Source organism: Osmerus eperlanus, chromosome 4 (genome assembly GCF_963692335.1).
Source record: "Osmerus eperlanus chromosome 4, fOsmEpe2.1, whole genome shotgun sequence".
In the NCBI taxonomy this organism is placed as follows: Eukaryota; Metazoa; Chordata; class Actinopteri; order Osmeriformes; family Osmeridae; genus Osmerus; species Osmerus eperlanus.
In genome coordinates, this window is record NC_085021.1 from 19,680,577 (window position 1) to 19,741,524 (window position 60,948).

A 60,948-nucleotide genomic window follows, 5' to 3' on the forward strand; every position below is an offset into this window, starting at 1 on the left:
GTGTTGAGTCATATTAGGCATAAAAATGCAGAGGACTGAGTTTAAGACTGAAACATACCCTCAACTGATGGGGCGAAGATGACAAGGTGGTCGTAGAGAAACTGTCCGTATTTGATCAGAGAAAGGGACGAATCATCTGCGGTCTTGAAGGTTATATCAAATCCTCGGTCTAAAATGAGAAAAATAAATATAAGCTCTACTGTCATGTTAGTCAACTGCTACTTTGGCAACAGGATTTCATGGTCACTCAGCGTCCATTCTCTTATCTCTCCACCCTGTGTCTTGGAGGTGAAGAGGGAGGGAGAGCCAGTTAGGAAGCTAGCTAGCATTAGCATTGAGTTGTAAGCAAATGATACATGCACACGCTCACGAGACAACGGAAGTACACTTACAATACAGATAATTAGATAGCCAGTTGCCGATTTCATGTGAAACTGCTAAAAAAAAGTTGCATTAACTAGTTTGCTACTAGAGCGGCTACTGTAGACTCACCTGCCAGACTGCGGAAGAAGATTGAATGGGTGTCTCGGATGTTCATGTTGTCCAGCAGAACAAGGGTCTTTCCGTCAGCCCATGCCGAATGCATCATCAATGATATCGACAAAAAGAAAATAACCCCATTTCCTAGCATTGTAGACTTTGTGTTGGCCATGCTAAAAGATCGTTTGTTGGACGATAGTGGACAAATAGACCGGATCGTTTGCATGACTGCTGTCAACGTCGCCATTTTCCTGCAGTAGAAGTAGACGTCAGCGTTAGTAGAAGGCTAACCTTCCGCCTCGTGATTCAGCCAATCACATACAAGAACGCGTCACCGAAGTACCCATGATGAAGTGAACAATCAAAAATGAATTTCTTCAAACATGGGAAATAATTCTAAGTACAAAACAAAATAGGAGAGATTAAACTGATTTAATAAATTACACAATGTACTCTCAATTCATTGTTATTTAATCTTTATTGATCTCCGTGTTAGATGAAACATTTTTGTTCGATCATAAATATTTTATTTTCAACACAGGACCTACTAAATGTTATCTTTTAAAATTAGTTGACTGACGGAAACATACCTGCATAAACGGAAGCATACAGGACGGACCCTGTATTTGTTAGTGTACCCTAAAGTACCCTGTCCTTTCCAGACCATTTAACTGAAACCTCTCCATGCTTATGACGTTAACAGTAAATCTGCGATTCATACTTTTCCTCGTTCCCCTTCACATCGACAAACGAAAACAACACTCCCATATTTTAACAGAGGATGACAAACATCAACATGCACAGCATTTAAAAATGTTTCCCGTGGACGTATCACTGAGAGCCAGCGCCCAACTCACTGAGCCCACACATCAGTATTGTATCTGTACACTGTGCTTTTAATGAAAATATTTTAACTAAGTATACCAAAATACTGTAAGTGGAAAATAATGCACACTGCATCTCAGTAGGGCAATTTGTTTATCTAACACACAAACTAACGTATCTGTGGTTTTACTAAGGAAAGCTCACAGACGTGTAAAATCTACAGGTTGTCCATGAATACCAAGCCTAAAGATTGTCGACATAATGAGGATAACCCAGTTCATTACTTCCATTTATACATCTTGCATACTGTGCAAATCTACCTTTGCATGTTTACAGGCTACTGCTGACATTTCTAGATTCTAGAATAAAAGAGCAAAACTGTCAGCATCAATACTTTTTTTTTCCTTTATAAATGAAAGGTGATCTCATTAATATGCCCAAATTTGTCTTTGTGTGTTTGGCAGGGGGCTGGAGTTTTTGGTTGACCAAGTGACCTGACCACAAAAACTCTGAGCCCTTATCATAGATCCCCTGTACTTCTATTAGTAACTACGGCGGACTACTTCTAATTCTTTCCCACGTCAAATTTTTACTCCTCTGCTAACCTAATCCTGACAATCCATCTCTTCTCCTTCTCCACTGTCAATGGTCTCATTCTTCACCTCTGACAAGGTGTCAGCTTGGGCCACCTCTTCTCCCTCCCCACCTCCCTCTTCTCCCTCCTCCTGTGTTTCTTCCACACCCTCGCTTTCTTTCCCCTCTCCCTCTCCCTCTCCCTCTGCATCCTGGGTGCGGAAGATGAGCTCCCCCCCCTGGATGACTTGCTCGGTGGTGGGTTGCCAGGTTGTGGTCGTATCCCCCTCAGTGGTGGCGGTGGTGGTGTACTGGTAGAAGTCAGAGTCAGCCTGGAACATGACCAGGGCCTGTGCTGTGTGGATGCGTACATGCTGGGCTAATGAGCTGGCATCCAGAAACTTGTCACCACACGAGTCACAGGCATACAGGATCTGGGTGTTGGGGTCTGGGAGGAGGAAAGTGGGGGGTCATGTAGAAGTGAATCATACAGAAGGAACAACTGTGATTTTTATTGATAAACTTTATAGAAGCAGAGCGAGTACTACGCTACTGTTAAATTTATAGCTGCCTTACTTACCCGCCTCTTGCACCTTCTCAACAGCTTTGGTGATTTCTGCCTTCAGTGCCTCTGTGTCGTCCGCCGAAACATCTGCAGCCATTGGTACCACTGGAAACACAGATGAAACCATGACAACACATACCCAGATGAGATTAGGTGGCCCAGTCCTTCTTCTGTCCTACACTACCCAGAATGCTCTCTGACCTGTCAGCTGGGCCACAGCACTAACGGCGAGTGCCTCCGTCGCCAGGGTGACGATGTCCTCGGTTGTGACGGTGACGATGTTGATCTCGCTGTCAGAGGTAGACATGCCTGGGTAGCTGTCGCCCCCATCGTCACTGTCTCCCCCGGCAACCACCAGGCGCTTCATTCCGGCCTTGCCCTGGTGGACGGTCTTCACGTGGGAGCGCAGGTTGTCAACGCGGTTGAAACCACGACCACACTTGTCACACAGGAAGGGTTTCTCTCCTTGGGGACATCATGGAGGAAGATCAAAAGAAAAGGCCCAGATAATAAATTAATTACTAAAATCAATTTGGGGGAATGCAGTGCATGCAGAAGTGACTAATTTCCTATATTCCTGCAGTACCTGTGTGAATGATGATATGCTTGGAGAGATCACCAACGTTGACAAAAGCCTTGTTGCACATGTGACACTTGTGTGGTCGGATGTTATCATGGTGGCGGATGTGATTGGCCAGCTGACTGGACTGGACAAACCTATGTTTTGAGAGATCAAAATAAGCTACTTACGCCACAAAATGTACATGTATTGTAATATAGTGTATTGCATGTATGTTTCTACATTCTCCAGTGCATTTCTTTAGATTTCTACTAGTACACTAAAAGCTGTATTTGATTTAAAGCATATGCTTTCATATAACATCTATATTATATATTTAGTAATTTAGCAGATGCTCTTATACAGAGCGACTTACAGTAATTACAGGGACTTTCCCCGAGGCAAGCAGGGTGAAGTGCCTTGCCCAAGGACACAACGTCATTTGGCACGGCCAGCAACTTTCTGATTAATAGCCCAAGTCCCTAACCGCTCAGCCACCTGACTCCCGTCATAACAAGGTTTGTTTGGGATCCAGGGTTGTACCTTTTGCCACAGCGATCACAGACGTATGGCTTCTCTCCAGTGTGCTGGCGGACGTGGGCGATCAGGGAGCTGGCCTGGGTGAAACCCTTCCCACAAATCAGACACAGGCAGGGCTTCTCTCCTGCAACACACACACAACACTGAGGTAGATACTTCCTGGTCTCAACATGCACAAAGGTATTTCAAAAGCCACTCCCAAATGATGTGACATTGCCGGTTAGCAGATCCGTTCAGCAAGTCTACCTGTGTGTATGCGTTCGTGCCTCTGCAGTGCCCCTGGGTCAGCGAAAGCCCTCTGACAGTGCATGCATATGTAAGGCTTCTCCCCGCTATGCACACGCAGGTGTCTCTTCAGGTTCCCTGTAACCACAGACTCCACAGTCAAATACCCAAAATGAACCCCATAAGTCAACAACAAACGATCGAAAACTGCGGTTACATTAACAAAGAAAATAGACAAAACAACAGAAACACATGGAAGAAGTGCATCTAGTCTTTCCTCACCTGAAGTGGTGAACTGTTTACCACATTCTTTGCATTTCAGTGGACCGTCTGTGATATGGATCTTCAAGTGAGCCTTTAGATTCCCCATCTGCATGGTCAGCAAAGCAGACCAAGCATGTCATATCCTGTACACGCTGACCAATCGGTAAAACTCAAAGTCGAGTACCCCAAATCCCATTTGTAGCCACACTTAAACACATTAATTAGGAGCTCCCCAATTAAAATAAACGTGAACCAAAAACATTGCCTCGCTTCCTAATCAATTAAGAGCCTCTGTCCCCATGACCAGTTAGCATCTCCTGACCTGGTTGAAGCGCTTTTCACAGTGAGGACACTTGTGCCCTTTGTCTGCATCGTGCGTCTCCAGGTGTCGCATCTTGGCCGTGGGGTCGGAGAAGGCTCTGTCGCAGTAGTCGCACTGGTACGGCTTCTCGCCACTGTGCACCAGCTGGTGGCGTTTGAGGTTACCGGACGTTGTGAAGAGCTTGCCGCAGTCCTCGCAGCTGTAGCGGGCCTCCCCGGTGTGGCGCTTCCTGTGCAGGTTGAGCAGGCTGATCTGGCGGTAGCTTTTCCCACACGTGGAACAGCAGTACGGTTTCAGAGGGCTGCCAGGAGAGCGCAAACAGGTCAGGAGCGTAGGTTTAAATATATGCACATTATATGTAATTATATGTGTATTATTATTCTATGCACCCCACACACACTTTTTATCAAGAAAATAATATTTCACGTCTGCATCCTCAGTTCAAAAAAGCTGTCCCCCCTACATTTGAAAACAAACCTACGCCCCTGGAAAGGGAAGATTCAACAAGGATTCAAAACACTGTTCTGGTGCGGGGATGCTCGCTCATCCAGGAGCTCACTCAGACAGACCTGTGTGTCTTCTCGTGGGCCTTGCAGGCTGCCGGGTCAGAGAAAGCCTTGTGGCAGTCCCTGCAGCTGAAGGGCTTCTCTCCTGTGTGGATACGGATGTGTCTCTTGAAGTTCCCGGTGTGTGTGAACTTCTTCCCACAGTCCTGGAATAGATCAGTGGCTATTTATACATTTTAAACGCACATTTTCCATCTACAGTGTATGAGATTTGTAAAAAATGAATACATAAATAAATAAAATGAAAATACTTGGGAGTCCTTCGGGTATAAACAAGAGTTTTCAGGGGTGAACATCAGTTTTGTGAAATGTGCAGATTTTTGATGGGAACATGGAGGTGTTTTGACGGGACACCCAGGGTTTCCATACTGGACACTCACCTCACACTTGTGGGTCACTGAGCCGTAGGACCGAGACTCTGTTCGGTCGTTGATTGCCCCGGAGCGCGTCTGCCTCCCCTCTCTTCCACTCTCTGTGTCGTCTTCCTCCATCTGGCTGTCCTCCTCCTCCTCTCCTTCTTCTTCTTCCTCCTCTCCTCCAGCCTCCCTCTCCTCCTCCCCTCCTTCCACCTCCTCCTGATCCTTCTCTCTCTTCTCCTCGTTGGCAGACTTCGGCACGCTACCTTCGTCCGAGTCATCTGGGAACGGGACACAGTGAAGACATACATTGCTCACTTGCCTTGGGAGTGCATAGATGGATTGGAGAACAGTTTGCTGGTCGTGGTAGCATACAGTATGCAGGTCTATAGGGCCCAGTATTCCATGTCCCATTACAGGTGCATGATTACTTTACATTTACATTTAGTCATTTAGCAGACGCTCTTATCCAGAGCCACTTACAATAAGTACAGGGACATTCCCCCCAAGACAAGTAGGGTGAAGTGCCTTGCCCAAGTGACAATGACACAACGTCATTAGGCACAGCCAAGAATCGAACCGGCAACCTTCTGCTTAATAGCCCGATTCCCTAACCGCTCAGTCATCTGACCCCCATGATGCTGAAGGTGGTTACCTGGGGGGTAGTTCCGTCTCGGGGCTCTCCTGGTTCTCCGCCTCCTCATGCTCATGTACGATCTGCCTGCTGAAGACTTGAACGGGGACTCTGTAAAAACACAGAACACTTCTTATAAGCCCTCTATAAAACACACAGGGAGTTTATAATGGTCAGACTGGGTCAACTGGGCCAATCGACGTCATGACGATAATACATCGGACTGACTGGGGGTGTAGTCTGCATCCGAGGGGTCGTCCTGAAAGGGCGTGTCTTTGGCTACACTCTCATCCTCCAGGTCCACTTTCTCAACCGACGTTTTCTTCTGTGTCGTGTGCGAGGCGTTCTTAGGGGGTCTTCCTCTGCCTGGGGCTGGTTTGTCTGCGGTCTTACTGACTGTTTCTTGGACATTTGCGGCCGTCTCTTTGGGATCCTCCTCAATGACGTCTGACCCTTCCTGCTCCAAAGAGGTGCTTGGGGTCTCGTCGTCAAGGGGACCCATCTCTGGAGGTGGTTCTTTGGATTTCGGATCTGTTTCCTCTGGTCTGTCTGTTTCAACAGAGATGAACGGGAGGAATAATAAGAATGTTTTGTTTCATTTCATTTTAATGTTAAACTGTTTATCAAATATGTGTATATTGATTTGAGATCATTCGGGGATGTGTGTGTACTTACGGGTGCAGTCTAGTGGTGTGGCTGATGTTGAGGAGGCGACTGACTGGTAAGCAGAGCAGGCGTTGACAATCTCCTGCATCTGGAGAAAACTGGCAACCGCAAACACGTCTTCCACATTCTGGGGGCTTAGACTCAGTTTGGCTGTGTACATGAACTCCAGGACTTGGCCCAAACCTGAAGAAAAGAAGCTAATCTGTGAGATGGGATATCCTCTGTAGGATTCAGAAAATGAACCATCTGGATTGACCTAGGCAATATCATAGATAATAAAAAAGCTCTCACCTGCAGCATTACTGATATCCAAATGCACCACGTCTTTCTGGTCCAGGAACAGCGTACGAAAGTAGGCGCTGCAGGCGGCGAGAACAGCCTTGTGGGCTTTAAAGTCCACTCCATCTACCACAAAGGTACAGTCACACAACAGACCCAACTGACGCTGGTGGTTAAGTTGTTCCAGAACCTTCGAGCTGTGCCAGGGAAAGTCCATCTTGGAGATGACATGTGGTACCAGTAGATCGGGTCCGGCAAACCTGCTTCGGCTTTAATGAGCTGGAAACTAAAATGACAACAGACAATAAAAACAAGAGATATATAAACAGAATCGGATAAATAACTTAATAAAATGCGCGTTTCAATTATTATATACAAGGCATATTGTCTTTTACATTTCATTGAGAGTAATATAAAGCACTAAGAAGTGTAAAACATTCTCATCAGACTTGACTCACAACTGAATGACATTATGACAAACAAGACTGCTCTTCATTTAAAAGAGAAACAAAGACTATGTCCGCGTAATAGTATATTTGGTCGAACGAACAATCATGAAAGCCATAATTTTTATGAATTAAATTGAGAAAGTTTAGTTTGACGATGCCTCCGATTGATTATCAATCCTCTATCCTTGTGCCTTTGCTATCAGGGATTAATTCAGTTTGCCTAGACATGCATGTTATGAACCAACAAGATGGCGTTTTGCTTGAAGGCCTTTCTTTTTACTCGTCCTTTCCGATCCTAGTCCTGTGTGTAACTACGCACGCCATAATCTGCGACGAAAACGCTGGAATTACCTCTTACGAAACGTTACCTTTTCTGCTTCAATAGCTTGTTGTGTTCTCTTTCAAAGTATTTTCCAAAAGTCTCCAGGCTGAATGCGTTCAATCGAGTTTTTCGGCGATCGATCCAGTTCTACAGACTCGATTCACCGCCATCTTCCACTCTCTGATCGATTGATAGTGGCCGGGTGGATGGTTTACATAATGCACATGCGTAGTTCAAGCTCGCGGTCAGTTGAAATTTACCACGCGGTGGCGCAACACACCAACTTTTGTATCTCTACCACCAAGAACTGGCAACAAGTCCACCCTGTATATGGCAACAGAAAAGTGTAATTAACTTGTTAGTTGTTACAGTATACGTACAAAGCAGTAATATACGAGGTAGTCCGACTATGAATAAAGTATTTGTTGACTTAACTTTTTAAAGATGTTTATTTTATTGTAAATATTTATGTCATACGGTTTTGGGTGATGTGGTTTCACACTGGAATGACATTAAGTACTATTACTTAAATATTGGCAACATTTCTGCAGTGTTGTCAATACATAAGTCATAGTACTTGAAATTTCATGTTATATTAAAATAATTGTGTTCTAAGACATTCAGTACATTATTAATAAATGAGACTTTCATCTTTAATATTGGAATATTATCTGTGATCAAACCTGCAATTTTATTATCATGATTAGGGAAAAATAACAGAAATTGATGCACACACCATTTTTTTAAATTGTCAAAACAGGCAACATTTATTCACACTTAAATGTACAATAATTCATCATTATACAGAGAGTTGAGTAAAACCAACTGTTCACAAAATGACTGAGTCAACAAGACATTGTGGTAAGTACTCTCTTAATATCGCAAACTAATTATTCAAACAGGAGGTGTGAGTGCATGTGTGGTGATATTGAGGTGAAGTTGCACTAATGACAAATTCATTGTGAATATTAATTTAATTAATAGTAAGTGGTAGCCTATAATGCGAGGCTAGTCTTCGAACTGCAAGAAAGCCACATAATGTGTTGAAAGTTGGCATTATTTGTGAAGGAATCCAGGAAGTAGCTAACAACATACAGGGACAAAGGGAGTTAAACGAGAGCTGGGCTATATCTTGATCTCAGTGCGGAAGGTCTGAGCGAGCTCATGTTTGGAAGGGTTCCTGCGAGCCCTAACTGTCAGTGCTCCCTCTGCCTCCAGGGATGATGTCACTGAGGTGGGGTCAACATCCTCTGGCAGTTGACACTTGTGGGTGAACGTGTTCATCACTGTTCCATCAGCTGCCAACTGTAAAAAAAGAAAGCAAAATCAAATAAAGATGAAAAAGTCAGAAGAAATATTTCAAAATCACAGTGAATTTAACTTTGAGTCACAAACCGAAACTCTCAACCAGATGAGACTGGATCGAACTTTAAGCAATGTCAAAAGGTGTTATCAAGCCAGGTTTGATCAATAAAGTTTTGGGTGAATTCAACTTTTTCACCTTCTCTGCCCGGACTTCAATCTGGTTGTTGGAGGTGGTGACGATGACATCTTCGGGGGAGAAGTCTTGGACATCCACTGTGAACTGGTATGTGTCGCCAAGGGTCTTGATGTTCCCTGGTGCCCCTGGTCGACCTGGAAACAAAACAGGATACAAGTTTATTCACCATTGAATGAACTCTCCAGTTCTGCAGAGACACAAACACAGTATATCTACAAATAGACTCTGACCCATATCCTTTCCCCTTGTAATAAAAGCCAATATTAAAATTAAAAAGTCCTACGTCTTGTGAAAGCCATTCTGATCCATTCTCAGAGCTACACATAATACATAAATTCTATATGGACTGTATGAGCACATGGATGACTTCACACAGAGCTGGAATGGAGCAACATGGGCTTCAGCTCAACACACTTTGGCTAAATGACGCCACAGATGTACCAGTATGTGTGTGTCTGCGTGTGTGTATCCTATTGCCCGGCAACCGTCTGGCCCACCCTCTCCAAGGCGTCATCCCAGTCATTCTCTGTGCGTGAGCTCACAACGCTGGCAGTGGCTGGAGCATTTCTCGGCGTGTGTGTACACCCTCCCCTCCTCCCTCCCAGTCTGTCCCCCAACCCAGCACCTTCTACACAACCCCCACCCCTGTGCCATGGGCACACACAAGCATACCAGTAGCAGTACCAGAATACCCTGCTCTGCCTTAATGCTATCCACCCCTACCCTCTCTCTCCCTCTCTCTCACACACACACAGATACACTGCCCTACCCAGACCCTGCTGAGAAGTCACAGGGTCTGACACATGGGAGTAAATGTATTCAGTAGCTTGAAGCGAGTTCAAAAGGCAAACTTATAGACATGCACAACACGTAGACATGTAAACAGATAGGGCAGTGCACCCATGTATTCACACAGAATTCTCAACATACTGTATACTCTATTTATGCATTGACTGTATTGTCTTTTTTAGACCGGTTAGACCAGGGGTGTCAAATCCTGGTCCTCAGGGGCCGCTTTCCTGTATGTTTTAGATGTTTCCCTGCTCCAACACACCTGATTCAAATTAATGGGTTGTTATTAAGCTCTGTGGAAGCCTGATAACGACCATTCATTTGAATCAGGTGTGTTGGAGCAGGGAAACATCCAAAACATACAGTACAGCGGCCCTCGAGGACCAGGATTTGACACCCCTGGGTTAGACCATGAACATCACCATCATCACAAACAGTGGGATCTATACAGGTGGTCCATAATATACCAGTGTCTGTGAGAATCAACTCACTGGGAAATCCCAAGGCATCATTTCCAGGTCGCATGAAAGATCCAAAGTCCTCCGCAAAAAGTCCCCTGCTCTTCTCCATGTAGGGGTTGGTGGAGGAGGAAGAGGAGGAAGACGTTTGGTGGAAACTGCGCTCCGATCGGTAAGCAGAGCTGTTGGTCCCACTCATGGATGTCTTGGTGTGCCGTAGAGAGAGAGAGACAGAGAGGGAGAGAGAGAGACAGAGAGAGAGAGAGAGAGAGAGACAGAGAGAGCGAGGGAGAGAGAGACACAGAGGGAGAGCGAGGGAGAGAGACAGAGACAGAGAGAGAGAGCGAGGGAGAGAGACAGAGACAGAGAGGGAGAGGGAGAAGAGGAACTCTTGTTTAGTCTTTCTCACCGGCCCAGTCCCACTCTGGTTGGTTGTAAACGGGAGACAGATCTGACGATGTGTTTCCCCCTTCTCTTCTTTTACTTCACCACACTGAGTTAACTGTGTGCCGCGTTATCCAGTAAGATGTTTTGTCTGTCTTGCATCTGTTTGTCTGTTTTCCCTCAGTGTGTGTGTGTCTGACAAATGAAAACCAGTGTCCAGAAGCAAAGCCACTGTCACAGAGCTCTTATAGTGTGTGTTTAAAGGCTGGGGGGAAGGAGGGGGGGGGGGGGTCACCACTCAAAAGCATAACAGTGGGCTATATTTATAATTGTGTGGGGGGGGGGGGTCGTGGTTGGAAAAGTTTTGCGTGATGAGGGCTCAAAGTTAAGCGAGGAAGAGAGGAAAGAGAGAGAGCGAGACAGAGAGAGAGAGGGGGAAGAGCTGTTAGCATTCCAGACTTCCCCTCTGAAAAAGATTTTCACCTTTTTTTCTTTCCTCGCTGTCTGTTTTTATCCTCCCTGTTTGCTATACAATAATTATAATTATTTTGTAAAAGTACAAATGGAAAATAATGATTTGTTGCCTTGAATAAATCAACATTACAACAGGATCCGTTTAATCTCTAAAAACACATCTTCAATAAGATCTTCAACATGGAAAGAATCTGACTTGAAACTAGGCTGTTGGTTAGACGACTATGGTTTGACCTGGCCATCAATGACATTGGTTGTGAGGATTCCGTGTCTAAAAATACCAATAGGCAGGACAGAGCATCCATGTAGAATGTTCTCCTGTCAGTCTTCATGAGCTCATAGTCAAAGATAGTCATCTGGTGATGATGCCACACAATAAACCAACAATGTACCATGACACCACAATTTTTATTGTACGATTCACAGATAAACAGCTTTCTTTTTCACTTTTAAGGACAGAATAAGGGGTTTCCAATTACCCAGCACAGGGTGACACATCCTATCCCACCCTATCTGCACAATCAGAAAAGTCCTCTGCTAATCGTCTAAATCCAGCCCAGCAACTCACCAGCTTCCTGACAGACAGCAGAGCAGTCTCTGGGCTGTCAGCAGCCCAGAGAGCTGTCTGAGTAAACTTCTATTCTAGAAAGATAGAGTAAGAGAGAGAGGGGGGAGAGAGACATAAAGATAGAGTAAGAGAGAGAGGGGGGGGAGTAAGAGAGAGAGGGGGGGGAGAGAGACATAAAGATAGAGTAAGAGAGAGAGGGGGAGAGAGACATAAAGATAGAGTGAGAGAGGGGGGGAGACAGAGAGAGACATGAAAATAAAGAGCAGCGTGGGCCGATTTGGGAAAAGAAATGGGCAGATAAAGGTCAGCAGTGAGAAGAACTAAAGCCTAAAGAAGTGTGTGTGTGTGTCCATGTGTGTGTGTGTGTGTGAACTTGCTGTGTTCCATGCAAGTTCCCAACAGGGACTGTTCTGGGACACTGAGAGAGTACACATTAAAAATGAATCCGATACACAGTGTACCAGTAATCCCTGTCTCTATCAGTGACATTGAGTCACCTCTGCAAGGGTTACAGGCGCCATTTGCTCTGACCAGCACAAGTGCATGTAGCTTGGCTTAATATGGACAGAGGCACATTCCAGACAACAGGGGTTTAAGATAGTGGGATTGAACCATGATGCACACAGTACACACTATCATATGCACAAGGGCTCAAGCACACTTGCCGCTCACACAAACACACAGAACACACACACACTAATACCCCTCCTATTACTGGCCATGTGGCAATGTTTGCTTCATCTGCCATGTTACATGATGTGCTCCATCTGTCTGTCCCACCGGGATGGGTTTCTGGGTGGAGGAAAGCAGGAAGACAACATCAAATCCTCACGAATATCATGTTGTCTCACGTATTCTGCAATGTTCTCTGAGCTCTGTACCTAATGATAATGGTTAGGGTTACCCCTGGGTTAACTGATAAAAGATTACATGAACAACATTTTCTACTGTGAGGTCAACTCTTATGTCACATCAACGGGGACATTAATTGTGCATATTCTGTTTTTAACAAAGTAGAATTCGAAGATGTTTTCATCAAACCCTCCCTCCCTGTTTTCCCAACTAAGACTTATTGATAAAGGTCGGACCGTGATTCGCATCAGACGAAATCGATTGTTCATGATAGAACCCGATTTGTATTTACATTCACATCGGTGTGCTGTTTCCATGGAAACAAGTTTAAAGTTGAAACAGACTGGGTCTGTGTGAGATTCACAGCACAGAGTATTCATAGATATAAAATAACACAAACATACGTGTTAATTGAAACCAGAAGAGATTGTTAACCAAGGGAGGAAACAAAAGGATAAACATTAACCCTTGTGTTATCTTCGGGTCGTTCTGACCCATCAGTCATTGTGACTCACCGTCGTATTGCGACAACTTTACCGCATACAAAAACAAAGTGAAGCATTTTCTTTTAACCGTTGGGCTGTCTCAGACCTCCCACATTGCGAAGGTTAAAAGAAAATTATTTTTATTTGTTTTTGTATTGGGTAAAATTGGGTAAACACAACGATGGTTCGTTATGAACCTTTGGGTCATGTGACCCGAAGGCAGCACGAGGGTTAACTGTGTGTGTGTGTATGAGATAGTGTGTGTGTGTGTGTGTGAGATAGTGTTTGTGTGTGTGTGTGTGTGTGTGTATGAGATAGTGTTTGTGTGTGCACACCTGTGATTAGTTTCACCTTCAACAAAAAATGACAAGGAATTATAATTAGTATCCCATCACAATTTCAAAGCCGTCGACGGGAAACCAAACCTTTTTACAAAGGCTTTCGAAGTATTTATTGTGCATACTTTCATGTTGAAAGTGACTTTCGAGATCTAAGGGGCTTTTAAGCAACAGCTTTTAATGTCCACAGACAACCTTATTGAAGGTCATAGTTGTGGGATTCCATTTATATCTGTATTAAAAACACACAAACCTCATTGTATTCTACTAACCAATTTCACTATATCCTAACTAGCCGACAAGCCAAAATAATCAAAAAGCTGACAGTTGGGATATGAACATGACCACAGAATAACATAATAAACAAAAGCATTGTTATTCCTCAATTTCCATGTTTATCATTATCAACAATACTGGAGCTTGCTACACCATCAGATACAATTTAAAATGAAAACATGAATACATAAAATGCATAAATTAATAAGAAACTAAAATGAATTTCAGCCCTGAATACAGATTTAAGAAGAGAGATATAATATAAACATTTTCTAAAATGCGTTACCCATGATCAATTCTTAGCTAAAGACTGAAAGTGAGGTTCACTGTCATGTTGTCAAATGTATAGGTTTAAATGGTAATTAATTCCACTGCCTTCAGATCCTGTGGGAGGTTTTCAAAGCCTGAGGCTGAAATCTGGTCCTGGTTCTAGGAACTACTAAATGAGTCACAGTCATCAAGACTCACCTACGTATGACGTAAGAGTATATGATATTAGTGGATCTCAGGGTCAACCCATTTTAAAAGTCACAGGTTTTCAAAAATGAGGTGATACTGTTGGCTCTTTCTATCTGGTCCGTCTGAAAACGCATTGCATTATATGTATTTGGTTGAGGCACAATTGTACTGTTATAAAATCTATCAAACTCACAGTGTACAAACGTAATACTTTTGGCTTTGTAGAAATGATATTTCAAACATATTGAATAGTACTTGACAGTTCCAATTACAAATGATAGTGACACCTCCAAATTGAAATGACCAATAAATGAAAACATCAAAAGCCTTCAGAGTTACAGGAAAAATGAACTAAATGAATCACCCTTGCAGCAAGAACAGATGAAGGGCATTCTCTTGAACAACTCTGTGATTTTCCAACTGTGACCACTGCACAACAGTTATGCAAAATCACCTTCGGTCTGCTTGGTGAGGAAAACACTTGGAGGCCAAACAGGCCAGTGAGGAAAGGTAAGCTTTTACAGCAGGTTAACTCAATCTTTGAATTGGCCATCTGAGTGGCTTATTATGAAAACCTTTGATTGGATCCTGTCTACATTTACTTTGTTGGAGTTCTAAAATGGCAAACCAACATCTAGACTTTACAAGCAAAGTCGAGGAGGGCTGCCTAAAGGACAAAGAGACAGAAAATCAAAGGGGAGAACAACACAATGAGGCTCTTCTCCTTGCAAATCCATGGAAACCATGGCAACGATCCCGCTCCTTGGTCAAAGGTCAGATAAAATCAAATGTCTTTACCGATGGTCGATGCTAACACATTGGTTATATCGGACAAGCTTTCAAAGAAATCTTTCCATCTTTTGTGTGGCATAAATGTACAGTCTGTAATATGTGCCTGGCCCATTGTGGCTTCGACAAAAGCAGGATTTGTCAGACACCTTTATTATGTATTCTCTCTGGACCGCGTGCCCAGCACATTCTGTCCTGCCATATTACATGTCTTTCCTCCGTCAAGTCTTTTCGCATGAATCGTATAAACAGTGACTGTCCTTACCAGCTCCAGGTTACAGGATTTAGGCAGGAGTGCCCATGTTGTTGTGTTCTGGGGTGTCCAGAGAGCCTGGTGTGGGTGAGGCGTGGGCTGGGCCTGCTGGGGGGAATGGAGTGGTACTGCTTCGCTGCTCTGGGAGTCCTGGCATCTTTCCTCAGTTTCCTCATGGATCTTAGTGTGACCAAGCTGTTGCGAGGTTAGACTGGCTCACAAACACACACACACACACACATATATACACACTTACACACACAGAAGTGCCCCACACACATGCATACCCGCACGTATATACATTCATATATAAGTTTACCTGATGAAATAAGGATGATTTTTTACTTTTTTCACTGTTTTATTTTCCATCCCCCTAGCTCACCAGTGGCTGTATGTGAAACTAGAGGGGCACATGCTGCTTCAGTTTCTTTGCTGGACCCTGTATCCCGTCTCCCTGTGTGCTCTCTCCTCCTCATTCACGCACAACATCTGCCCATTTTCAGCAGGTAGGACGAAGCAGGACCTCTCTGACCACGTTTCACAGCGGGGGGGGGGGGGGGGGGGACACACACATCTTCACAAACAACACGCAGTCCTCACAAGTCGAAAAAGCTTCTTGAAAAGCCACGTTGTCATTTTAGGGGAGTTGTTTTCTTATTTTGTGTTTTTCTACCTATGTTTGTTCCAGGTTCTGGGGTTCCTGAGGTGCGAACAATGCTGTCAGGTGTGGAGATGCCTCATTACTTGTCTGTGACCAACCTGTTTGTCAAGGTTGTGGGTCTCGTCTGCACCTTGGCAGCCGGTACTTCAGTGTTCCTGGGGAAAGTGGTAGGCTAATTGCCCTTCTCTAACACTTCTGAATCACTCTCTGTCACACTGTTAATTTCTCTTTGTGCATCTCTCTCCTTATGTTTCAGTTTCTATTGTTTGAGATGAGTTCTTAGCATCATGAACAATAGAAGAATATTGGTCTGGTTTAATTTCAGGGCCCATTTGTTCATATAGCCACCATGTTGGGAGCTTATCTGAACCGTCTAGCCACTCTTCTCAGTGGAAAAAAAGAGGTACGTAATACGGGAATCGGGCTAGTAATCCGAACGTTGCCAGTTCGATTCCCGGTCATGCCAACTGACGTTGTGTCCTTGGGCAAGGCACTTCACCCTACTTGCCTCGGGGGAATGTCCCTGTAATTACTGTAAGTCGCTCTGGATAAGAGCGTCTGCTAAATGACTAAATGTAAATGTAATACCACATTTCTTTCTCCCTTTATAATCCCTTTGTCCATTGTAAACAAAAGATCAGTTGGAATGGTGAGTTTTCCTGTTAAATACATAACTTATGAGCCCCCAAATTCAACCTTCGTCCTCTCCTCGTTGTTGTAGGAGAGACCAGAGAGGGCCATGCTGGCAGTTGCTTCAGCAGTTGGGGTAGCTAGCTGCTTTGGGACTCCCATTAGTGGTGTGTAAGCCTATACCTTCCTCTGACGCACATGCCCTGTCAATCAAAGAGCCCCATCATTTCAGTGTACCCCATTTCAATGCATATTGTCATTTTATCTGTCCGTCTCTCACTCGTGAAATTGATTTAGCACTTTCCCTCGCTTGCGTCTTCTCTCCTCGCTATGCCTTTCTTTCCCTCTCCCTCTCTCTATTCCTCACTGCCCATCCAATACCTCCCCCCCGCTCTATTCTATTTCTTAATCTTTAAATACTCCACCCTATCTCATCTCTAACCCCTTGGCTTCCCGCAATCCCATCTTCGATTTCTTTTTCTCTTTTTCCCCTCCTCCCCGCCACTCCTCCATATCATCTTGCCCCCATGTCGTCTCTTACATTTACATTTAGTCATTTAGCAGACGCTCTTATCCAGAGCGACTTACAGTAAATCTCTCCCGTGCTCCTCTTCCCCCTCGCGTCCTTGTCTCCAAGGTGTGCTGTTCAGTGTGGAGGTGATGTCTTCTCACTTTCCCCTGAGGGACTACTGCCCGGGATTCTTCGCCGCGGCGTGCGGAGCCGTGACCTTCCGTCTCCTCGCTGTGTGGAGCGGGGAAGGAGGTAACAGCTCTCTGTCGCCCCCCTTTGGGTGATCAGGGGAGGCCCTGTTTGCGGAACAGTTACTGGACAGGGGTTAACTACCCTTGAAACATATTTATTCTAATAGAACAAGTGTTTCTAAAGATCTGTTTGTGCTGTTCCCAATGAAGACTTCCTGGACCACCGGGCTAGGACTGAGAGGGTCGAAGGATGATTGCATTTTCTCGGCATTCAATCTAGATGTAGAAAGGAAAATGCAGATTTGATTATGTAAGGCCAGCAGAGATACATGGTAAAGTGATTTGGGATCTGATTGTGTTTCGTTCTTTTGCCTCCAGATACTGTTCAGCCCTTGTTTAAAACCAGCTTCTCCGATGACAAGCCGTTCTATCCACTTGAGATCCTGGCCTTTTCTACAGTGGGGTAAGACAGCTTATCTCAACATTGCAGAACCTTGGATGTGTTGGACAGGGTTCAAAATCATTTTGCCAAATAAATATACCATCCACCATCCCATAATCCAAATATCTGTGTTGTTTGTATGTGTGATTTTGGAGCGTGTAATATATAATTGTGTTGCTGCAGCAGCGTGTAGATATTGTGTTTTCTGCTTCTGTATGTGTTCTATTTTGATATTCTCTCAAATTGATCTCAAAGTTCCCATAGATCTACCAACCAAACTAATCCATCCCCCCCCGTTCGTTTTCCCATCTTCACCCTGTTGCCACATTGCTTTTTAAAAAGGCTTTTGTTTCCATTGTGACACTGTATGCTCTTCCAATAATGACTTCCGATGGCCCATGGCTGCCAGGTCTATAAATACGCTGCTTCTCAGTGTGTATCTGTGTGTCTGCTCTGTCCTGCTCTAAGACTGCTGTGCGGAGCTGCCAGCTGTGTCTACCTCTTCTGCCACCGCTCCATCCTGCGCCTCGTCAAAACCAACAGAGTCCTCGCAAAGATGTTGACGACAGAGTGAGACCTGTTTCCCGACCAAGCATTGTTTTGTGACTGAGTGATTCAAGCCTGCCTCGTATTGTTTGATGCTAATAACTTGGATTGCTTACTGCTCTAGGTACATTGCAGACGGTTTGTCCTGTTAGACGTGCTTGTGATGACAAGCAGTACAGTCTGCAAGGGCACGCTAGAATTGGACTTGGCAAACTGTAATGCCTTCTGAGAGGCAATATGGGGCACCGCACAGAACATAAGACAATAGACACACATTAAAACAAACAAAAAAAAAAAAAAAACGACAGTCCCAGGTCTCTACGAAGAGGAGATGCCGTCATGTCATTGTGTGTTTGTGTCTCCTTCTACACGCACGACCCTGTCGCCAGGAAAGCCCTCTACTCAACCATGCTGGTGTTCCTCCTGGCCTCCATCACATTCCCTCACTCTGCAGGTCAATACATGGCTTCCAAGGTGACACGCTTTGAACACTTTTCCATTGAATATTTTGAAGGATTGCCTCTGTATCTTCTGAGCTGGGCCTTGAAGACACATTCTCTGTCTCTCTGTAACAGTACACCATGAAGGAGCTCCTCTCCTCTTTACTGGACAGCAGGCGATGGGACTCCAAATCCCACAATGCATCACTGGAGCTGGGGTCAGAGTTGAGTCCTTGGTCAGAGTGGAGCCCTACAGGGATTCCAGTCCACGCTACTCTGGTGTGCTTTCTGGTGATGAAGGTATGGAATGTTCATGCACCTAATTCTGTCCTACTAATTGGGTGATGAGAACACATAGCATTATCCAGGTTTGAACACGTGCTTCAGCAAAGTGGCAAATGCAATAGAAAGATCACAACATCACATATCACAATATTCCAGATCTAGGCACACAAATGCAAAATGTAAATTCATATGATTTTTATTGTTTCCTCTGTGGGGGGGAATTGATTCTCAGAAATATCTTAATGCGAACAGCTTCACAATGATTACTCGCCACTCAAGTAACAATGCCGACCGCTGCTCTGGCAACATCTGTTTCATTCATATTCAGCTGTGGATGCTTGTCTTGGCTTGCACCTTACCCATCCCCGCTGGCTACTTCATGCCTGTATTTGTCTACGGTGAGTGGGAACACACCTAAAACATTACGCATTTTTCACTCGTTTCGACCACTTCAAAATCACTTCCTATGTGAATAGTTTTTGCAATTATCATCAACATCAATCGACTCTTCCACTGTGAACGGCACATGACCTGACACGCCTCCCTGCACCTGCCGCTGTGCCTCAGGTGCTGCGCTGGGCCGTCTGGTTGGAGAAACGCTGGCTCATGTCGTCCCAGAGCAGGGTGGGAGTCCCATCAACCCCGGCGGCTACGCACTCGCTGGTAAACCAACCGACTGTTGTGACATAACAGGCTTTCAAAATGCATCAAAAAGCAACAGTAATGGGGATGCCTAAGTTATAAGTATAAGGTGTTTCTTGTCGTGATGCATGTGGATGCAGTAAAGTGCCTCTTTTGGCCTGTCATGGGAGAAGCAATGCATAAAAGATGCCTCATTTGCTGTGCTGTGAGTGACTCAACACACAGTAAAGTGCCTCTTTTCCCTGCCGCAGGTGCAGCAGCCATGTCAGGAGCGGTCACACACACTCTGTCGCCCGCTCTCGTGGCTCTGGAGATGACGGGCCAGTCCTCCCATGCCGCCCCCGTCATCCTGGCCACCCTCATATCCAACGCTCTGTCTCGCTCCGGGAAGAGGCCGTCTTTTTACGACGCCATTTCCCTCTCCAAGAAGCTCCCGCACCTCCCCTCCTTACTTAGAGCCTGCCCCAAGTGAGCCTGATTAAAACCGACACCCAATTAAAATAAGCAAGGCAACTGTTCGCGAAAACTTCTCTGCTCGCTTTCGCCTTGGTTTCGAGAAAGGCGTTTTCTTTAGTGTGCCACCAGAAGGTCAGACTTGATGTCTGGGAGACTATGTCTGGCTTGCATCAGTTGTTTTCATGTTACGTGATGTGTTATGGCTCTACTCTGCTTCTTCCCCCTCAGGATTTCTTCTGTCTGCCTGGGACAGGTTCTAGGCCCTTTATGGGCCTTGCTTGAGAGGGGCGTTGGGCCCAGGGAGGTTCAGCAGGTCCTCGACACTTACACAGACCCGGAGATTGCCGTGGTGGAATCACTGGGTGAGAGCACTGCAAAGTTCTGCTGGATTGGACTCACCTTGTGAAGGGGCTCTTGCTGCCTTGCTAGTATTGTTCGCTCCTACCTCAGCAATAAACGACAAGCACTTCCTTAACCTCACAGCAAGCCCTGTCAAAGAAAAACAAAAAAGAAAACCTTGTAAGGTCTCAAAGCGTTCAACATCCACAATGACCCTGTACTATTGAGAGACAAAATGTTCCCTGGAGTGAAAGAATCGGGTGAAGACTTGTCACAGCAGTATTACTGAATTGAATTAATTAGCATATCTTTTATTTGACAAAGTGGCATGTTTCCTATGGCAACATAATTCACTTGAGAGTTGATGACACGCTCGGCTTGTAGGTCTGCTTCAGTCAGTGAAATGAGGCTGTCGCTGTCTCACCTGTTCCTTGCTGTCTTTTCAGACTCGCCGATTCTCCTGGGTTCAGTGAAACGGTCAGACCTGCAGATGTTTCTCTCCCACACCAAAGATAATGTAAGACGAGACACTTCTTCTAAGGGATGAACATTTAACGTGCTATCCTTTGTCACCCACATCCATCATCCTACCTGTGCCTCCGATTTACAATTCTCCAGGTTTTGAAATCACTGGAGGACGTCTGTTCCATCAAATCACCTTCTCTCCAGATCTCCAATGACACCACAATTGTGGAGGTAAACGAAATGGAGTGTGGCTTTCCTCACCTGACAGTTTATTTGACAAATGACTCCAAACATCCCAACCTGCAGACTCATTTCCGGGAGGTGGCTTCTCCCCCCCCCCCCCTCCCGGACCTTCCGGGAGACTTGGGATGTCTGTGACTGTTCACATGCAACCTGTGTTGTGTGTTGTCTCCTTCTTCCCTGTGTCAGGCTCACGGCGTGATGAGTGTGATGTGTGCAGAGATCTTGTACGTGACTGAGAGAGGGAGGCTGGTTGGAGTCATCACATGGCTGGAGGTGTGGTAACATGTGACACGGGGAACACACAGCACATGAAACATCACATGCTCTAACTTCAACCCTGGCCGAAGAAGTAGTAATGTGTCATTTTGGATCGTTACCTGAATTTTGGTTTTTAAATACTCTGAGGACCTTTATGGATTTTGTGTGTGCGATTTGAGGTAACAACCTTGCTTCAGTATGTTAATCGGGGGTTGCTGGTAATGGAAAGGTGTTGAACCTCAAAATGATTTGAAAGGGTAATACAAAAGTATTCCCAGGAGACAATACTGTCAATTCAAGAGTCAGAAGGGTATGCTTTTTTAATTAAGCTTAAAAAAGATTGCATGTTACAGTCTATTTGTTGTAATGTTGTTGTTTGAATGCATCGCTCTCTCTATCTCTTGATCTCTCTCCTCCTATTTTCACAGATGAAAAGAATAATGGAAAACTTGGCTAAAGACATCTAACGCATCTGTGAGCCCAGAAGCCCGACTAATATCAACTGTAATAATGACACGTTGTTTCACTTCATCCTCATTCTGAGATAAGATTGTTTCCTCCAGGCAGCAGTCATTTGGCTTCGGGGCCATATGATAAACATCTATTAGAGCTTCTTGATGAAGCACTTCTTGTAATTACGTAAACCTTTAGCCAGCCATAGGTGTTGGATTGGCTCATTAAATGAACCACAGACATCTCTCACATCTCTGCATTTCCTGAAGGGAAGATATCGTTTTATGAAATGTTTAATATTCATAACAGAAAGTCCTGATGTCATAAAAATATGTTAGATTAAAGGTCAGTGTTCTGAAAGCAGATCTAATACAAAGAAGATGTGTTATGCTGGGCCGTTGACCTTTCTCGGTTGTCTTTGGCGAGGCATGTGAGAGTGAAATAATTCACAGGGCTGCCAGAATGATGCTCCTAGGAACACATACACATTACCTACGGTACATTGTCAACTTGCAAAATAAATTTCAATTGCAATTATACATCTACAATTGCTTGTGGTTTTCAACCATCAGCACCAATGCCCTGACCGTTTTTCCCAACCTTAGAAAGAACATGGCTATTGTTTGAAGCCACTGTCTAGCTTTCTTCCCTGCGTTAGTCTCGCTTCCATTGTGTGTGATTTTCCACAGTGAGCAGGACAGCTACCCCTATTTGTTGCTGTCAATCTCCTATTAAAATTCCAATCAGGAGATTGTTCTGTAGAACGCGTTTGTTTTCTGAATGAGATCATATTATCCCTGTCACTTCCTTTGTCCTCGTTATCTTATATCCTCCACTTTGTCTCCATTCAGTGCTGTAATAGGGTAACATTAACAGGAGGCCATCATGTGAGACACAACAAATGGTTCACAATGTGTAAACTTCTATTAAAAGAATGTGGGGCAAGATAGCACTAATATTCGCCACCCTTCTCCTTTTATCTCACTCTCTCAGGACACCCTTTCTTTCTCTCTCTCTCAGTCTCTTTTCATCTCTCTCCCTCAAACACACAAGGCTACACATGCGCAGACACATACGCACACAATATCACTATTTTCTTCACTCACTCTCACGTACAAAAAATCTGCACACACGTACCTACATCTCTCACTTTCCTGCATCTATACCCCTCTCCCTCTGCCCCCTCTCCCTCTGCCCCCTCTCCCTCTGCCCCCCTCTCCCTCTTCCCCCCTCTCCCTCTGCCCCCTCTCCCTCTGCCCCCCTCTCCCTCTGCCCCCTCTCCCTCTGCCCCCCTCTCCCTCTGCCCCCCTCTCCCTCTTCCCCCCTCTCCCTCTGCCCCCTCTCCCTCTGCCCCCTCTGCCCCCTCTCCCTCTGCCCCCTCTCCCTCTGCCCCCTCTGCCCCCTCTCCCTCTGCCCCCTCTCCCTCTGCCCCCTCTCCCTCTGCCCCCCTCTCCCTCTGCCCCCCTCTCCCTCTGCCCCCCTCTCCCTCTGCCCCCCTCTCCCTCCCTGGCGGAGAAGTGTGAATAATGGCTAATCATAGCTGAGACTCAGAGAGATAATTGGGTGCGCTCTTTCTCTCCTCTCCTCCGCTCCTCTTCCTCTCTTAACTATCTCAGTCAGGAAAAGGAGACTCCAAATAGAGACCCATTTAAAATATATATTTTTTGGACATTTCAATGTACTTTTTTTGCTCTTTGAGCATGTATATTTGGGTGTGCTCAAGCCTTCGGCGAGAGCACAACCTTTGTTCTCTCACATATATATTATTATTATTATTATTTTTATTTCTTTTTGCCCCCCTAAAACTCAGTCAATATTTGGCCTACATAGACAACATAGGTGTCAAAAGTTTTGTCTTGGTAGCGATTGAGTCGCTTCTATTTGAATTTCCGTTCCGTTGTATGGTTTAAGTGGAAATTAAGTTTTTGTGGCGAAAAGTGAAGCTAACGGTGGCTAATTTGCTAGCCACAGTCACTGACGTAACTAACGTCACTACGTCACTAACGTCACGAAAACACGTGTGACTACCTTTGGCAGAACATTCGTTTTGCATCTGTTAACTTGGGAGATAGCTAGGCTAACTATAGCTTTACTGGAAGGCCGCTGCAGAAACGCCACAAGCAAAGAGGACAGGGTGATAACTATTTATTACTTTGTGATATGACACACAATTGTGATGTGTAATGTACAGTATAAGCTGATATTATTAAGGAAGTACATCTACTTTCGGAAACAGTAGTCTACTATTTCACTGATGTATTAGCATCATGACATTAGCCTGTGTTGCCCGGGCAACACATACTACAGTAGTCTATGATGTAGCGTTATCTGTTTTCAATCGTTAAAATAAACATTCCTCACATATATATTTTCGTTGTAGGATTTATTCTGACATTAGTAAACGATTTGTTGGTGAAATTACCATTACCTGTGGTTTCAAACCAGTGTTGCTCACTGCAACGCTGTAGCCTACGCGAGACACACTACAAAAACATCTACAGTACACAGCTGTTTAGGAAATCAAACGGCGACAGAACATGTTCGGCACTCCCCTTACTTAAATCAAAAGTCTCTGACCACTAACCTGAACTTCATTGCCACAGCCTAAACTTTGTCAATCTGTTCATGAAAATAATTAATTTCAGCCTAAACCTTACAACGGAACGTTAAATCGAATTCAACCAACGCAATCGCTACCAAGACGAACACAGTAGTCTAGTACTGTATCGTAGTAGAATTTACCGGGGCAGCTTCTCCACACAGGGCTATATCGCATTTTGCGTTGTTACTGACAATGATCGCTACCAGTGAGCTTTTTATGAATGAGCGATTTTCCACTAAATAAATGTCAAGCTTATTTACGTTTTTGAGGGCATTTTTTCAGTTAGCAGATGGTAATGTTTGAATCGCGATTCCATCTTCTACTGCCGGTAACGTCGTAGAATAATCTTCAAAGGGGGTTCTTTATTCATGAATGAATGCAATATGAGTAGGCTAAATGCCTGAAAATATCATGAGAAGGGAAAACTTAAAAGGACGTTTAAGTCATAGAGATTAGGTCAATTTTTACACCGGTCTGCCAAATGTATTCGTTGATTCAGCTATGAGGCTGCCTCTTGCAGGGGAAATGAGAAGACATCATATTTCATTCTACACTTAACTCGTATTTTGAGTTGTAAATGAGCAGCAAAAAAAAGATGCTTTTAAATCTATGTAATCTTTATAAATAATAAGTAGGCCCTATGCATTTTTTGATAAAATATACAGAAATATCAGTTGTAGAAATGTCATTAAAAAACTGACCCCTGTGCAACCGACGCAAGCAAGCACACCCTACAATTTCCCCAGAAATTGTACCCTCTCTAGTTTTAAGACTGTAATCCGATATGAAACTAAATAAAAAGAAAACCTAGAGTAGCATACAAATACAATCTGTATCACAACGTACTCAATGCACAAAATGGAATGGTGACTTTCCATGTACTGTTCAGTCCTTCACAGAGCTTAATGAGATGTCTGCGGCCGTACATTCAATACATTTTGTTCAAAGGCTACAGGTGGATCTATATATAGTTTTGGCGATTTATAAAAACATAGATTTTAACAGTTAGTCATAAGGGTTCCATAGCTGTCAACCAATGACATTGTGGAACCTCCCTAGGAAACTCACTTTCAAAAATACTCTTCTGAGTGTTCATGTTTGGTACAACATGGCTTTTTGAACATCAGTCACTGGTCCAAAAGTAAAGGCCTCCCATTGTGTGTGCTTTCAAAGACTATGACATCATCAAGTTAGAATCTGCTCTACAAATACCTCCTCTTCTCAACTGACCAGAATCTAGTTGTAAAACACCTCGTCCTCAGATAAGGAGCTGCTGTCCACATGCCGAACTGTGGCCTCTGCCGCAGCAGTCCCCACAGCCACCAGGGGGCGCTCACTGTCTTGCTGGGAGGCGGACATGGGGGAGATGGAGGAGGCTGGCTGAGGGGGCCCCAGAGTGCCATGGTAGTTGTTGGCCTGGGCATGGATGCTGTACAGATGCTGAGGGACTCCGACACTGCCACCGTCCAACAGGAAGTGAGACAGGAAGTGTCTGTTTGGGTCTGCGGACAACGAGTGGATAGCCAATCAACGGTGAGAGGAGGAAAGATAAAACAAGAAATTAGGCAAACATTTCTAAACAAAGAAAAAATCCCTCGATGAATTGGATCACAACTTGATACATTCATAGCGGTTCCGAATGCTTTGCAGGCTAGCGTACCATGTAAAGGGTCCAAGCTCGTGGAGGGATGGTCTGAACCATCGTGGTTGGACCACATATTCATGGAAGCCTCCGCCAGAGCGAACTGCTGAGCCACTCCTGTGAATTTAGAGTAAACACTCATTTATTCTGGAGCTTCTTTATGTAGACAACCACCACCTGCCATCCTCTCAATTGCACCACCTCTGAGACAACAGGAAATAACTATCTAGGACACTGTGTTCTGTTTTCAGGACCAAGACCGCCCATTGCTTTCTTTGTATCACTCTGCAGAAAGCTTTTAAACACAGAGGACAAAACAACAGTCGAGTCATCATCAGAAAGTCCATTTAAGTCTAGAGGCAACCTCCCGCGATTCTTTCCTCAAGAGTCATCCCTCCCCTTCCTCACCTGCGGCGAAGAGGGCTTCCTTGATCTCGTCGGCCATTTCGGAGTAGAGCTGCTCATCCTTCTGCAGCCCCTGGCCCGCCCTCCCCCAGCCCCCCCCTCCTGTCCCCCACCCTCCGCCCCCTCCCTCCCCCCCTCCCCCCCAGCCCTTCCACTCGATGAGGTGAGCCACACGACCCTGGGCCATGGCTGTGGGCTTGGTGATGTGCTCCTTTATTGTGGCAACCAGACCTGAGTGAGAAGGAGGGATGGAGAAAGAGAGAAAGGCGATTTTGAGAATAAGGATAAATAAAGAGAGAAATAACATTTACAGGTCAGATTCAGCTCAATAAAATAGGAAAACTGCAGGGAACAAACACATGCTTGAAGGAAATGTCAATACTTATCTTTAACATTTCTGCATCACCACAACAAAAAGAGAGCAAATTTAAGTTGTTTTTGAAAGAGAATTACAAATATCAGAATGTCTTAACCAGTGAGGAAATCGGTCAACCTTTTCCTAGTTCTCCTGCACACACACTGTCACTAATATATTCATTGTTTTTTGATCAACTTTATAATTACTCTGTCGGGATTAAAGCTTCTTTCCTTGGACACTTTCATTCACACATTAGTCGAATAATTAATTTACATAAGAGAGGTTTGCTTGAGAATTAAAGGTTGAAGACCAAAGTTGGAAGTTCAGAACTAATCAGGCAGGAAAGGATAGATAAAGAAAATTGTGTGTGTGTGTGTTTAAAATATTAAAATGCACGTTTTCTGATTGAGTACTGTGTGTGTCTGTAAACACGTGTGGGACAGATAGAGAGATAGAGAGGGGGAGAGAGAGAGAGGGGGAGAGAGACAGACACAGAGAGAAAGGGAAAGAGAGAGATGATGACGACGACGATAAGATGCACCACAACAAGGGAAATTACATTAGCCATCTCCTGTGGAGACAGCTTGTTTTATTCCCCCTCACATGAATGATTCATAAACAAAACAGAGCACAGATACAACAACATAGGCCTCACCCAGCAGAGATGAGGTGGCCAGTTCCCCGATGTCATAGCCACTGTTGCTCTTCTTCTCCGCCATGCTGCCATTGGATGGGTGGGGGTTATCCTAGAAGAACACAACCAATCAACGGGTCAGAGAGCTACTGTAAGATGATGAGTAAAAAAAAAAAAAGAAAGTATGGTTGAGTTTTGCATCGCAAACACGAAAAGCACACGGATGCAAAAACACACACATTAGCACACATGAGTACAGTCATTACGCTCCGAGCCCAAAACCCACTAATTTACCCCAGCTCCTGCAGGTGTCCACTCACACAAGCTGAAGTGAATCTAACAACGAGCATGGAAGTGAATTTATAGACATTGTAATAATAATGAATCACTCGCACACACACACACACACACAAGCGAAAACAATCAGATACAGAATCTCAGTGACTTTCTGAAGTATCTACCAACAGGTCTTTAGATTTCTGCAAACGAAACATTGCGTTTTTCTGGCTGAGAACAGACCTTGCCTGTTGGCTGCCCCTCAGACTGCAGTACCACCATGGGGTGCTGGGGGGCACTGTGGAGCTCTGTAGAGGACCAAACACACACAGCGGTATTATGTTTGGAAGCATAGCGTAGCTGGATTTTAGGAGGTTTGTGCATGTGTGTGTGTGTGTGTACTTATTGGCAGGGGCCAGGGCCTCTGAAGTCCAACAGAGCTACTTTGAAAGGCCAGGGTCAAGGCTCATACATAATGGATGAAAAAGAGAATAAGAGGGAGGAATAGAGAGAAAGAGAGAGAATTAATGAAGATTAGAAGGAACAAAAGACGTGTTTACTGCAATGAATTCAAATTCATTCATCTACAAGCTGTTCTGTACAACACAGTGTTCTCAGGGCCCTGTTCACTGGTTAATTGACTAAATCAACGATGACATAAAATATATTCATAAATGTGGTCCAAGGCCTTTCTCTGAGGTGCTGGTAGAATCAGTTAAGCTAATGAAGAAACTGGACACACACACACACACACACACATACACGTTGGGTAACCCCTGGGAGATAGTCAAAACTGTCGGCTGTCGCTATGGAAACATGAGAGAAACAGACAGGGAGTGATCCCCTTCCATTTACCTCAGTCACACTGACACACACACACTCAATTACACATAAACACACACACACACACACACACACTCAATTACACAAGATAACACAGACAGACAGACACACACACAGAGACACACATTAAGCCCACGCCACACACACACACATACGCACACACAGACAGACACACGGTAAGACAGCCCCCTCTGGATCAAGGATTTACAAATCGATATTACTGGACCAAGGGGCGATATCTCCGCCAGCATCAGCAGGCTTCATTATGAGGGAGTCACATTCTCCATCCAATCCTCCGTCCTTATGAATTCCGAGCAGAATCCCCACCTTGAGCAATAGGGAATAACACCCTGGAAGGTGGGGCATGTGATGGATAAAACTGCCCCCCCCCCCTTCATTACACACATACACACAGGCATGCACGCACGCACGTACACATGCATGCAGGCATGTACACGTGCACACACACGTGTAGACATGTATACACACACATACAGTACCCTCATCCCCTCAGAAATGAGGAGCACCTGAGGCCAGAGGGACATGGCTGGAGGGAGACATGTATTGATGTCCCTTTGCTGTCACTGGACAGCCCTCCTCTGTCCCCATCTCCAGACACACACACACAAGACACACACACACACGCGCACACACACTCAAGCACAAATTAAAACAAAAAGATTACAAAAAATCTGTATTTTTCTCTCTCTTGCTCCTGTCTGGAACAACTGAAGGTTCTGCTGTGTTTCTGGTTCTTCATACAACTCAATTTCCACACAGACGTCAACACTCATTCAGAGCAAAAGAAAAAAAGAAATATCATCAACAGTCCAGCTTGTGTCCAGCCTTTTATCAAGATGTATTACTGTATCTTATAATATTTCACAAACTGGGAAAAGCAAGTAAAAAAAAACTGTGAATTTTATTAAATGCACATTAGTTTTTTTTTCTGTCTGGTTGTGTTGAACTGGTGTAAACCTGACAATCACTTTGAGGTTTTCCGAGATAGTTAAATGGGACTGAGACTGACTTGGTGCTTGTCATCCAGTTTTGACAGCTATTCACACACAGGTATCTGATGATCACTCCGATATGTAAAAAAAACTCCTTTAAACAACATCCTGATGAGAGGAATAAAATGTACACCTCGGTAGTAAGATCCCCCAAAATGATCCATGTTTTGAAAGGACAAACAGACAACTGGATGGTGGAATGAACAGAGAGACAGACAGAGCGATGAAGGGATAGACGGACAGAGACAACAGTGGTACAGACAGAAGGACGGACAGTACGACTGACCTTTGTGACCTCTGCAGAGGCATGCGCCCATGGTAACGAGACAGCCAGTCAGTTATCTGTTGACCATCGTGGTACAGGGAAAGAGAGATGGATTCAGGGAGAAAAAATAAGTAAAAAGAGAAGCAAAGAGAGAAAGAGAGTTGAAAGTGAAGCACTGTAAGAAGGAATGTAAGAACTATGTCTCTTTCCCTTTGCTGAATTCTCTACCACTGCCTTCCATCCCCGGAACTGGAGGTGAGAAAGAGGGAGAGAGATAGAGTTTGAGAGAGGGAGGGAAAGACAGAAAGGGCGAGAGAGAGAGACTTTGAAGAAGAGAGGAGGCAAAGGAGAGTGAAGGAGAAAGAGAGAGATGGTGGGAAAATGGGAAATGTAAGTGTGCCCGTTTGCTGACGCTTCAGTCTCCACCCCTCTGCAACTCTCCTCTCTGCTTTACTCTCTCTCTCTCTCTCTCTCTCTCTCTTCCCTACACTCTCCCTCTCTCTCTCTTCCCTACACTCTACCTCTCTCTCTTCCCTACACTCTCCCTTTCTCTCTCTCCCTCCCTCGTTACTCTCTTTCTCATTTTAGCTGTCTCTCTTTTTCTCTTTCTCGCTGGACAGGGACACCCAACTGTTGCTGAGGGGCATGGTGCTCAGAGCGTCCAGATATAATTATTGTGTCAACAAATGACCCCTGGAGGTTCTGCAGGAGAGTCAAATCAAATGTATTTGTATAGCCCTTTGTACACGCAAGTATGTCACAGAGGGCTTCACATACGCCCATAGAACTGCCCCTCAACCAACCTAAACCCTCAAGGAGATAGAGAGCAGATAGAACACGGTTCCTCCTCTCTGTTCTCCCACCACTGAGAGGATGTTAAACATTGTGGATCGTCCCAGTTACAGTCTGGGTTATGAGTTGGTTCACTTCTTCTGTAGACTGAAGAGTTTTAGGACATCACTTCACACTGCACATCCATCCAGTAACAGACATTGGCCTGGAACATTGGTTCTTCACGACAGAGCGAGGGGTGCTGTGAGGAAGATTGTATCATGTCATCTTTAACGATGTAAAAATTAAAGTGTGGGCTGTCATTAATTGTTTGTCGGAAAATAAATGTACCAACAGCCTATTAGGTATGAATTGTTTTAAGCAAAGGACTACCTAGCCTGATTTGAGTTCCAGGTGAATTTGGTCTTTGTGATTACATCTTTGCCATTTTAATCATGTGCTCCACTGATTTCCATTAACGGTTTGGTAAAGCTTATACTGTACATATAGCTAATAAGGTGACATATATATATATATATCTGTTATATATATATACACACACACGATGACTATAAAATATCCATCATTTGTTGTTTTTTTGCCTCTGTCTCAGTCCTCTCAAGACTAACACAATCTTAACAGTGATCCAGTGACATCATCCCCTGCAACGACCAAATCTTTGTCACCGGGAAAATCCTGTTCCCATGGCAACCCCCTGTTCCACACTTTCAAGCTTTTCCTGTGCTAGGGAAGCTAATGTGATAACATGTATTTGAAAACTGAAGGGGGGGGGGGGGGGGATTAGTTTAGATCATTTGAACAATTGCTGCAAAATATCCTTCTGTTGATGTATGTGCTTTCAACTAAGAAAAAACCTACTTAGTGGTGCTGTGATGAGAGAACTGAAGCTCTGGTGAAGAGTGTTGAGAGGTCGATCATGGGTGTATGTGGAACAGGACAATCCATGCAGTTGGGTGCAGCCTGACCTCTTGTGGTATCACAGTTAAAGCACAACATTTTGACATCTCAGCAACTTAATTACTCAATAACTCAATTGTTGAAGGCCAAAAACACGAATGTTTATGGCTAACATGAAAGTTATGATGGACTGGAGTAAATTATGTACATTCAATGTTTCCCAGATCTAATGAAAAATAACAAATAACACATCTGCTGAAACACATCCTTAAGTGATCAAAGCTGAGATTATAGAATGAAAACATTTAGTTAATTTCTCATGAAGAATAAGATAAAATAAGAAAGAAAAACCAGATACTGGAGGAGAATACAGACTCTCCTCTAATTCTGAGGGGACGTTAAGTGACATCCCTAGAGAGCGTTCCGCTTCTCTAGTCCTCAACGCTGCTCACGCTGCCTCCCTAAAATCCCATAACCTGCCTTGACCTCATTTCTTCAGTAAACCCACTCCCAGGGAGTGTAGATAAATAGCGATTCTCAATTCTGGTTCCTACATTCTATTGGAGCTTGTTATCGCTGAGGGACTTCCCAAGTTCCTCTCTTCTGTTTGTATTTACCTGGTTCTGTAGCCAAGGATGACACAAACAGATCTGTATTGTGCTTTAATTAATCCAAGATCTTATTTAACGGGAGTTTGTGTGTTCTGCTAGACGGACAGCTGTGAACACAGTGATGTGTTAAAGTAAAAAATGTAATCTGTTTTCCTCATTGAGTCATCAAATGTACCAGTTTCTATTGCCACAAGGGGCACAGTTTCCCTTCATAAACTATTTCTTTTGCAGATATACAAATTATTAAACAGCAGGAGATTTAAGTTTCTAGTTTGAAAACAGTGGATGTGTGTAAAACACACAAACAAATGTATCTTGTCTATGTATCGATTGCTTGGTCAATTATTGAAAGTGCAACATTTGTACGTTTAATGCACTGAATAAACTGCAGGAGTTCAATCTGAGCAAACTAAAACTCAGATTCATAATGTTGTCCTTTAACCCTTGTGTTATCTTCGGGTCATTCTGACCCATCAGTCATTGTGACCCACCGTCGTATTGCGACAACTTTACCGCATACAAAAACAAAGTGAGTAATTTTATTTTAACCGCTGGGCTGTCTCAGACCCCCCACATTGCGAAGGTTAAAAGAAAATGCTATTTATTTGTTTTTGTATTGGGTACAATTGGGTAAACACAACAATGGTTCGTTGTGAACCTTTGGGTCATGTGACCCGAAGGCAGCACAAGGGTTAAGAACCTGTGGAGCTTGTCCTAGGCATAGTTCACACACACAAGTGCCAAATACAACAACATGAGAACACCGGGAAAAGGTCCATAAAACAAAGACGGGTACAGAAAGCGATCCAGTCCAGCTAACCAGACGAGAACTTCCACAGAAGTGTGAGGGACACTCAGGGGTTTTGTGGACTGTTACTCAACTATTTCTTCCCGTTTGTTTCAGTGGCTCAGGATCAATGTTGCCTGCGCACACCATGTCTTAAAGCCCCATGAACTCCCATGCCTGGAGCAGTGAAACGATAATATTAACTCAAGACAGTCGCATGACGGACCGAACGTTTCAAACCACCGTCGACAGAATGACCGCTCTCCTTTCCCCCCTTCTCGCCACACTCTTCCCATCCCTCCGTCTCCTGAAGTCTGGCCTTCTGGGCTCCACACGACACATTTGGATGACACAAAGCTAAATGGCAGCCTTGTCCTGTGGGAGTTTAGGGGGGTGGGGAGAGGTTGGGGAGAGGGTGGGGGAGAAGCGGAGGGAGTGCTCCTTTGCCTGCAGCTAAGTTGGCAAGGTCCATCCGAGGTGGCTCTGACAGGAAATTGCATTAATCCAAAACTGGGCTGAAGTAATTTCTGCCTCTGGTGGGTTAAAAGTGATGCCAGAGAGGAGCTTGAGGACCACCTTGACAGCGCCGGCCGTCCCGATCCTGGCTGAGGGGACTGGGAGGCCTCAGGGCCAGACCAGCCCTCCCCTCCATGCGTTCCCTAATTGGTTTAATGACTGTAATTATCTGCTGGGGTTCACGTTGAGCCGGGAACGATTAATGGCCTCCAAAACACATGTAGACAGGGGGGGAATAAGGAGGGGGGCGATGGTGGGGGGTGGGCAAGAGACAAAGAATAGCAGGGTTAAAAAAAAGAGAAAAAAAAAGCCTATAAAGTTTGAAAAAGACAACATGCTGGGTGAAACTGTGGGGCCAGGAAAAATACAACAATGAGTTTGAGAAGTTTCTGTGTTTTAGTGTTTGGTGTTTTGCCCGTAAGACTTTTTGTTGAGGTTTCATATTCCCAAAGGAGGTATAACTCAAGAGTCTATAGTAGGCTGTAGCAGCTTAATATTTATTTAAATTGAAAGGTAAAAAGAACGTATGGCACATACAGCATGAACATGCATTTAAGAATCCATCCCACCCACGCTGTATAGTTAAAAGCGAAAATTGGAAGCTAGAAGTTTTTATGGAACTAAATCCCCCTCTTAAGAGAAGTACATGTCAAACAAAACAACTGCCTACCCCATGATTACATTACATTCAACAAAATAGGCTAAATAAAATCTTGAGGCCAGATTTATTCTGTGAAATACAGACCCCCACAGAGAGCCCTGACACAGTGACTCGAGGGGAAATGTCAGTACACAGCCTGTCTCCATGGAAACACAGGGTAATATATTCTTTGTGTATCTGATCAGCCTGCACAAGTTTGACTTTCTTTAGTGACATATTACCCCGGTAATCCAGTGTAGTACAATCCACAGAGATTAGGAGAATATACATTTAAAAAATCTATGGCCTGAGTTAGAAGTGAGTTTACAAAGATCAAAAACCTAGCCAGAAGGACTGTGTTACAGTTTTTAAAAGGAAACTGGAATTTTATCAATCTGATTTGAACTGTGTAAAAAATGTGTAATTTATCACTGAGATGTATCTTTCAAGAAGTTATGTTGTTAATGTTTCCCCCACATTTTCATCTTGAAAAAACTGTTTTTATTTACACCATAATGTTTGTTTATACATTTTGAACCCGGGAGCAAGAGCAATATCAACAACATCAACGAGATCTCCTTCAAAGGAGAAATATCTGGAGTGAGACTGCAATAAAACCTGGAAATTTCAATTAGGCGAGAGAATGATTTTAAAAGTGGGAGGCTGAGATAGATGGAGGTTGAGAGAAAGAGAATGAAACAGAGAAAAAGAGAGAGAAAGAATGAGAGAGAGAGAGAGGGAAGAGAAAGAAAGAAAGAACGAGAGAATGAGACAGAGAAAAAAGAGAGAATGAGACAGAGAAAAAAAGAGAGAATGAGAGAGAGAGAGAGAGAGAGAGAGAGAGAGAGAGAGAGAGAGAGAGAGAGAGAACGAGAGCAAATGAGACAGAGGAAAAAAAGAGAGAGAGAGAGAGAGAGAGAGAGAGAGAGAGAGAGAGAGAGAGAGAGAGAGAGAGAGAGACGGACGACCAATTTAGACAGAAATTGGAGGATGTGTTTTTGGTCAGGAACCCATCTCTAAAATTAGCAGGGATGTAAATTCCACAGAGATTCTGGTTTCAAATCCGCACATGAAAATGTGAGCTACCCAGAACAAAAAGAAGAGAAAAAGAGAAGTACACAACAGTGCATGAACTGCAGCATGGTCTTAGAAGCATGGTTAGTTACTCTTTCTACATGGACATTATCTTAAAGACCAGAGACATCTTAAAAGCCACTGCAAGGATGAAAGCTCAAAAAACGGAATCCGCAGCCCCCACACAGAATACTACACAGGGGAGGGCTCAAGTACCAGGCATCGACTCACAGCCTTCAACACAATCACCAAACATGCTATTGCGGCCTACAACTAAGCCCTGGATGGCGCAGATACACATATGCTTTGGGGCTCTCGCGCTCTCTAAGTATCTCTCTCTCCATGTCTTTCTCTGTCTGTCTCTCTCTCTCTTTATCTCGGTCTCTCTCCAGTCTGTCTTTTTTCCACTCTCTCTCTGTCTGTCTCTTCAACACAAGCTGAACGATAGTGCTTTCTGCATGACTTCGTTTACAATTGCTTACATCCTGATATGACTTCACTTGCATACAAACATGGATGCACACATTTAGCAATGCAATTGTTTTATGTGGTTCATTCTTGTTTTTCCTTCTGGGAAAGAAATGTTCTACCACATATGAGACATGGGCGGAAAAGGATGGAAAAAGTGCAGAACACTTTCTTGGTTTGTGCTTCACACAAAGCCATGACTATTTCTAGGCATCCTACTCACCTCAAAGACACATAAAACACACACATTTCAAAAGTCAAGGACAAAAAAAAACAAGAAAAAAAAACATGTCTCCCAAGTTCCCATATTTCGTCCACCTGTACTGTAGGGAAGTAGCAAATTACAAATACTTTGTTACTGTGCTTAAGTAGACTTCTCTGGAATCAGTATATTACTTCACAAATTATTTTTCTGACAACTTTTGAATTTCACATCTTAAATTTGTAAAAAAATATCTATACTTTCTACTTCATACATTTTAAAAACAGGCTCGTAACTGTAGTTTTAATCTGTATAGTGGCATGATCAATATTATTTCTTGTCATTGCGCGCCTTTTTCATTTCCATTTCCATCACGCACAACAACCAGTCCACAAGGCTATGGAGCAATGCAGAAGACAAGAAGAAGAATGTTATGGAGCAAGGCAGAAGACAAGAAGAAGAATGTTAACTCCTTCTGTCTCATCCATAACAATGTCGACATGACTCAGAATAGAGACATTCCTGATCAACCATGGCCATATGAGGGAGATGTTCGAAATTGTCGGCGTCAAAAATAATTCCTGGCGAGTGTCTATAGTGTCTTTTTGTATTAATGTATTAATATGATGTGAGGTCCAGTTACCAGTGTGACGAGCTAACTGTCTCGTATTTAGCCGTGACATATTGGGCCTAACAGGGTATGTAAACCCATAGATATTGCTCTCTTAAACCTACACTCAGATTGTGCGGCTTCTCACTTTTTTCATTGAACGAGAACAGCTCGATCTCACGGAGATCTATCCCATTTCTAGATTTTTTGTTAGACACTTAAAAATCCATATTACATCATCCACAGGGAACAAATACTGACCAATTATTTATAAAAGTTAACGTTAACGACTAGCAAGCAAGCTGACAATCATATAATTGAGTAAATTATATTGTAGCAAAAAATGTGTAGCTCTAACTAGCCTAGCTAACCCTAACTAGCCTAGCTAATGTTGCTGCTCAAATCCCTAGATAGGTAGCTAGTGATAGAGCTAGCTACTTTTACTGTGTGAGTTCGATAAACCTACCTTCATAATTGTCCATGCAGCTCAAAACATACAATTTGAACCCCTTTTCCCTCTGAAGGGCAGCAACATATAATCCTATGCACATCGTTAATTGTCATTTTGGGAAGATCATCCAAACTCCTTATAAAACGGCATGTTGTGTGAGACTGAGAACAAACGTAACTGCTAGCCACCAGAAGTTGTTGACCTGGCTGATGCAATATGCAGAAGTAATTTCCGCTTTTGAAAATTGGATTTTCTAGGCTTTCAGGGCTACCAATTTGAGATTTTGGAGATAAATTATTTTGCTGCATACAAACCAACCCTTCTCAGCGTGAGAAATACAAGGTGTGCCGTGAGAGCGTGTGAACTGATGTCTCACGGTCAATGTGTGAGAGTTGGCTGCCCTTCATGTTTCAAAGATCTTGCCTGCGCATGTGAAAATATGGTCGAAGATACAAATATATATACAAATTCAGTTTTACACTTGCAAATCTTTTTGACCCATAACATAGATCAACAACTTCCGGTAGCAAGCAGTTACGTAGATGGATAATGTAAAATAGTGCTTGTGCAAATAGCCAGACCCTATCATTATGACAAATGACTTGCAATACACTGTATATTCACACAAAACCATACCGTGACACTAAAACAGTTGTTTTAATGGCTACTTTTTACTTAAATATAGGTCAGAGCCAATACTTCTTTACTGTACTGAGCCAATACTTCTTTACTGAACACAGCCCCACTCACCCCCATCACCCTGTGTGACTCCCCAGTCAACACTGTGGAGTCCTTCCGCTTCCTGGGCACTATCCTCTCCCAGGACCTCAAGTGGGAACTGAACATCAGCTCCCTCATCAAGAAAGCACAACAGAGGATGTACTTCCTTCGGCAGCTGAAGAAGTTCAACCTGCCAAAGACAATGATGGTGCACTTCTACTCAGCCATCATTGAGTCCATCCTCACCTCCTCCATCACCGTCTGGTACGCTGCTGCCACTGCCAAGGACAAGAGCAGACTGCAGCGTATCATCCGCACTGCTGAGAAGGTGATTGGCTGCAATCTGCCTACCCTCGAGGACCTGCACACCTCGAGGACCCTGAGGCGAGCGAGGAAGATTGTGGCCGACTCCTCCCACCCTGGACACTCCCTGTTTCAGTCACTCCCCTCCGGCAGAAGGCTGCGGTCCATCAGGACCAATACCTCACGCCACAAAAACAGTTTCTTCCCTTCCGCTGTTGGCCTCTTCAACAAGGCCAAGGGACCACATTGACTCTAATGACTTCTTGCTTAAAACACACTGCTTTTTGCACTGCATTAAAAAATGGTATCTTGTACATTTGTATTTTTTGTAATATTTGTATTTTTGTATTTTTATATTGTAATTTACGGCAACTTATATTTTATTTTATTGTATATTTAATTCTATTCTAATCCCACTTAGTACTGCTAGTTTATGTACCCTTAGTATAGATAGTCCACATATTTAAATTTTAGGTATATGTTTATTGTATGCACCTTCCTGCCAAAGCAAATTCCTTGTCTGTGCAAACTTTCATGGCAAATAAATCCCATTCTGATTCTGATTCTGTAACTTGAGAGAAAAAGTGTAGTCATTACTTAAACTTTTACCAGTCTTTTTTTTAAATCAGTATCTGTCCTTCTACTTGAATGAAGGATGCCTCTTTGACTGTTTGTTCATTGTAGGTCAACCTTGCCTGACAGATTAATTCACTATCCAAATATTGACATTCCTATTCTTATACACTCCTATCAGTGGAATGCATTAAAGGCTTTGTTACAGGCATCAGTCAAACATGGCTGATAAATTCAAAATGGAGGGCGTCAGACTTATGGCTCTCCCAACAGTAGGTAATCTAGTAAGAGATTAGAACAGGGTTTGGTCGACACTGAGTGCAAAATAATGGGCCTGGCAGGTCTGGACTTGCTGATGCATTGTAGCAGGCATTTCATAGACTCCCATCATGTTGACTTTGACCTTATTGCCTGACAGTGTATCTGTATGTCTCAAATATCCATTGATTTTACTTTGTTTCCAAACAGATTTATGAATTATAAAGTAGCGGGGTATCAGTAACGTGAAATGCAATGATGTGAAATTCTAAATCCCTCTTTCCTAAATCTAAGCAATATTTATTGTTGAATATATTTTAAAGTTGGTCGATGTACCCCCTAGTAGTAGCTTAGCAACACTTTCTCAGAATATGAATGCCCATCCGTGACTCAGTGGGAGGAAACAAACAGAAACATCAAAAAGATATCAAGTCTTGATGTCATACTTGTTTCAAACCCAATTAAATTCTGCCTGCAGTTTTATCTCCTTAACTATAAAAGGGAGGATGCCAAAATAAATCAAATGTCAGGCGTTATTGGAAGACACGGACATGAAGATCAGACATAAATATAAACAAGATACAAACTGATGGATAAAAGAGATTTTTTTTATTGTGACTGAAAAACAACCTTCAATTATGCATAAATCCCAACTCAATGTTATGAAAATAAATACAAGTAAAAAATAAATAGGCTATTAAATAAAGTAAAAACAAAACAGTGGAGAAAAGAGAAAGAATGAAGCAACTGCTATTTGTCAGAAAGACAGATCTAGTAAGAATTGTAGGGGTCATGGGGTCAGATTCTCAAGTCAAAAACAATATAAGGTAAAAAGAAAGAAAATAATCCCTTTTTAACAATGAGGACTAGATATCTACCACACTAAATTAAAATGCTGTCAAACTTTTTACGGATGCATATATGAGGGAAATAAAACACAAAATTCAAGTAATGGGGAGGGATTCAGTAACAAAATGAGTTGCAGTCATTATTTAAGAGCATTGTGGTAAAATAAGCATGGGCAGGTGGAATATTTGAGGCATCCAAGGTATTTCCATAAACAGAGAATCTATCCACTCAGTGGAATGCATGAAGTGGATTCAGGATATGCAATGTCAAAGCAAACTGTTCTCTTGACATTTTCTTTTACTAAACTTCAAAATCAATGAAAATAGAATATCCAGTTTCATTGTAAAATGTAAAAATCTGGTCACATTGAAATTGGAAACCAAGCTAATATATACATTATATGAAGTCATCAGAGACATAACAAAAGTTATCTGTAGAAAGCATATGTTTTGTTTACTGATTGAAAAAAGATCTTGCACACAATGTATTCCTAACTTGCTGAAGTTCGACACAATGCATTTGAAAGGTAATCCAGATATATTTATTCAATTCAAGCATAGTATTTTATTTGTCTGTTTCCTCATTAACTTAAAACATGAATACAAATAATTACAAATTAATCAAATGTTATCAAACCCAACCAAGAACAATGGATTCTAACTGATATAAGTGCTACATAAGTGATGTTTTTGAACAAGCAGTGAGAGCAAAAACAAAACCTAAAAACTAAACATGAGTACCTCATTTCTTTTCTGTTTTTAACTCGTTATTAGATCATAGCTTAAAATCTAAAGTAAGCCAGTAGTTGGCATGGCAACAGCCAACAATATCCAACTTTATGGAGATCTCAAATCAAACCTATGCAACTTGTTAACTTCTATGGCCAGCACGTGCATGTTTCAGTCCGTCCTCAGGAGACGATGTGGACTATGGTGTTATTACTCTACTCTCGTGAGACAATACCACCAACTGGCTTTCTTTCCCAGAATGCTACAGCAGACCACTTTTCCCCCACAGAGTCTCATCGATTGAGCAGATCAATGTCATTGTGTGTCCTTTTTGTCTTTGGCAATCATGGGGCCTGCAGCTACGAGAGACAACCGAAACGTTTTTATTTAACACACCAGCCTTAACAGGAAAGGTTTCGCTTGGTTGACTCGATTGCTTTCAAACACTTGATATTATGTGTGGGTTAAAGTTGGAATGCAAAGAAGAAAATATACAAAGCTTGAGAAATGGCTTGTATGTGAACACAAGACATGGATAATAAAATATATATAACTCTCATCTACAAAGGCTAACTGGCCCATCTGTTACTGTGTATTTTTACCCAGTCTTTTTTTTGTATGGATAAATTGAACTGTTACAAATCTGTTATCTGATACAGAATCTGTAATCTGGTACAAATCTCCAAGTACAGCAAGTCAGTCTCTTTTGGCTGGTCATGATCGTCGGGCTTTGCCAGTCCAAAGCCGTCCCCGCAGCTTCATCCAGCTCAGCTTAGTTTAAAGTTCAGTCTGAGGGCTGCCCATTTCAGTGTCCGATTCAAATTCCTGTGACAGTAGGATCAGGTCACACTGCAAAAACACTCAGGGTGCTGGTTTGGTCTTTCAGTCCCAAGATGCTGTAGGCGATCCTTTTCAAATGGCCGGGCAGTCTCACGCCAATGTTCTTGATATCCCTGTGAAATAGAAGAGACAAGTGTGTCAGATCCAGGACCGGCAACCTTGGCTTTGTTCTAACGTTTCAAATATATTCTTTGATTTAACGGTGTTATTGTTTGTGAGTGGTTAAATCCCCATTCTAGTGTACTATATCACAAAATCATCTCTTAAATTTGATAAAAATATATCTTTCAGAAAATCCTTCAATCTCCTCTATGAGATAACAGAGAGAGCATGTAACATCATTACAGTACGGCTTCAATTCACAAGGAGTAGAGCGGGGAGCCTCTTCACCCCCCTCACCCCCCCTCACCCCCCCATAACAGAAAACCTGCAGCAGAAGTACGACATCCCAGCCCCTCATTACAGCTTTAATTAAAGCCTTGATTACTTAACTAGGATTCTCCCTGCCAGCCATGAATCACATGTCTGGTGAGCAGAGAGAGTGTTGTAAATAGCTGATGGTTTTGTTAGAGTGCTACCAGATGACAGAAGCTGGAACATAGGGGATGTAAAAATCTCACCAAAGAATACAGCACTTCAAAGACATGTTTCAGCACAGCCCGCACTAAATCATGTCTAAGATTATGGCCTCAAATTAATTAAAATCTCCATGCACCTTTTTCTTCCCCTACACATAGTTTTTTCATCCTGACAAAAACTTCAAAAAAGTCCTGCACGCTAATTGAGAAATCTTTCCCTCGGAATTTCCACCATGTTACATGCACCTCTTCCATCTTTCAAGACAGAAGTGCAGAGGGCTTAGGGGGCAACTCCAACTACTCCATCCCCCTAATCGCCACATCACCCTTTCTGCTCTACTGGAGTTCTGCTCTCCTCCTCCACATCTCACTCCTCCTCCCTTTTAATGCTGCAGAAACCACAAAGGCCTTTGCCCTGCACAGACAGAGGCAGTGGGATTTAGCTCAAGCAAAAGTGCTGCCCAGGGAAGCAAGTGTGGGGGAGGAGAGGGGGCAGAGGAAAAAAGAAAAAGGGAGGGAGGGAGGAAACCAAAAGCCGCCACCACCAGGCAACCACAAATGAGCCTAGTCTTTCTCTTTATCCAGCATATTTTCCATCTCACTCGTTTCTCATGTTGTAGTTGAGGCTGGAGTTTATATCGTGCATAAACTATTCTACTGGCTGTTAAAAGCAGTTATTTTTTAAACAAAAACAAGACAATAACGCTACTCCTGACCTCCTCCAAAACACTTCCAGAACATTTCCAGTATAACACAGCTCAGGAAACAGAAGCAACAAATGTGTTTTGTCACTTAAACTCTGTCAGGGTTAATCAAGATCTCCTTTTTAAAACATGCGTCATGCTTTTAATGTCAAATTAATCTCCACTTACTCATTTTTCATCTGCAGCACCTGATCCATGGTGACTACACCAGCACAGGAGAAGTTCTCGCTGTACTGGCTCATCTTAATTGACTCCAGCCATTCTGACACCGACCTGAAGGGGGAGCCGTCCGAACCACTGGTGCTAGGCAGGCGAATGGACACCCTAGAAGAAGCCAAACAGATCCCAGCGATAATCACCAACAGATCCTCCCACATCAGTCACAGCACAGCAAAGCAAAGGATGTAATTATAGTTTTCCGAGACGAGAGAGAGAGATAAAGAACCAGTTGGGGCAGTAGGGTAAACAGATAAGAGAGGTGATTGTGACAACTCTATTCTCTCCTCAGTTGTGACTCTCATTTAGGCGAATATGCATTGACACACACACACAAATACAACCACACGCAATCACTAACGCTTTCCCCTGTACTGTACTCTACTGTACTGACCCAGACCCGACAAGACTTAAAAACGACTCCGTATTTTTCCACGTAGAATTTTGAATTCTGTTTGAATAAACAAAGCAATTCAATTCACTTTATCAGTCCCAAAAGGAAATTCGACATCATAAGTAAGCAGTAAAGCAGAGAGTAAACACGTCCAGTAATGCAAACGCTACCGTGGGTCAAAGTCAGCGATGGCTTTCAGGGAGTCGGGGCTCCGAAGCAGCTTGTCCAGCAGGCTGACGATGTCTGGGAAGCGCGGTCTCTTGGAACGGTCCTGTAGCCAGCACTGGAGCATCAGCTGATACACTGTCGACGGACAGTCCATGGGTGCCGGCAGTCTGAACGCCTCGTTGATGGCCTTCATCACCTGCCACAAGAGGTCAAAGGTCACACGAAGATCTCAGACACCCCTAACACTGGTGACTGTTACTTCCTGGACATTGGCGCTGGTGTGAGAGTCTGATTTACGAATGAATACTGTTCAAATGTTGTATAGGTTGGCATTTTCTACAGCAAATAACAAGGGAAAGAATGATAAGACTAGAACACCCTGAGCAGCAGGGTTTGCAGCCTACCTCGTGGTTACTCATGTCCCAGTAGGGCCGCTCCCCGAAGGCCATCACCTCCCACATAACGATGCCAAAACTCCACACATCACTGGCAGAGGTGAACTTCCTGTAGGCGATGGCCTCCGGAGCTGTCCAGCGAATGGGGATCTTACCGCCCTATTTGGAATGAGGAAAAAACTCCTTCAGAACTGGAAGCATTTGGATTTGGCGACAGAACCATTCCGGTATGCTCAATAAAATCTATACCTAGCTAGAAAACCTCGTTATTAACTGATTAAGAGCTACTTTTGTATATTCAAGCTGACAAGTTGAGCAGCATCAACTCACACTGGTGGTGTAGGTGCCCTCGGGGTCATCCTCAAGCACTCGGGACAGCCCAAAGTCGGACACCTTGCACTCGAGGTTGTTGTTCACCAGGATGTTGCGAGCAGCCAGGTCTCTGTGGACATAGCTCATGTCTGACAGGTACTTCATGCCAGCCGCAATGCCCCGCAGCATGCCCACCAGCTGGAAGGACGAAATCTCACCGTCGTGGTCCTGAGGGGCAAACACAGAAAGACACAGACAGACAGACAGACAGATGTGAATGTTCAGCCACTTCCCATCAACACACTGTTTGGCTCTTATTCAACCACTGTTTTGGACTGCTGTGATGTACACATAATAATGAACTCACCTTCAGGTACTTATCCAGAGCTCCATTCTCCATATACTCGGTGATGATCATGGCATGCTTGACTGTGGAAAACAAGAAAAGCAAGGTAATGTCAGTAAAATGGATGAGATGTACAATTTTTGTTTTGTTTTACTGGCCAAGTAGAGCATGTCATATTTGAATAATCATTGGTGAAACTGTTAGGATTTGAATAACAGTTTGTTGTTGAGGGTGTGGTCAAACACGGGTGGGGAACGTTAACCAAGTCCGGTCTTACATTTGGTGACAACCCCCTCCAGGTGGATGATGTTCTGGTGAGAGAACTGTCCCATGATGCTGGCCTCACTCAGGAAGTCCTGTCTTTGCTTCTCTGAGTAGCCGGGCTTCAGGGTCTTAATGGCCACCGCCACCTCCTTCCTACTCGGAGTCTTCAGAATACCACGGTACACCTCTCCAAACTCCCCTGTGGAGACAAACATCATATATATACGTAAATGTATGTAAATAAATAAATAGCCCAAACAATTTAGCCAGAGTTGTCTTTTTTGGGGGATCGTTTTCCATGCTTTTGTCTGGGTTTTCTTAGTAATTGGATAAGCAAAGTGTCAACAAGGCTGCATCCAGAGTTGTTTTGCTTTGGGCGTGTGCTGAAGGATTGTGTCAAAGGCGGTGAGATCTGATTGTCGGAGGGCCGGCAGTGTGGGAGCATGAGAATCAGCTGTTATATGGGGGGGGGGGGGGGGGGGGTTGAGAAGAAGGGGGGGGGGGGGGGTCAAGCAACATTGTCGTGGGAAATGAAGGGGTGGGTTCAAAGGTTAAAGGTGGTCACACCAAAATAAACTGATGTTGTATCGAGCTGAGGAGTTCTCTCCTCTTTCAATACTTGCTTTCAGGTCCAACAACTTTTCTATACAGTGATTATTTGCTATGATTACAGGGTATTTAGAGTCTAAAACTGCGGTCCCTCCTGAGCCTTAAGGAGTTGCCACACATTGATATGTCCAAACTTGTAGAGTGGGAACGCAAAACACAATGTAACCACCGTCTCTCAAAAGGCTAGTCTGTAAAACTAACAAAGCTGACTTTACAGTGACTGGAGATGGAAAAACCCTTCAACACTTTCGTCTCAAACCCCCGATTCAGATTGTTTTTACAGCATTTCTCACTCACCAGCTCCAATGACTTTCTGCTTGGTTATATGGTTTGGATGAATCTCACTGGCAAACTTGAGGACGGCCGTGTTGGGGTCTTCGTAAGTGTGTGGGTCCACATAGGTCTTCAACGGCTTCAGTTGCTCTAGAAAGAATTTTTTTTAAAAGGTAATATATGTTAATATTTTGCCGAATATAACGAGGAAAAAGAGAGAAAGGAGCTACTATTCTCTTGTGTACCTGAGCTGGAAAAATATGTGTCTTCTGGTCCTTGTCTTGCATGAGAGTTCCTTCTCCTGAACAAGACAAATAAGCAACTGTCATCTCAATCCAAACACATTTTTCACTTTTCTCTTTCCATACTTGTTTTATTTGATTGCCTGGTTGATAAACCAGGCAACTCTACTCAGCAACAATCGTCTCTCTTTTCAAGGAGAGCTCAGGGACTAGCTTGTCTCAAAAGAAGCCTAGTCATTGGCACACCGCGTCTATTCACTCAAACAGTGCTTTGATAAAAGCCAAAGACAATCTGTGTTTGCCATTCCATTTACCAGACAGGCAGGCAGCAGGCAAAAGCATTACTCTTGTACAGGAGCAGGGGGGTCACCTTTACAAAATGGCTACAGTCTGGCACAGAAAGAGGCAAGCAGCCCTTATCAGTCACAATGTCCCTCTCGGGCTCATTTCCTTTCAAAGCCCAACACTCACTAGAGTATACTCATTGAGCAATGACAAGCCGCATTCAACACCAATTCTTCCCCAGTGAGTGCAAGGACACAGATACAGATAAAAGAAAGTGAGAGTAGCAAAAAGGGAAAGGAGGAGGGGAGGTGGAGAGAGAGAGGTGGAGAGAGACTGAACGAAGGGGCAGTTGGAGCGCTAACAAAAGAAAAACATGAGAGAGGAAACCGCTAAAGGAGTGTGTATTATGACTGTTTAACAGAAGTGCGAGAAGGTGAGGAGAGAGAAGTGGCAGGGGGGGGTCGTTATGGCTTGGTGCTGACCGTTTCCGTACGAGCAGGACCACCACCACGACGAACAACACGGCTGCTACGATTGCAGCTGCGCCGAAGATCACCGCTGTGTTGTTCTGGGCCGAAGAAGCTGCGACACACAGACACACATTAGACACAGACCGCTCTGCTCTGGAGAAGCAACACATCACAGCTAATAAACACGTAGGAGATGTAAGCAGTCTTCCAATAATTTTTCCGTTCCTCCCTTCCTTCCTATGATAAAAATGTATTAATTAGCAGAGGTTTTTATACAAAGCGATGGAGGGGGGGGGGACTTGATCTGGGGTCAAATTGCTCCACTACTGAGTTCCACCCATCCCTGTTTTCCTGTCTTACGTTCAGACATCGTCTCAAACTCGTCCTCCATGCTGGAGCCCCCAGGAACGCCCTCATTAGGGAAGGGCTGCACCTTGAAGAGGTAGGCCGTGCCTGGGGTAAGGTCAATGATCTGGGCTGAGCTCTTGTCCAGTACCAACACGGTGTACATGTTCACGTTGTCATCCTGGGAACAAAGGACAGGAGACAAAAGGGTGGGAGGAAAGAGGGGGGGAAAGGATTGGTCAACTAGGAGCTGGTGAGATCTGGTCGTCAAAGGCCTTGGTGCGGTATTTTTGGAGAGCTTTGGTGCTGGGCAGAGGGAGGTACCTTCTTGCGGTAGATAAGTTCGTATTGGATGGGCCGGGGCTGAGCCCTGCGGGGGGCCACCATCCAGGAGAGAGACAGGCTGGTGGAGGTCCGCTCGTCCAGACGCATGGAGGTCACCTTGGGGGGCTCTGAGGAGAAGAAGGGCGCAGGGAGGGAGTTAAGAAAACACAGATAGATCGGCACATATATAAAGGAGCATGTGTAGGTGCACCCCACAAGTTGTCTTGAAGTCGTTGCCGTTGAACTCTCTCGTCACCCACCTGTGTAGTCCAGGGCGGTGGTAAGGGTGCTGGTGTAAGGCGACCGGTTGCCCATGCGTGGCGTCGCCTGGCTGGCCATCTGAGACACGCCGCTGTAGGCCTCCACGGTGAAGGTGTAGTTGAGGTGGGGCTCCAGGTCGCTCAACGACACCTGGGTGTCCGTTAGGCCTCCGCTGGCCGGATCGAAGCGGACCTTCTCCCCGCAAGGCTGGCAGGCGGCGCCGTCGCACCGGCGACACTCCACACTGTAGGTGATGTCACTGCGCCCGCCCGTGTCCAGAGGCGCGGTCCAGGTGAGAAGCAGCCGGCCCGCCGCTAGCTGAGTGGTCGTGGCAACCAGGTCACGAGGCTCCGAAGGCGGGCCTGAGGTAAGGTCAGAGGTCAGGTAGAAGGGTTAGGTCAGTCTCAATGTTTCTGGTCTTTCACTTTAACTTTAACTTTAACAAAACTTGTGTAATAAACTTCAGTTGTTTTTTTGGGACGTCCCATAATTTTTTTTAAAAAGCACATGACCCAGATTGGCCTCCTCCTCACCTGAGCAGGGGCCTGTAGGGGGGTCGTCCGGGGCTCGGTAGAAGCCCTCCATGCAGGCGCAGAGCAGTGCTCCGGAGCTAAGCAGCTGGGTGTTGGCAGGACACACCTCGCACTCCTTGCTGGACGCCAAGGCTTTGAAGAACCCTGGCCGACACTCTGAGAACACAAACAGAACAGAAACTGCATCAGGCGCCGATGATCCAAGGGGGGAAATATCACAGACTCTGGTCCCCGTCCAGAGGATAACCCTTCTGAGCCTTTCATCACAGACACGCGTGTAGATCTAAGAGGGTTGAGGTGAAAGGGGAATCTTCCTGTTGCCTGTTCATGGTTAGGCTGAACGGCCTTCACGTTGCTGAGGGTGAGAGCTTGTGTCTGGTCAGGGCCATTGGGTTGAGATATTGGAAAGAAAACATGGCAGATCTTCTGTAAAGTGTTTACATTGGTGATTAATACGCCGCGCTCAGATCTGAGTTTCGGGTTCAGAAACACAGACTCCCTGCTCGCTCTGCACTGTAAGTCCTCTTTTTTTCTTCTTCTTCTTCAAACCATCCCCCTCTGTCTCTCTCGGTCTCTCTGTCTTTCAACAAACATAACCAGTCATCCCACATTCCAGGACTGAAAGTCAGCCATCAATGCTTCAGTACCGGAGAAACTGAAGGGAAGGCTGAGGTGAAGAATCTGCAACATCCCAGAGTCTAATCTGCCATTTTGCGCATTCTTCAACTGCCTTTTTCAAAGACACCCTGCGCAGAAATGAAACTGTATCACTTAGCTAAGATGACTGCTAATTTCACACATACGGGTTTTGAGAGAAATGCAGGTATAGGATCCAGCTGTGCGCCACAGTAGTGAAATCTGAACTTAATACGGTGTGAAATTTCTCTGTGAGTGCCATAAAGGAGAGTGAAAATGAGAAGGCGCCCCCCTTCTGCCCTACGAAAACATTCCAACGACTGCTGGTCATGTCCTTGGCTCTATCCCCTTTCAAGTGCACACACACAAACGCACGCAAACACCCACTGGCCCCTCAGAAAGCACATCTGACATCAGAGAAAGGATTATCGGCCTCTCCTTGACACCTGTTCTTACCATGAAACAAACACGCATGCATACACTCACGCACACACAATCTAATCAGTATCCCCTGGAAATCTCATTAATCTTGAGTATTGTCTATTTCATAATGTAAATAGTATGGAAAAAAAAATAGTATAAAAATAAATATGTTCATGCTGCCAACCGTACTACAAGTATTACAAGTTTGTATGAGTGTTGGACAGAGAGTGTCATGACTGAAAGACTACCCACAAGAATAAGGAAAAAAAAAAAAGATCTCAAGTAAAGGGCCAATTATAGTGACCTGCGAGGGAGGCAAAGTCATGTTTTAAGTGAGTCAATGATTGATAGTTTTAGTGTCTCTGAGCCAAATCTAGGACAAGATGAAAGAGAAACTGAGAGGAAAAAGACATATCATATTTCAAGTCCATGCAGCATTATCTGTGATCCAGTGGACTGCTTTGTGGTCAAGTTGACTTAAGTTCACTTGGAACCCACATGTGACCACACACACTACAGACAGAAACCACACCCGTCCCATTGACAGGATATCAAGGCCATTCGCTCAATTGAGTATGAGAGTTTTCTCTGAAATCCATTCAGTCTTTGTCTCATTGTGGTTCCAAAGTTGTGGTTAGGGCAGTTGTTTCAAGGGAGACTTAAATATAGCTATACACATCACTCTGAATGAATGACAGCACACACATTCTTGATATTGAGAGAAAATTCTTAGCATGAAAAGAATTTGGCGTTTCACACGCCATCCCAGAGCCTGGCATGTTGCTCATTCCTCCTTTCAACACAAACCCTCCTCTCTTTCTCTCTTTCTCTCTACCAGCTGTTTCAAAAAACATTCACGACTACTCATTAACACGACCTGTGCAGACGAGGGGTAGTCTGAAAAAAGAGAGGGATGAACAGAAGCAGAAGGGCTGAAAAAGAGATATTAAAAGAGGGATACTGAATCCTACTGGGGAGTTAGGAGGAAGAAAAGCAGAGAGTAAAAGAGGGAGGGAGGGAGGGAAATATATGAAGAGAATTAATCTATTGAGTGAGCCCAACAGCTGCCGCCCCGAACCCCAATTGCCATCTACCTCTCCTCTCCTAATCCTCAGATTCCTCCATCCCCACCCGACCCTCCCCACACTCCGAGCTACCCCATTAACATTACCATTCAGCCCTGACCAGCAGCCCGGCAGAATGCCACCCCATTCAGCTCAGAAGAAAAAACACTTGTTGCAAATGGGGAATAGCCCAGATGCCACATGGCAACTGAATAGAAGGGACTAGCCTCTTCTTTTTTGTTGTTGTGCGTTCCGGGGGCCGCCCGAAGACCGACTGCAATGCATTGTGGTTAGTGCAGTGGGGAAGATGGCTTAACACTGGGAGCTTGACTCTATAATCAACATGCATTCCTGTACACACCACCCAACAGCAGGCACGGCCATGGCCATATTTGCAGGCCATTTCCTGAACAGCCATTCCCCATAAAGGTCAGCACGAGTGAGCATGTGCAGGCCGTGTGACTCGCACGGACAGTAAATTAAACCTACGAATGCGTTGATAGGTTGATGGGGTATTCACCAATGGATTCCTCGACAACAAAGTGAAGCACGGTTAAGGAATGTTCCTGGGCAGGAGAGAGGAGGCGGAGGGCTTTGTCTTTGCCTTGTTGCTGGACACAACAGGAAGCAGGAAGAGCCGGGCTGACGCGACACTTCCTTCCTCGAGCAGCCAATCAAAGTACTGGTAGGGAAAATGAGCAAGAGTCAAAGAGCCACAGATGGAACACGACTCTCTGAGATGTAGTCTAGTGGAAACGAATACCAGGGGATAACTCAACTGATTACCAAGGGCGAGGGATTGGAGACTCACGGAGAGTAAAAACTCCTGTCATTTCTCACGTAAATAAAAACCTGTCAACCTCTTGAAAGTCTGTCTCGGCCGAGAAACTTAAGATCAGATGTCTCTGTTTTCCCTCCGCCGTCCCTGGAGTTGGAGGTTCTGTTTGTCATCTGAGAGGCCCCCGTCGCTAAGTACCTCTGCGTTTGTTTATTGTGAGCGAGCAGCAGGGACAGTTTCTCTCTGGAAGCCGAGTGGGGCCAGTCTGTCAGCAGGAGTCAAGATGGATGAGATGGAGACAGTGATGAATGTATGGTCGGATGGATGGATGAATGGGTAACATGGTGGCTGGACGACAGAAATCTCCCCCAGGACTTCATTTAAGTGGATGGTGTGGGGGAGGGACAGAGAGAGAGAGAGGGCGACAGAGAGAGAGAGCGACAGAGAGAAAGAGCGTTGATGGACCTGTGGAACAAAAAAACTAGTCTACCCTGGCTCTTAGGGTTTAAAAGCTAAAGGGTCATGTCTGCCCCAGGGTAGCAGTGAGTTAAACTGTCCTCGACAACAGTGAGTCGATGGCCAACTAAAACAAACACAGGGTGGAGGAATGAGGGAGCTAAGAAGAAGGGAAGAGGGGGAGGAGGAGAAGGGAGGAGGGGGAGGAAAGAACAGCAGCCAGCACCTTATTTCACAGAGGGAGAGGTTCATTTCAGAAGGATGGCAGACTTTAAAAGACAAACCTTTAAAAGAAACTCTAGGGGGAAAAAACACGATGTCTAGATTCTTATCAAGACAAAGCCCTTCAAAGGGTAGATTTGCAGGGAAACGTCAGCATTTCAAGTCAACATATCTCACCAAGCCCGTAGGCCTATCCTCAATTTGAACCCCCCCACCACCCCATTACATGGGTCGCCCAACCCACCCCTGCTTCCCCACCTTTACTATGTCATGTCACTATGTTTATAGGTGCATGACAACTTGTCATTTGTCAGATGGGTGGGGGTTGGGGGCTGGGTAGTTGAGGGTAAACAATGGAGGTCTCTGATGGGGGAGGTGTAATGGTAACATGAGTCAGGGGTCACCGAGACAGAGAGGTAGGGTTAAGGTGTGGGGGTGTTGATGATAGGAGGGGGGGGGGGATGCATTAGTCAAAAGGATTAAGGGAGCGATGGGGGAGCTGTAAGGGAATTACATCTGTTTTACAATTCCACTCTGGCTTTCATCTTGGGTTGTTAACAAACACAATAAAATCTCTAATCTCCTTTCTTTTCACCCTCTTCTGTCCCTCGTGCTCACAGGAGAAACAGAAGGGAATGGAAAGACTAGGAGTGACAGAGGGGACAGAAATGGGTTCAAAAGAGTGAAAACAGATGAGACTAGTAATGGCTGAAGTCAAGTGTAAAGAGTGAAGATCTGATTCGAACCTTTCTAAATTTAAGGCCCATGCCAAGTCTCACTGACCACAGACTGACCACAGTCCCAGTCATCTAGGACATATACACCCCCCCCCCCCCTTCCTAAAAGTCAAAGCCAGACATCCAGGTGGCAGCAACACATGTTGCATTCCAAACAAGTGTCTGCTTCCGGTACAAAACAAGAGGCCAAACTCACCAATAAACAAAATTAGTTATCAGGGAGGACAAAAAAAATGCAGCAGTTTGACTGAAGCGAGCGACTGAGGGGCAACAATGGAAAGCCCTGAGCCAACGGGTAGGGGAGTCACAGAGGGGATTAGGGTGGCCTCCGGTTTCCGCTTTAGCTTGTCCTGTCCGACCTAGGGGGGAGGGGGGCTGGGGACGCCAGACTGACGTGAGGAAGGAAAATGCTGACCTCACAAACCAGCAGCACAATACAGTCCACATTGCTACATCTGCCCCACGGCCCCCAGCAAAGGAATGTCACAGAAAGGAAATATGTCCCTCCGCAAAAGCATACTGAGTAAAATGGCCCGGAAAATACTTACAAAATTGCCACGGCAAGCAGAATCCAGAGTAGAGTTCATGTCAGCTTGTCTCAACATAAAGACGCTTTTAACGTGACTTAAATATTTATTTTATCAGGTTGCTATACGGTCAAATCTAAACATCTACATCTTTAACCCTCCCTATGACAGAAGGAGAGAGAGACTCAACTTGCATCCTGAAGGTGATATCTATTTCCTTGATATGCATTTCATCTATCCGAAGATCAGGCCGACACGAAACGAACGTCAGACCAACAGACCACATCAGTAGCGCACATTTTTTAAATCAATCTTTACGATATTGGAAGCCAACTCTCTCCCAACCACACTTCCTGTCATTCTCTCAAGAGTTCACAAAATAACCACGTTTTCTTAAATTCATTCCAAATGGAGCTAAACAAGACGGTGCACGACAGTGCTCAGAGGCATCTCCAGAGCCCCCATCTCCCATTATTCAACCGTCTCCTCAGAAGCACAGTTAAAAGGTTGACATTGACTTGGCAGGCACTCCAGAAAACCTCCAATTCTACCAAGAGCCTACAAGAAAGAGACATTTACACAGTATTGGCATCCTAACAAAGTGTTACCAAGTCTGATAAGACGATGACTCAGACTTTTTTTCTCTCTCTGTGCTACGGAAAAATAAGTAATCATGGGCGCAAGAATAATCTACTAGGATGAGGATAATTCCATCATCTTAAATCCACTGACTCAGAGGTAAGACGAGTTAAAGTCAATACACACACCCAATCAGATAAGGAGACATAGGAGTGAATCCTCACCAGAGCACTATGGTCTTAGAGAGGTATCAGAATGACTGGGATCGCCAAGTTGACTCAAGTACCAGATACTTGTGACACTGGAAAAGAACAGTTGTTCTCAACTTCTTCATGTTAAACAACAGATAGACCTCTTGTACTATAACACACTCTTTATCAGTTCTGGGTTTTTAGCTCCCAGATGTCTTCCAGCTCCCTAAAGACACATAACAAATAAAACTATCTTGACTAAATGTTTGTGTTTCTTGGCTTAGGTGCAAACGCTGACAACTGTTTCCCCTGCGAGAACGTATCTGCACCAAAAATGTTTCACAGATTGGGAATACTGGTCAAATGTGTACTCTATTTATCTTTTGGAGACAGTTGTCCAGTTTGCAAGCTTGTTTATTTACTGGGTAACACAGAACAGTATGAAGCCTAAACAGTCTCATCTGGGCCGTGTGAAACGGGATGTTTAAATATGACTTGTGTCACATTCAGTACCTGCGGAGGCCAAAAATAACACAATCTTCATAATCCGCTAAACAGAACAACATTTTGCAGTTTGTTACACACGGGAAAACTTGTGATTCACGTCTGTCAGGAAACTCACAGGAAAACCGGAAGTAAGAAAGGGTAAAGGGACAAACTGAGAACATGAGATATGAAATAAATGTTAACAAAGGGCAAGAGAAACAGAAACTGATAATGTGTGCACAAGTGAAGGGTATAGGGAGGACAGAGACGGAGCAAAAGAAATCAGACGACAGGAAGACAAAAACGCTAGCCGAACCAGTAGTTACTTAAAACACACACACACACACCCAAGTCAATTACTACCCATACAAGTCATTCACCACACGGCACAGTCAATACAGCTTCAACTTAGTCACCAGCAGTTGTTATATCAGTTCAGGGGAAAAGGGGGGGGGTGACTAGATTACTGGAACCTTTCCTAAATGTAATGAGAAAAACAACTTTACCAGAACCTATTTTCTAGTTCCATGAAGACTCCCATTCTTCCCACAGAAACTATTGTAAAGAACCCAAAAATTCAACATTCAGACTTAATCTGTAAACAAGAACATTTGGAAACTCTATATTTGCCCTGCTTTGGGAAGTGTGTGTACAGAGCTTTACTATGGTACTCAAGGTGTGGGCAAGGACAGCTGCTCACAATTCAAGGAGCAGCCAAAAAAGCAAATGGGTCTTTGTGTGGTCACATAAGGTATGTGTTTCCATTGTGCCAGCTAAGATTATGTGTAAGGAAGGGCGTTTTAAGAGAAGGAAAACTGTGTCAATGTCAACAATGAGTCAACTGGAACATACATAGGAAAGGACGAAGAGTGTGTGTACCCGCGCGTGTGCACGCGCACACTCACTTCATGTGAGCATATACAGTACGTAGCAATAGCTTCATAGAGTGTGTGTGAGATGATGGCTAACCGAGACCTCCTTGTTCATTCATCTTGACCTTCCATTGTACTAAAGAGAACCATTTCCAACCGATTCATTTTCTCAAAACCATTGCCTCTATCCATTTCCCGGTAAGGGCTGGCCTGGGTCTCTCCCTTGGGAAAATCCTCAGGTCTGGAGTAATCCGTGAGGCAGCTCAGTGAGGGGAACAAAAATGTACCAACCGCGAGCACTGGTAGGGGAGGAGAGCACCCTCCAGCAATGAACACAGCACTTCATTGTTTCTCTACCTTTGCATTCCATTCCTCACCTTTTTATCACACCACTCTCTCAAACACAAACACACACGAGCTCTCTTTAGCTCTGCTGTCTTCTCTCTTATCTGCTCGCTCTCTCTCTCGCTCTCTCTCTCTCTTGCTCTCTCCCCCTCTCTCTCTCTGCCCCTCTCTCTCTCTCTGCCCCTCTCTCTCTCTGCCCCTCTCTCTCTCTGCCCCTCTCTCTCTCTCCCTCTTGCTCTCTCCCCCTCTCCCTCTCTCTCTCTCTCTCTCTCTCCCCCCCCCCATCTATCTCTTTGGATGTGTTTCTCTTCCACCAGAACCAGAACAACAGACTGACAGAAAGTTCCGTCCTGTGATAAGACAGTGTTGGGTAACAGGGAAGGGAAATTAAGTGTGAAAATCCATAAATCATATAAACGCATGCCTATTCAGGGTGTGTGTGTCTGTGTGTACTAAGCAATTCAGGTGATGGGAGTCTTGCGGTGCTCTGTCACGGAATACTTCCCAACAGGCCCTAGCACGCCGGCCCTCTCAAACATGCCACTGTAGTCAAACAATACACTCAAATGATGGAACCCCTGTCTTGGAAAGAATCTTGAAATATGTGGGGTGGGTAAGAGACAGAGAGAGACAGAGACAGAGAGAGAGAGTTGGGAAACACAGAGAGAGGCGGAGATGCAGAGACTGAGTCCGGTAGGGAACAAGCCCAGTCACAAGTATGGAGCCAGTTTCTCTGATGCATGTAATGAACAAAGTAACAGGGAGCCAGGCAGGTCCTTCCTCCCCTCATACGCCTTGAAGAAGAACATCCATCACTGGCGCATTTGCTCAGTGACTCCTCAACCTCCTGTCTTTGATCAAGTCCTGTCATCTAGGCTACACCCCAGGACAGGGAGGTCCCTGATGAGAACCTGATGAATGCATAATGGTTGCAGCATGACAACAAAGTTAAATTGTTGAATTACGGTGAGACTGTAGGACAGGCGTTTTTTTTCTAACCTTCTTAAATGAGTGATCGAGTGATAATAAATGACCTGGAAACTACCTTACAACATTGCCAACAGCCCTGATGAATATTACTACAGTACCATACGACAGTACCATTAACAGTAGGTGACTACAGAGATACCAGGGAGTAGAACAGATTTGAAAAGGATTTACTAGAGGCTGTGGTTCCTTGGATAAGCACGTGGTACCACATGTGCTGAGGTCTTACCGCAGCGGCCTGGGGTCCAATCCAGCCCAAGCCCTTTGCTGTGTGTATATCCCCTCTCTCTTCCCTGCCTTGTTCTGTATATACCTTCAAAAGGATATACTAAGTGAATGATGAAAGGATGTACCCTTTAGGGTTTAGGTTGGTTATAGGTGTCGATCTATGGACATCTGTGTAACCCTCTGTGGTATGAAATTGGCTTTGATTTGCTACTGTCTGAAGAAATCGTGTGGTTCATCAATAACCCATGTTTCAGTCCTGTGCTGAAAATTCCAGGCAGTTTTTGGATAGGGTCATTTAAATAACCAAACCACTTTGTTGCGATTTCAATTATTTTGTTTAAGGTCAGAGATGATGCCTCTACATGTAGTAAGTAGTTCGGGCATTCTTTCCGTCTCAGGAGAGTCAGCTTGCCCAGGGGAGAATTCCAACACAATAATGAGCATACCATAATAAATAACTGCCTTGCATATTTGCATGTCTTGCAACCAGCACAAATGGAAAATAAGTCAAAACAGAAAGACAATTTAACCGATAGACATCTTAAGAGGGTAAACATACTCTGACAATTCCCAATGTCATGGGGTTCAATACAACATGATCAAGACAAAAACCTTCCTTACCTTGACATTCGCTGCCAACAGGTTCATAGCCTGGCTTGCACTGACAATGCCCCACAGGCACCACCCACTTCCCATCCAGAGTGCAGTAGATGACGGGCGACTCCTCGCTCACGGCGTTCTCCACGCACACCCCTGCCACCTCCCTCACCGCCTGGTTGTCCACCCCGGCCACTGTCTCGGGGAACTTGGCCAGGCTCTCCACCGTTGCCGGGCAGGTTTTGTAGTAGACTCGAACGGAGAGGAGAGCAACGCAGGCCCCGATGTCCTGGAACGCCAAGTAAAAGCCCTTCCTGGACAGGTTCTCTACCACCCGGGTCTCCATGTTGATGCGAAGCTCGTTATTGCCGGTGATTTCGTCGGGCGCGATGGTGGTCACCTTCTTGAACTGGCTCTTGCGGAAGCTGGTGCCCACGTCGGCGTCCGCTTCGGAGGCGAAGAGGTTGAAGGTCTCCTTGCAGGTGAGCGAGGGACCGCCGAAGGAGTTGCAGTCGCGCACGATGAACTCCAGGTCCACGAAGACGCGCGAGGCAGACGGACGGCGCTGGATGAAGGTGGTGCGGAGCCAGTTGTCCTCCTCGCGCTCCCCCACGTTACACACAGAGTAGGTGTACAACTGAGAACCGTTGATGGTCCTCTGGACGACCTCCCACTGAAACACGGCAAGGTAAACCAGCAAAGTTAGAAACACACATCGCTCCAGAGGAACTTCAAAAAATATTGGTCTAAGTTACAGGGGCCCCCATGTTGATATTTTGCATGCTAATTGAGAAATATGATATCTATAGACTTTAAGCAGCAACCTGGAAATTTGAACCCTGAAACCACAGAGCGTGTGTGTGTGCAGGAGGGGGGCAGGCCTCAGGACTCTAGATTGTGTTTCCAGTACTTAATGCTTTCTGCTTTAATGTTTTCTCTCATGAACAATTAAAGATTATACTACATTTTTTCCCCCAATACATATTTCCTTTCAAGAAATCTCAGGATACTTACAGTCAGATGAAGTCTGATATCTGTAGAAACACTTGACGTTTATCAAGATGTAACACTTGAGAGATTAAAGACGAGCACTTGTATGGGCTCTATCTAAAAGATCAGGGTAACCGATACCTAAAAATACCATCCAAACGCCAATCTTTGATATACAAAACACTATCTTGTGGTTCTCAGTCTATCCAAAACAACTCTTTGTTGCTACAGACATCTGTGTGAAAAGACTAACAGCGTCCTTTAACCTATGGTGGGGGTGGCTGAAGTATATTTGGCCCCTACAGGGTGAGAGGCTGTGGTTTGCTCTCTGCATGTTGCCACCATGCTATTAATTAACCCGTTAAGGAGTAGCGTCACACATATGTGATTCTGAACATTCCAACCGACTATTTTCCGATAGACAAAAACTATATGACAAACGCTATAGTATGGCTTCAAAATTTACAATTAGGAGGCTAACAAGTAACACTAGCAGGTAGTAGCATTGCTACGAGTATTATGCTAGGTTGCTAGGTAACGGAAGCTAACTAAAACTAGCTAGCTTCCGTTTTGGAAAAATAACTCACTCCTTAAAAGGTTTTAAAGGAATGTGCTTTGTTGGCTGACTCAGGGGCACTGCATATAAACTTGATGTGCAACTACTGCACCAACGCCTCCATAAAGCTACTACTGAATGTTTTAAAGGAGTATTTAACCGCGATAAAACTGATTTAAAAGATGATCATCATAAATGATGACTATAATGACGGTGAGTATTCCAGTACTGTAATCAAGTCTTAAAAGTTGAGTATTTCAGAACTACAAATGTAATATTGTAAGAAAAAATAAGAACAGCTGCCAGGACAATTGTCGAATAAAAAAAGATTGTGGCAGACCTTGAATATTGTGTTTGAAGGTGCAACACGTCCAAACATGTTATTGAGTCATCAGCACATCCAATAACTCAATGTGCAATGAATTTACATGAACCTGAAAGGTCACTTTATATGGCAATGTGACATTGGTCCCAAGTACGCATACACACACAGACACACAGAGAACAACACACCAGCTGAGAGAGTCACAGATATAGACCACTACTGTAATAAAAATGTCAAGCCTACATCATCTTGTAGGAGGATAACTCAACATAATAGCTGGATTTACATTTCCCCCCCAAAAAGGCACCATATGTTACAAACTTAAAGTTAATTGTAGCCTAACATCCCATTCTGGAGCTACTGCCCTTAAGCCACGAGAAACCACAACTATTCTGTACAAAACTACCAGCTCTTCTCTCTCCGGTCTTTGCAGCCGAGACACGCTCAAACCCAGTCTGCAACCCCTTCCCTTGCTCAACCATCCATTAGGCTTTCACTACTGAAGACTGAAAAGCATCAACACTGATGAGAACCAATGGACACTAACCACAAAAGTCAGATGCATTCTGCATACACACACACACACACACACGCACACACACACACACACACACACACGCTAAACAATATAGTCTGTATCAGCAACACTTACCCCTTGCTTGTCCCCTTGTTCTGAATGCCATGTCAACCAGCCCAGTTCACTTCCAGATGCCTTCATGTCCAAAAGCACTTCTGAATAGATGGGAAAACACATTGAGCGCATATTTTGAAATTGTTCAGTGAAATGTGAGTCATGAGTTTTTATATTCCAATTACCATCTGCATCAATGGAGGTTTTAAGTTATATGACAGAGGGCAAGGTGGGGCAAGAATGTGTCAATAGGTAAAGTGATAAGGACGAAAAGTTTGCCTTAATCAGATAGAATATCGGTATGCATCTAACTTGTTTAATAAGCTCCAGTAAGTTAAGTTAAATGTATGAATTGCAGCCTGGCACATGAGGGGTCCCATATCTCCCTGTCCGACTGAAAGTAGACAATAATTATCGGATAATAATTCATTTTGATATATTAACTATCAAGACTAATGTTAAAGTCAACGTTGCTTCTTAAATCGCTGAACTGTCTTTGGATCTAAAGTCGCAATGTTGTCCGTAACAGGTTACGCACTGAAAATTACGACAAAAATAAATTATTGTCGAGAAAATTGTTAAAGCCTATCCAAGGGCCGATAAAAAAAAAAACTTCCAACACTGCTCTATTTAAACATATATGTCCTTGAGTCCTATATCTCTTACAAGACACGTGTGGAAGTTTAAAAACCTGTGCGGACAAGCAGAGCATTTACTTTTTTTAAGTTGGAAAATAAAATAAAATTAGTAAAATATCACTTACCTTCTTTACTTTGTAACGTAATAAATATGCCGTTTATAAATACATAGGAAAACAATACGCGTTTAATTCCCGGATAATCCATTTGGCAAACTGTTCCTTTTACTTCTTGGCTAAACTGGGACCCTTCTACTCAAACTTTAGGTGTTCTACTGAACGGTGTGGATATTTCGGAAGCCTCATTCACAAACGGGAACGTCACCGGCTCCGCCTGTTGGAATGTGCTGCACATTGGAAGGGGGTGTGGCACACGGGAAGTGGCTGTGGTTCCTCTACAACTCTACCTGTGCAACAGGCCCATGGAAAGCGTTTCAACGTACTTCCAAAACAAGTTTAGGTTGCAGTGGATTTTCAATGGTTTATTGTATGGCATTAACAAAGGGAGAAGAAGTGCGTTTTTTTGTTCATATACTTCACATAATCCAGTCACACATCTTTGGACATTGAGTGAATGTGACAAGCGCAGACAAATGTATTCACAAAGTAGAATACCAGGATTCAATAGCCTCAGACTACATTATTCTTCTTCAGCATTAAAAAGGAAATATCCCCCCAAAAATGTATCCAGCCCACCGCTTTATGAATATTAGCAAAGTTGGAGTTAGGGGGGCTGGTGGCTGAATCTAAGCTATTATCCGGGGAATGTAGGGGAGAGGGAGAAGGGAG

The 60,948-nt window shown here is 44.3% G+C and overlaps 6 protein-coding genes across 9 annotated transcripts in view; 1 reads left to right on the plus strand and 5 right to left on the minus strand.

The window, feature by feature from the left end:
* The window catches only part of ddost (dolichyl-diphosphooligosaccharide--protein glycosyltransferase subunit (non-catalytic)), a 4,075-nt gene extending 3,323 nt beyond the window's left edge, over positions 1–752 (minus strand). The window contains exons 1-2 of the mRNA XM_062460018.1: positions 493–752; positions 59–169 (exon numbers count right to left, since the gene is read on the minus strand). Coding sequence (XP_062316002.1) covers positions 59–169; positions 493–727 — 346 coding nt within the window. The 5' untranslated portion in view covers positions 728–752. The remainder of the gene's footprint in view (positions 1–58; positions 170–492) is intronic.
* Positions 753–898: 146 nt separating this feature from the next.
* Positions 899–7,829, minus strand: zbtb17 (zinc finger and BTB domain containing 17). 2 transcript variants are annotated; one of them, XM_062460014.1, is made up of 15 exons: positions 7,672–7,829; positions 6,867–7,140; positions 6,585–6,758; positions 6,138–6,458; positions 5,931–6,020; positions 5,300–5,556; positions 4,923–5,065; positions 4,354–4,654; positions 4,050–4,137; positions 3,789–3,905; positions 3,546–3,666; positions 3,030–3,160; positions 2,645–2,908; positions 2,459–2,548; positions 899–2,326 (listed from the first exon to the last, which is right to left on the minus strand). In XM_062460014.1, the coding sequence occupies exons 2-15, from the start codon at positions 7,069–7,071 to the stop codon at positions 1,911–1,913; spliced, it is 2,718 nt and encodes a 905-aa protein (XP_062315998.1). In that variant the 5' UTR covers positions 7,072–7,140; positions 7,672–7,829; the 3' UTR covers positions 899–1,910. The 2 variants fall into 2 exon arrangements, with proteins under 2 accessions (XP_062315998.1, XP_062315999.1); XM_062460015.1 differs by having other exon boundaries at positions 7,655–7,824.
* A 519-nt stretch (positions 7,830–8,348) lies between these two features.
* On the minus strand, positions 8,349–11,016 carry hspb7 (heat shock protein family, member 7 (cardiovascular)). 2 transcript variants are annotated; one of them, XM_062460019.1, is made up of 4 exons: positions 10,786–11,016; positions 10,386–10,581; positions 9,127–9,260; positions 8,349–8,930 (listed from the first exon to the last, which is right to left on the minus strand). In XM_062460019.1, exons 2-4 carry the CDS (start codon positions 10,573–10,575, stop codon positions 8,751–8,753), a joined length of 504 nt encoding a protein of 167 aa, XP_062316003.1. In that variant the 5' UTR covers positions 10,576–10,581; positions 10,786–11,016; the 3' UTR covers positions 8,349–8,750. The 2 variants fall into 2 exon arrangements, with proteins under 2 accessions (XP_062316003.1, XP_062316004.1); XM_062460020.1 differs by having other exon boundaries at positions 10,410–11,004.
* A 3,753-nt stretch (positions 11,017–14,769) lies between these two features.
* On the plus strand, positions 14,770–22,031 carry clcnk (chloride channel K). The gene is made up of 19 exons (XM_062458191.1): positions 14,770–14,985; positions 15,328–15,459; positions 15,632–15,760; positions 15,943–16,082; positions 16,241–16,318; positions 16,637–16,712; positions 17,183–17,308; positions 17,626–17,710; positions 18,158–18,259; positions 18,625–18,709; positions 18,811–18,975; positions 19,289–19,358; positions 19,528–19,623; positions 19,854–20,070; positions 20,287–20,420; positions 20,844–20,914; positions 21,016–21,093; positions 21,292–21,378; positions 21,792–22,031. The coding sequence occupies exons 1-19, from the start codon at positions 14,832–14,834 to the stop codon at positions 21,828–21,830; spliced, it is 2,064 nt and encodes a 687-aa protein (XP_062314175.1). The 5' UTR covers positions 14,770–14,831; the 3' UTR covers positions 21,831–22,031.
* A 1,363-nt stretch (positions 22,032–23,394) lies between these two features.
* fam131c (family with sequence similarity 131 member C) lies at positions 23,395–37,184 on the minus strand. Of its 2 annotated transcripts, none has more exons than XM_062458192.1 (7): positions 36,918–37,184; positions 27,977–28,041; positions 27,479–27,569; positions 26,469–26,696; positions 26,079–26,177; positions 25,192–25,920; positions 23,395–23,533 (listed from the first exon to the last, which is right to left on the minus strand). In XM_062458192.1, the coding sequence occupies exons 1-6, from the start codon at positions 37,000–37,002 to the stop codon at positions 25,655–25,657; spliced, it is 834 nt and encodes a 277-aa protein (XP_062314176.1). In that variant the 5' UTR covers positions 37,003–37,184; the 3' UTR covers positions 23,395–23,533; positions 25,192–25,654. The 2 variants fall into 2 exon arrangements, with proteins under 2 accessions (XP_062314176.1, XP_062314177.1); XM_062458193.1 differs by lacking the exon at positions 36,918–37,184 and adding an exon at positions 29,876–30,276.
* Positions 37,185–39,343: 2,159 nt separating this feature from the next.
* Positions 39,344–60,454, minus strand: epha2b (eph receptor A2 b). Its single transcript, XM_062460021.1, has 17 exons — positions 60,286–60,454; positions 59,544–59,623; positions 57,045–57,693; positions 47,893–48,048; positions 47,359–47,721; positions 47,099–47,226; positions 46,790–46,955; positions 46,442–46,541; positions 45,678–45,733; positions 45,457–45,582; positions 44,564–44,749; positions 44,308–44,369; positions 43,959–44,168; positions 43,638–43,787; positions 43,236–43,429; positions 42,624–42,779; positions 39,344–41,286 (listed from the first exon to the last, which is right to left on the minus strand). The coding sequence occupies exons 1-17, from the start codon at positions 60,365–60,367 to the stop codon at positions 41,178–41,180; spliced, it is 2,973 nt and encodes a 990-aa protein (XP_062316005.1). The 5' UTR covers positions 60,368–60,454; the 3' UTR covers positions 39,344–41,177.
* Positions 60,455–60,948: the final 494 nt, after the last annotated feature.

Excerpts from the sequence above, each read along its gene's own strand:
- zbtb17 (XM_062460014.1), bottom strand. The coding sequence starts at position 7,071 with ATGGACTTTCCCTGGCACAGCTCGAAGGTTCTGGAACAACTTAACCAC. Across the intron at positions 6,021-6,137 it reads GGATGCAGACTACACCCCCA|AGTCCCCGTTCAAGTCTTCA; the intron begins GTCAGTCCGATG and ends GTGTTTTTACAG. Across the intron at positions 4,655-4,922 it reads GCCCACGAGAAGACACACAG|CCCTCTGAAACCGTACTGCT; the intron begins GTCTGTCTGAGT and ends CTCTCCTGGCAG.
- hspb7 (XM_062460019.1), bottom strand. The coding sequence starts at position 10,575 with ATGAGTGGGACCAACAGCTCTGCTTACCGATCGGAGCGCAGTTTCCAC. Across the intron at positions 9,261-10,385 it reads GTTGATTCTCACAGACACTG|GTCGACCAGGGGCACCAGGG; the intron begins GTATATTATGGA and ends TTTTGTTTCCAG. Across the intron at positions 8,931-9,126 it reads TTGAAGTCCGGGCAGAGAAG|TTGGCAGCTGATGGAACAGT; the intron begins GTGAAAAAGTTG and ends CTTTTTTTACAG.
- clcnk (XM_062458191.1), top strand. The coding sequence starts at position 14,832 with ATGGCAAACCAACATCTAGACTTTACAAGCAAAGTCGAGGAGGGCTGC. Across the intron at positions 16,083-16,240 it reads CAGTGTTCCTGGGGAAAGTG|GGCCCATTTGTTCATATAGC; the intron begins GTAGGCTAATTG and ends GTTTAATTTCAG. Across the intron at positions 18,710-18,810 it reads GTCAATACATGGCTTCCAAG|TACACCATGAAGGAGCTCCT; the intron begins GTGACACGCTTT and ends TCTCTGTAACAG.
- fam131c (XM_062458192.1), bottom strand. The coding sequence starts at position 37,002 with ATGTGCATAGGATTATATGTTGCTGCCCTTCAGAGGGAAAAGGGGTTC. Across the intron at positions 27,570-27,976 it reads AGGGGCAGCCAACAGGCAAG|GATAACCCCCACCCATCCAA; the intron begins GTCTGTTCTCAG and ends GTGTTCTTCTAG. Across the intron at positions 26,178-26,468 it reads GGAAGCCCTCTTCGCCGCAG|GAGTGGCTCAGCAGTTCGCT; the intron begins GTGAGGAAGGGG and ends CTAAATTCACAG.
- epha2b (XM_062460021.1), bottom strand. The coding sequence starts at position 60,367 with ATGGATTATCCGGGAATTAAACGCGTATTGTTTTCCTATGTATTTATA. Across the intron at positions 47,227-47,358 it reads CACCGCCCTGGACTACACAG|AGCCCCCCAAGGTGACCTCC; the intron begins GTGGGTGACGAG and ends TCTTCTCCTCAG. Across the intron at positions 45,734-46,441 it reads GTCCTGCTCGTACGGAAACG|GAGAAGGAACTCTCATGCAA; the intron begins GTCAGCACCAAG and ends TGTCTTGTTCAG.